Raw genomic sequence first — 56,428 nt, 5'->3', positions numbered from 1 at the left:
ATAATTTCATAGCCTAATTATTTTAAATAACTAGAGGAACTTTTGGAAAATTAAGACATGTCCTTGGCATCTGATTACCGTTTCTTTATTCCCAAATGTTACACACACGCACACACACACACGCTCGAACGCACGCACGCACGCACACACACACATAGAAAGAGAGGGAGAGAAAGAGGGAGAGAGAGAGGGAGCGAAAGAGAGAGAGAAAATGGCTTTGTCAATCCCAATCACAACTTTACATTTGGCTGTTTTCTGTATTCTGACAGTTTCACAGGGTTGCATATAAAGTTTTTGGTGGAAATACTGATCCCTTTGCTCAGAAATATTTAAGATTTATATTTAAATTTTCATAGAATCTTTGAGAACATTGAGGAGCAATTTCACATTTGCACTGACATCTAATTCCTCAAGTCGAGTCTGAAATCACAAATTGCTACGGATTCCCTCAGTGCCCAATTATCCGGCATCAATTTTCCTGACCCCTCGGAGTACTACTAAATTAATCATAAGATTTTTTTTTTCTAAGTCATGAAATACATATGCACACGTTTGATAAACTAATCATACTTGCTCGGTTATGCTCACAATGATTCCTTTTTCCTGAAGCTGTAAGTGCCGGCAGCAGTAACTCGAGGAAGCGGGAAACACCAAGCAAGGAGCTACACAGAATAATTGGACAACGGCAGGCTATATGCTCACCGCTCATATGTATTCTTCCTCTCAAATATAGAAGCCTTAATTTAATGTTTTAAAATATGAGGATGAGGCGACAGGGGGAGAGAGAAGTGCGGGGGGAGAGGGGGTAGTGGAGTTGTTTGGCATGTTAAATTAGTCTTTTACCAGAGATTGAGCTGCGTGAGTACAGAAGCAGTATTTTTTTTTCCATCTTCCGTCAATTAAGTTGGGCCCATGCATAGCCTAGGGAGAGTCTGTCTCGAACAGTAAACGAGTTAATAAATTAGACTTTTAACCCTGTCGAGCATCACTGCCGCGAGCATACTCGAACTGATGATCTTCTGCTTTGGCTCCTGCTGACCTGTATCGGTGTCTGGTTTACTCCTATAGTCACATCAGGACCAGTCCTTACCTGTTGATCGTGGAAAAACTGAAGGGTACTTGGAACAACAGCGCTCTCTGGTGGTTGACACGATATAATATGGATTGTTGACGTATCAGTCCGGTTTCCTGCACCAGAGGATCACTTTACGCCTACTTATTAAGCTCAGGGGCAAATTTGTTTACATGACTGATGCAACCAAGTGTTAATAGATTGGAAACTTATAACAGGTACTGCATTGAGTCTATAAATGCAAGTTGAGACAGTTCCAAGTCAACCATAATTAAGGTAAAATAAGGCAAGTTGTGTATGTTAATATTCCAAGCTGGCCTTCTATGTTCAGTCTTCAGAGTCCATTTCCTTACCTACATTGATGTAAGACCCAGCAGAGGAGGCATAAGAGAGTTATAGTTTGTTTTTAGTTGTGTTTGTTTTCTAGTACCCTGGACCACATGCACATCAGAGGAAGACTGGTATCATTGGTTAAGTGTGATCATAGACAGAGACAGAAGCCACACCGCCATGCTGGTTTCTCCAGAAGTGGATGAACTTCACAGCCTTGCAGTTCCTGGCAAAGCATGAAAGAGCCCTTTGCCTCACAGACTTCTACATATCCTGAATTCTAAAGGTAGCACAAAATCTAACCTGCATATTGCACTACAGTAAGGGGGCATTGCTATCCAGTTACAATAGCCTAAAATTCCCTTAAACATAATGGAAATGTGTAGACTTACAGAAATGGTGCAATCTTGATGTTTCTCCACCTTCTGCCTCTGAAGGATGCTTGAAGGTAAAAGGTCCCTTTATACCTCTGATGTTCTGTTGACTGAGAAAATAAGGTTTCTGGAAATAAGCCTATGTGCACCTGAAAAATGCTATTTCAACTAGTGTCACCTGAGAAACCTTAAATAGTTTACCCTGAACCCTGCTCTACAATATTCTTTGAGGAAGCCTTTTGGTTTCACACATTATATCCTCAGGGGCAAAAACGATTTTCCATGCAAGAGTGCTCTATACCAGATATTAACATTTGTTCTGTAAGGATGAGGTTTGTTTTTAAGATGTTAAGGTGTTATACTTCATCAAGTTATTCTTTGTGCCAAAAAGTCCTAATTTTCTTGAATGTCGTATAGAGACTGTAGTCCCTTTCTAGAGCGAGATCATCTCGCAGGTCACAGGTCAAACCAGGTCGATGGATTTAAGAGAATAAGGAGTCAGAGCACTGGACTGTAGTGAAAAACATTGAAGACGATTTTTTTTATTTCTTTTTTTTCTCTTTTCTTTTTTTTAATCGTTCACAGTTAACACAAGCAACTGCGTTTTTTTTCTTAAGAACTTTGTCCCCCTCCAATCTTTTTATTCTCTTTATTCGTAACGTTCATCTCCAGTAAAGGAGCTCCCATCCATTTTTCTCCAGTCGATTTTCACTGATTGTACCTTGTTATCTTGGTATGTCATATTTCCTATGGTTGGCGTTTAAAGTGGATTGTTGTACATGCTTTAGATAGCAAGGCAGAAGGGCTGAAAGAGGCTTCAAGTGGACAACAGGATTCAGGGCATTAAAACAACAGAGCAGACAGACAAAATACTTTCACATTCTGTTCACAGCAAAGGGAAAATAGCAGAAAAGCAACTTAAAGAAATTAACACTGGACACCCTTTTAGTGTGTGATGATTAAAACAATATTTTAGATATGTGTGTGTGTTTGTGTGTGTGTGTTCTTGTAAGAATGACACCCAAGTTCCACCTCGGCACATCTGACCAGAGGTTCGTCCCACACGCTCAGCAGCTTAGCAACAGGAAAACGAAAGCGTGCATGTGACAGAGGCTAACAGTAAGCGCCCTGCGCATCAATGTATGTATTCCACCGTGAGTCTGTGCGAGTAGGAGAGAGAGTGAGTGAGCAATGTGTGTATTCCACCGTGAGTCTGTGCGAGTAGGAGAGAGAGTGAGTGAGTGAGTCTGTGCGAGTAGGAGAGAGAGAGAGAGAGAGAGAGAGTGAGTGAGTTAGTTCATGGCCTTCTGTGCAATCAGAGAGCGACGCAACTCAAAAGTGATATGTGCAAAAAAACTAAAAAATGATTCTACATGATTCTTCTCTAACAAGGAAAAGAAAACTAAAATGATAGCTCATACTTTTAAAGGTATCTTTTCCTTCTCCTTAAGTACCTCTCCAGCAGCATGTCATGGTTTGGCACTTCTCATGCAGGATTGTGAAACACTAAAAACACACATGATGCCATTGTTTATAAAAAAAAAATGTTTTAAAAAAAATAATTAAAAAAAAACTTTGTGGGCCAGTATGCTTTCTAAAGGCAGAACATCAAGGGAAAGCATTGGAATAGCTTAGCTTTGTGCTGTCAATTTCATCAGCTGTTCATGAAGGGCCATGGCCAAAGCAGCGTTTACCAAGGGGTGAATGGGGTGGAGGCTGGACAACACAAGATACTGGGAGGTTATCGGGCGTACTGTGGGGAAGTGGCGGGGTCAAACGGTCACCCATAAGGGGTAGGTTCACAAACCGCTGGAGAACAGCCCCCCTCATGATGTGTTCTGGTATGATATCAGCTGCTTGCTGTCAACAGTGCTTGACCTGTCTGTGAGAGGAAGATGTCTTAATGAAGAGCTGTACTCTTGAGATTTGTCAGACTCTGTGCTGTCTCTCCCACAGAGGAAGACATGCTAACGTCGCCCATGTCCTCCATCACATTTCCCTCACGCTTGGAACCTTATTAGTGAAACAAAGTTCGTTTAGTGCCCTTGACAACCTCTCTCTCCCTCTCTCTCTTCGAGCAGAACACAGCATGCACAATGGGGACAGGAAGGCAGCAAGAAATTAAGAGACAAGAGAATAAATAATTTAAAACTTCTAGCTTAATAAAAAAACGCCTCTGCACTTCTACAGTCCTGAAAGTTGATTCTGCTTTCTAAACTGTTACACAATGGAAGGAAAGACACACACACACACACACACACACACACACACACACACACACACACAGACACACCTTCATATGTTCACTGATGTTGGCAAAGTCACACTGTGATGAGAGATATGCATGATTTCACTGTCTTTGATTCGGTTCTACTTGATGTTCCACTTGGATTTGAACTGGGATGTCTGAAATAAAAGTGTGGAGTGCAATGACTTGGATATAAACACTGGATATTCCCCTAAATTCAATAGCAAATCATCAGTGCCCAACAAGGACCTCTATTCCTTCAAAGTAAGATATTGCTCAAAAAACATAGCACTTTTTAATGACGGCTGTTAGCGGCTGATGTCGGGGAGTGTGTTGAGACTGTAGTCTTGCTGTGGGCAGGTTGTGGTAAAAAGCTTATTCATACAGATGACTAACGGATGCTAACACTGAGTGCTAAGTGTTGCTAAGTGCAGAGGCTTTTGAGAATGGACTTGATGAGAGGCCAAATGAGAGAAACACTGAGAGCCCTCTGCTGGTGAACAATTGTAACTGCACCAGGTGAATCCTCCACCATTTTTTCTTCCAGTTTTGTTAAGGGAGTAAATAACAAAAAAAGAAGCCAAAAGAAAGATGGTCCAAAATCCTGTTGTCCACTCGAGGGAATGGAACAAATAACACTGAAAATCAAAAAAAGTCTTGCCTTAATCGTTCTTTTCCTGTTAGAAGCCAGCAGTTCTTTCCATCACTAACTTGAGCTCTGTTTCTATATCCAGTCAGTCAATATCTCGCCTCTTATCTCTCCTTCTCTCTCTCACTCTCTCTCTCTCTCTCTCTCCTTCACCTTTGCTCCATCTTTCTCTCTCTTTTAACTGCTCTCCTGGTGTGTCTCGTTGTAGTCCATAATCTTCAGCTGCTTTTGCCTGGGCCTTCTGGCGCTGGCCGGTGAGCCCACCCCTGGCCCACTCCCCGACATCAACCTTTCCCGACTGTTGGCCCTCTGCTGGGCGTCTGGTCGGGCCTTCTTGGCGGGTGAGGACCGGAGCCCAGGGCCCTGAGCACAGGCTGCGGGGGCAGAAGGAGGAGGGGGGGTGGCTGGGTTGGCACTGCCCTGAGCTGGGCACTGCTGCTGTGTCTGCTGCTGTTTCTGCTGCTGCTTGTGGGGGCTGGGTGGCAGAGATGCTGAACTGGGCGCAGGTGGCGGAGGCTCCACGCACATCTCAGTCTTCAGAGCTTGGGAGAGGCTGGTGAGGCGGCGCGGGGCAGTATGCGCCCGGCCTCCCTCTCCGCCCTGTCCTTCCTGTCCTTCCTCTCCTCCTCCTTCTCCTGATCCACTTCCTTCATCCTCCTCTTCCTCATCGCCGCACCGGCTCTCGCTCTTGTTGCGGAAGAGCTCGCGCGCCCGCATGCCCAGGAAGCTCTTGGCGCTGGGGTAGGAGCCCACAGTGAGGGGCTCGTCGTGGGGGGGGGCACCGCAGGGTGGAACCGCCAGCAGGGGGGGCTCCAGCAGCTGAGGGGGCTGGGGGCCGTCTCGGCTGCCGTTGATGGAGTTGGTGGCTAAGAAGGAGGTGGTGGCTGAGGAGGTGGCGGAGACAGAGGAGGAAGAGGAGGAGACCGAGGACGGGGATGAGGAGGAAGATGGGGAGGGCTTGGCCTTGAGTTGCCCGGGCGATAAAGTGCTGGCGTTACCGTTGCGCGGGGGAGGGGAGGAGGTCTGGGCGTCCGGCCCCTCTTTGGTGGTGGCCTTGACCGGGCCGTCAGGGATGGAGACGCTGTGGCAACACACACAGAAATACATATAAGGGCATACTTCCTGAAAACATGTTTAGTTTCTGAAAGATTAATGGTTGTACAAATACTTCAAGAAAGAACTACTAAAGTACTAAACAAACAGCAACCTAGACGTACCACACAGCGGCATGAAATATGACCGCCGTATATATGACCGAAATATGACTGACGGCTGTTCCCAGAAAAGTGTGTTATCTTGAATGATTAGGATTAATAGGTTTGTTGTATATCTTATTCTGGGTGAAAATTTAAGGAACTATAGTTTGTGGATGTGGCGGCTGTACACTGATAGCGTGTGAAGCAGTACCTGTGAGTTACTTTCTGTGGTTTTGCAACCTGTGTGAGTGTGACATTATAACAGAGACACTCTTCTGCTAAATTTGAGCAAATTTTACAAATGTCTACATAGGCAGTACTATACTTTATAATACTAAATACAATATACTAACAATACAGGAGAGGAGTATATCATAATTCGTTTAAATTTAGCCACAGGCAGCCATCATCAGGGTTCAAGCAGATTGGGCAAACTGCCCCAAGTAGTGAAAGGTTAAATGATTTGGCACCTTCAATACGTGAAAGAGGTCCATTTGAATTATGTAAATGTTATGTAAGCATTTATAGACTAAATACATTTTGAAGATAGACCAAACCATTTAAGAAGAACAGAGGAACAACATTTTATGGCTGATTATTTTGAAATTGGGTGAATAAATTCTACATGCTTTTATTATGAACGAGCCAACACAATTTCATGAAGATTGGTAATTCACACAGGCATGCAATGGCAACTGAATTTTGATTGGCTGTTGGTGGCCATTTTGTTGAGCAAGCCAAATGGAACTTCAGGAGATATGAGCCAATTATGAACATACCAAATTAATTTCTTAATTGAGATATTGAAATTAGTTGTAGCGCCCCCTATGGACGAAACTTCACAGATTCTGGTGAGCGTTCAAAGAATGTGTTAATGAAGGAGGGTGTAAAATGATGTGAAGTCTGAACCTCTACATCTCCAGATATTGGCTGCTGAAGTGCTAGGTTTTTGTGTGGAACTTTATCCACTAGGTGGCAGCACTATACAAATTAATAGTAAAGAGCTCGGGTAGTGTGCCTCCTAGAGGCCAACTTGCCATAAAATAATGTCATAATTTTTTGCCAAAAGGTTTTCAAGCTATTGCCCAAAATGTGCTTTGAGCCTAGCCCACTTTAGAGGCCCTAGCATGGAGGGAAATGCACACCTAGGGACACAACACTTATATTCCTTATCAGCCAAGTGGGGCTACAATCATTCCAAGTTTCATGTGAATTCATGTGTCTGAGTATATGATTTTGTTGATGAAACACTTGGTGAAAATATGTGGAAGAAGAAGAAAAAAGCACACACAATACCAGGCTATATGTTTTCATAGAGAAGATTTCAGATTTTACAAATATTTCAAGTTAGAATTATACAGAACCAACACTAACATACTGATATATGTATGCATTTATGTGTGTGTGTGTGTGTGTGTGTGTGAGTGGGGGAGGAGGCATCCACACAGACATAGGGGGGTGTGTGTGCACTTTCGTGTGTTACCTGGCCTCTGTGGGGCCGTAGATCTCGGTGTCTCTCCCTGCTGGAGAGTTGGGGGTGTTGGCGGGAGCCTCCATCTCCAGCCGGCTGTACAGCTGCAGCAGTTCGGCCTGGAGGGCCTGCGTCACGTGCCGCTGCGCCTGGTACCGGCTCTCTGACGATTGCAGCTCCCCTCTACACACACACACACACACACACACACAGAGACACAGACACACATGCACACACACACACACTTCATCAGGCATATGAAATAATCAATGTGCTCACACCAACTACAGTCAAAATTTCTACAATAACTAAAAAAACAATAAGAGTAACAGAGGGATACAAAAAGAACAATATGAAACATGATACGAAAATACACAAATGTCCACAGAGAGCTAAGGAAGCAATTTTGCTAGATATAAAGACCACATAATACCTGTTGTTACAATTACTTCACTCATCAGAACATGGATCTCACTTGGCTACACAACCACAGCTTTAAAGGCTCCCATGTGTGGGACAATGTGTGTGTGTGTCCAACTCTGTGAGCATAGATCTGTGTGTGTGAGAGTGTGTGTCTGTGCGTGTGCGTGTGCGTGAGTGTGAGTGTGTGTGTGTGTGTGTGTCCATTAGCTGCTGCGCCTGTGTGTTTGTGTGCGTGCGGGCGTGGGCGTACTTGGCCTGCAGCTTGACGTCCTCCAGGAACTTCTTCTGCTCGGCGATAAGGTGCTCTTTCTTGGAGAGCTGCGTCTCCAGCTCCGCGGCGCGCTGCTGGGCCGCCTCCAGCTTCTGGGCCTGGGAGAGCAGGTTCTGCCGCAGACGCTCCGCCTCTTTACTGCTGGCCACCTGCAGCATCTGCTTCTCCTGGAGACAAAGATGGCCGACGAGGGAGAGGAAATGTAAAAAAAAAAAAAGTTAGGTTGGGTTTTTCTGGTTTTAAGGTGGGTAATTCTGTTGGTTTTTGATCCTTTGAAGTGCACCAAACAAAGCAATGCTTTTAAAATAATACTGTCTTCAAAAGTACTTGAAAAAAAAATAGTGTGAAGTGAGAACTGAACTTTTAGCTTGTCAGCAGAGGACAACCATTGAAAGTTTTGTCTAAGAAGACTGAGTCTTTTAGCATTTTTAGCCATGCTGCTAACACAGGTGAGCGGTTCTTCCTAGAACCTCTAACTTTAAATGACTCTAGGAACCGTTCACACTGCATGGTTTTATAGTGCACCTTCATTTTGAGTTTTTATTTTTAATACATTTCAATTTTTGTGTACCATGTATTTTTAGGTAACCACACCATACGTACATCATTGCTACAATATGCTAACAGCTAGGTATGTAAGCAATGCAACATTGCCTGCGTTTCTTTCCTGGGAGAACACTCCTGAAAACTGATTCCAAATACATGACACCATTAACACCAATCATCAGACCCAGGCTGTCTCTCCCAGTACCCGGTTGGTGGGCTTACCTTACGGGTGTCAGGGCCCGAGTGCTGGAGCTCCTGCACACACAGCTTGTGGGCTTCTCCCAGCAGCAGGAGCTGCTTGCTGAGTAGGCTCATCTGCTGCTGTGTGCTCTCGCTCGTCAACAGCTGACAAAGGGGACAGAAGCAAAAGGGAAAACATTAGGCAGGGGTCAGACACGGCTGGAAGGGAAAGACGAGTGACCGGCGAGGGACCGCAGGAAGTGATGTAGTGGAAGGAGAACATAATCTAAATTGAATTCTCCTATGATTTTGGGCTTCACTGCACGGTTAAAACAGTGAGTGACTATCAGCTGGGAGAACCCATACAGAAGAACCGTCAGCAAATGGAATCTTTTCCCCTGTGAAATGACATCACATCACAGAGCAGGACACCGAGCCTGTAGTCCTCAGGCAGCCCCATCTACTCCACTCACCCTCAGAACCCTTCACCAAGGCCTCCAACAGCCCCATCTACTCCCCTCACCCTCAGAACCCTTCACCAAGGCCCCAATAGCCCCATCTACTCCACTCACCACAGCTCTGGTGGCATTGACACACTTGCACGCCGCTCTGCTGTACTGGGGATTACGCGTTAGGACCATCTGCTGACAGGCTCCAGGTCATGTGGCCTAAGAATGTTTTCTACAGTCAAATAACTTGTAGGTCAAGCTCTACGGGACATCTTGGCTAAGCTCAAAATATAAGAAAAGCAGCAATCTATGAGGGGTAGAGGAGGGGGCCGCTATCTATGAGGGGTAGAACAGGACGCAGCTATCTATGAGGGGTAGAAGAGGGGGCAGCTATCTATGAGGGGTAGAAGAAGAACAGCTATCTATGAGGGGTAGAAGAGGGGGCAGCTATTTATGAGGGGCAGAAGAGGGGGCAGCTATCTATGAGGGATAGAAGAAGAGCAGCTATCTCTGAGGGGTAGAATAGGGGGCAGCTATCTATGAGGGGTAGAAGAAGAGCAGCTATCTCTGAGGGGTAGCTATCTCTGAGGGGTAGAAGAGGGAAATGACCGAAGCATAGAAGGTGATCCACGATGCAATCAGACGATGCATTTGACACCTGCACTGCCGATGAGATTGGAACACCCAAACACTGTCACTGTTCAAAATTAATTTCAGTAAACAGCATTTCATCTTGACGCCTAGGAGGCTATTATGCATTTGGACAAACTGTAATTATAACTAATAATTATAATTATAAAATAATTATTGTAATTATAACTCTTGCTTCATAACCCCTCTTACATGGTATCTAATCTGTAGACCTGTTCATGCAGTAATGACAGAGATTGTACAGGTATTTTATATCCAAAACTATGAGCATTTTTAACTGCCTAACTTCACAAATCACTGACAAAACATCGGCCACTAGTCACACCTAACCCTCAAAGGTAAGTGTGCCCCCCTCACACCCACCCCTGCCACAGGCATGCTCTCCTCCTCACACCCATCCCTGCCAGAGGCGTGCTCTCCTCCTCACACCCACCCCTGCCAGAGGCGTGCTCTCCTCCTCACACCCACCCCTGCCAGAGGCGTGCTCTCCTCCTCACCTTGGCAGTCAGCTGGTTCAGCAGGTGCCCGGTGTGGCACACCTTGTTGTTGGCTCTCTGAAGCTCAGCCTCCATCTCCCCCATCTGCTTCTGGCACTCCTGCAGTTTGCTCTGGGGGAAGGAAGAAAACACACACACACACACACACACACACACACACACACACACACACACACGATCAATAATGCGTAAATGATTCACAAAATATGAATAATAACATTTCATACAGCTGGCAAACCTGCATATTTACATGTGTGTGTGTTTGCATGTGTACATGTGTGTGTGTATGTTTGCATATGTACATGTGTGTCTGTGTGCGTGTGTTTGCATATGTACATGTGTGTGTTTGTTTACCTGCAGCTCCTGGTTCTTGGTGTAGTGGTCGTCGCGGCTCTGCTGCAGCTGGCGGACCTGGCTGTGGAGTCTGGTGACGAGGGCCTCCCTGTCCTCCCACAGCTGCCTGTAGCGCTGCTGCTCCACCACCAGGCTGTCCCGCAGCGACAGCATCTCCACACTCTGCAGGTTCATCTGCTCCTTCTGCACCGACACCGACACCGACACACACACAGAGCATTAGACAGAGCATTGGTACGATGTGCACACACACACTTTATTCAGTAATGCTCAAGGGTATCAATGTATTCCTACAATGACTTCCACTGGCACTTTATCTGAGCACACAAGAACCAGATACAACCAAGGTTGTTTCTAAGTAGCTGAACATCACTGATGGACTCTCTCTCACACACACTCTCACACACACACACACACACACACACACACACACACACACACACACACACACACACACACACACACACACACACACACACACACACACACACACACACACACTTTTCTCAGGCCTGTCATTCATGCTCTCACTCTCTTTGTGAAGAGGCTTATTGATAGCAACTCATCAGCACATGACCTCATCAGTGTGTTCCAAGCCTTTCCTCACACACAGAGGAAAAAAAACAAAACAAACAAGAGCAAGAAACAAACAGGCCGGTTACCATGGCATTGTTCTGCTCCTCGAGCGCGGTGGCGTTGATGATGCGCCGCAGCAGCCGGCGGTTGCGGACGGCGTGCTGCTCGCGCTTGTACCGCTCGAACAGCAGCTGGTTGTGCAACAGGAGCAGCTGGCTGCGCAGCGTGTGCAGTTCGTCCAGAGGTGCGGAGCCTGAACATGCCCGTCCACCGAAAGTCCACAGAAGAAGGGAAGAGAAGAGGGGGGGAGAAAAAACATGAAAGAAAGAAAGAATATAGACAGTGTCAGATAGGGAGAGACAAAGAAAGAAAGAAAGAAAGAAAAAAAAAAAGGACAGAAAGAAAGAGACAGGACAGACAGACAACAAAATAAACACGATACAGAGGGCTTTCAGTGCAAGTGAAGAGGATTCCATGAGAAGCAGGCATCATGAGGCAGGCCTGGCCGGGTTACATAAGGCAGCGCCCAGACCAGACAGCCTCTTTATGAGAAGCTTGTTTCATAAGGCAGCGCCCAGACCAGACCAGAGCTTGCCTCTCACAATCAGAGATACATGACTTCTATAAGTTACGCAACACCACCCCAGAGGGTGATTACGTTGAACACAACACTGGTGGGTGGCAGGATATGAGTGGGGAGAAGATGATGGGGATGAGTGTGAGAGGGGCGATGGTGATGAAGATGATGATGATTCAGATGATGATAAGGGGCGTGTTGTGCATGGAGAATGGGAGTAATGTCACAGAGAAAGGGATGACTTTAATCTAAGTGAGTCTGTGTGTGTGATTAGCAGGGTTGGCTAACGACACAAAAGGCCTTTCACAGATAAACTTCTAAGCACACGGGTATGTGTATCTGTGTACTTGGCACCACCTACACATTCATTTTCATTCATCTAGACTCATCTTCATTTAACGGGGCTAAACTGCAAGGAACAGAGTGACTTGTGTCAGTGCTCAAAAGAATTACAGCTCTTTAGTGGCCAAAGCCTGTAGGAAATTGAAGGGATGTTCAAAAACATACAGGTTGGTAGTAAGCAAAAGCAGAAGCTTTTTCATAGGATGTACTCAAACTCTAATGAAACGTACATGGCTTTTATTGGTTGCAGTTCACAACCTGGTAAATCACAATAATCCCTTTTCTAGACAGTGCGGTAAACAGGACATGAGTCATCCTAAACTAGTTTGGTCTGGTTATCTGATCTGAGAGCAGTTCAGTATGCATTTTGAGAAATGGAAATATGGCAAACAAAGGACAACACTCACAATGATGCTGTTTACCTCCAAAGTGTGTCCAGTCAGCTGATTTGCTTGGCAAAGGTAATCTGGAAAAGATTGTGAAAATGGTTTAGAGAGAGCAGAGTGAGAGAGGAGGAGGTAGAGAAGGAAGGGGCCAGAGGGAAGAAAAAAAAAAAAAGTGCAAAAGAAAAAAGTGCGAAATAGAGGAAGAGATTCAACGGTGCACCAGGCATTAGATGTAAACAGGATGCCAGGATGGGTCAGCACTGGGGCGTCTTAAACAAAGCACAGTGGTCAAAACACACCCACACACACACACACACACACACACACACACACACAGGGCTTGGTATGCCTTCTGTCCAACTCAATTAGAGCCCATCCCTCGAGCAACGTGTTTTCCAAATCCAGCTCTGTGCCAGGAGATGGTAAAAAAAAGTGTGAGACAGAAAAGAAGAGTAGAGAAAGATAGAGAGAAAGAAAGAGAGAGAGAGAGGAGAGAGGAGAGAGAGAGAGAGAGAGAGAGAGAGAGAGAGAGAGAGAGAGAGAGAGAGAGAGAAGAGAAGGGTCTGATTGTTGTGTGTTGTTGCCATCAGTTGTGTGGGCATCTTGCGCTGTGAGGGTCAGCTGCAGTGCAGTGTGAAAGCAAGGAGAGACAATGGCCGCCGTTGTGTTACAGGGAGTTTATGCTCGCCGTTGCCATCCTTGCGCACGGTGAGTGCTCCAAAAGTGACGTCATTTCAGCTGGCGTTTGGTGCGCTTCGGTGTCGTTTTGGCTGGTCATGCACCTCCCAATTTATGCAACCTGGCGCGAGCGGCTGGCGCATTCACGACATGGACAGCCATAAGATGAACAAACGCGTGTTCTGTTACCTTGTGTGCTAAGGTGTTGATTCCCTGCTCTCTAGCACACAACTATTTGTTTTGATAGTGAATTAACATGTCATTTTGTTTCATGCATTTGCTGAACAATTCTGGTAAGCTTGTGTGGTTTGCTAACGTTACCGTCTTGCCTGCAGACCTGAGGGTGTCTAGTCTGTCCACCACACTCACATACTTGCCCTAGAAACCAACTTAATACATCCCCCCCACACCCAAACACACACACACACACACACACACACACACACACACACACACACACACACAGAGTTCACCTCTGAGACAGACACACATACACACAAACAACACAGACAATGCCCTTTGAAATATTTCAGAGATAAGTAGGGCATGCAGCTGGCAAACTTTGTTTTGGTGAGCTGGAGCTGAAGAGATTGAGTGAGTGTTGCGAATGCATCCAGATTGAAAGTGTGTGTGTGTGTGTGTGTGTGTGTGTGTGTGTGTGTGTGTGTGTGTGTGTGTGTGTGTGTGTGTTCTGGGCCGGTGTGAGCTTCATGTGACATTTAATCTCACTAGTGCTTGCGGAATGCTCCTTCACAGATCCGGTGTCACAGCCCTGTTTCAGGAAAAAGGCCCATCAATCTTCTGTGTGTTTATGTGTTTGTGAGCTTCTACACTACTCCCAGAGGCAGCCATCGCACACGGTAATATGAAAGATGTCTTGAGGGGGCACACTGTTATTCTCCCGAAACTCACTCTCTCTGAGCCACTCAGCCAACACAAGGAAGGGCATAAGGGGGATGTGCCAGCTGACAGCAACAGAAGGAGCACACAGGCCGATATTAAGAGGCACAGTCTCTCTCTCTCACACACACACACACACACACACACACACACACACACAGCTCACCTCTTTAGCACCTTGTCGTGGACGTCGTTCCCCTGCTGCACGAGGCGATCCAGAACCTCCAGGGGGGAGGCTGTGGCTGCACTCAGCTCCCCATCACCCTCCCCGTCGCCCAGCCCCAACTCTCCGTCCACCTCCCCATCTCTCCACATTAGCTTTCCCAGATCAGACTCTTCTTCCTCCCCCTCCCCAAACCCAAATCCTACTACTCCCCCTCCCCCTCCCCCTCCTCCTCCTCCTCCTCCTCCTCCTCCTCCTCTCTGCCCTTTCCACTCTACAGTGGCCCTTTGTGTGGCCTCCAGGGTCTTCCTCGCGACGAAGAGTGAGGCGGCGCGCGGGAGGGCCAGGTCGAACAGCGCCTCGTAGGGCAGTGCGGGCGTCGGCCGGCAGGGGCTGGGGGAGAGCATGCCCATCTTAAGGATGTCCTCCTCTGTGGTGGTCATAGAGGCGCAGGGGCTGCGCTGGAGCGTCTGATCGCCTCCCCCGCCGGTCGGCCCCGCCGCCTCGATGGGGGTGAAGACGGGCTGGAAGGCCCAGGGCAGGACACCGTCTTGGGAGAGGCCGCGGCTGCCCCTGCGCTGGCCGCCGCCGTCACTGCCAGTTTTGTCCTGGGTGGATGTGGGAGTGGAAGTGGTGTTGAGGAGGTGCAGAGGGTGGAGAGGGTGGAGGGGGCCGTCGCGTGAGAAGGAGGAGGTCAGGGCGGCGGGGCCAACGGCTGGTTTGTCGTCCACGGCGCTGGTCAGCGTCTCGGTGGTCCGGAGGAAGGGCGAGTCGAAGCCGCGGAGAACCGAGGGATCACGCTTGTCCTCCGTCAGCTGCAGAAGCTCCTCTGTGATGGCAGCTGAGGAGGAGAGAGGGAGGGGCAGAAGGGGAGAGATACGGAATGAAAAAGAAGGTGGGAAACAGCAAGGGATGGATAGAAGGAAAGAGGAATAGGAAACAAACAAAGGTAGGGATTGAAATGAAAGAAGAATAAATGGACAGTTAAATAGGTTAATAGGCAAAGGTGAAGAGGGCCAGAGTGAGAGACAGAGACAGCAAGAGAGATAGATAGTGAGATATTTCAAGTGAAAAAGACACACTAAATATTGGCATATTAAGATAAGCTATCCACAGGTCAGAGATAAGCTATCCACAGGTGAGAGATAAGCTCTCCACAGGTAAGAGATAAGCAGAGCGTGCTGGATTGGTTCTCACCTTCCTCTCGCTCCTTCTCCGTGCGTAACTGCTCCTGTTCTTTCATGTAGACCGACAGCTCGGTCAGGGTCATGGAGGAGCCCTTTCCTGCTCCGTCTACAATAGGGGGGAAGTGACAGAAACATTTGTATTTAACTTTATACATTTAGGCTCATTTTCCATACATACCTACAAAAATATTACAGTTAGAAAACAAAACAAAAAGATCCCCAGGGGCTCTACACGGGTCCTTTCCAGAAAAAAAAGATGGTCTTGTTTTTTCAGGGATACAAAAAAGTTTTTTTGGAGACAGTGGGCTCTGTCAAGGACATGGAGGAGCCCTGTCTTACCTGCTCCATCTACGACAGGCATAGTTCACCTGGAAGAATGAGTAATGAGTGCAATCCAAACCAATTAACTGGCTTCTGAGTACTAGGAGGTGGTCCATACAAGGTGTAACTGTGATACATCATGTATACTTAAGCACAGCTTAACTTCCTCATTAATGTAACTGTTTTTGTGTTATTCTCTGTGTCAAACTGTCACTTGATTTGTTCTTCAACCCTTGTGTGTGGTGGCCATATAGGCCATCCAGATCACTATTAACCATCAGTTAACCATCTTGCCTCTATATATGTCGTCCATAGGAAATTAAGAAATGTATTTTCTATCCTGGAATACTCATGTTTACTGCATTTCACTGCTGAACGTATTGGTTATATTGCTGAGCCAATATTTTCTGAATGAATCAATAATAGATAATAATCAATAATCAATACTAGTCCCTCTCACCTCTGTGGTTGTTCACTTCTGCATCTCCTTTGTCCAGCTCTCTGATTGGATCCTGTCTGACCAAGTGGTGCTTGTTTGACTCTCCAGCTTTGCCATCCTACACAGGACCAAACAAGTTAGGTTGAGACATCATCACCAAGGGCTGTTCGTCAAATTATGAGTCATTAAAACTACAGTACTACCACAAGAAAATAACAAATTTGACAAAACCTGAGGACAAGAGTTACAATTAGGGCCCGAATCTAAATATGAAGTTGGAAATGTAAACACTAGCAAAACAATATGTTTTAATGATGGACAGGGACAGTCCTGCACATTGCCACAAACACAGAGAGCACGCTCATATAGAACATGCAAAAAGTTGCAGTGCGTGAAGAATCAAATGCCTTTGAAGAGCAGCGGTGCACTATTATCATTATGAGAATTCTTAACTTGGTAAGCAACCTGGTTGCTACGGAAAGAAACGGTCTGAAAATATTCTCCTACACATTTTCATGGGGCTTAGATCAAAGGCCGCAAATTGCTTTCAGACACCCTTGTGCACCGCTAACACAGCAAATCATATTTTGCAATAGTTGGACCATTACCTCCATTTCATGGTGAACCATTAAATGGAACAACAAGCACGTAACATTTTAATTTGCCGGGGATTATTCTACTGCTCTGAAAGCTGAATACTGTTGAGAGTTATGAGAACGTGTTGCTACCTCAAGTAAAAGTATGCAGCAATGTCACTTCTTAAATATGTCTTTATGCGCAACTAGTTTTGGAATCATCTGCAAATTCACTTTGAAGACAAACGGTCAGGTCCCATTTTCCTCCCTGGCTATGCACTATGTAATTCTGTGGTCCAGGCCAACGGGCTGTTGTTTGTGTTTGCAAGGTTTTATTTGGTGGTTAGCTTGCTAGTCTTTGAACCAAACCTTAGACAAACAAGTTAATCAGAGCAAACATATAAGGCTAGCTGTAAATTACTCAGAAACCTGAGGACAACATTTGTTGAACAAAGAGCTTTTTAAACTTAGACTATTAAAAGGCAAGTTTATGTAGGTTTAGCGCTATCTTTCACTCCTGGGTCACTAGGTCAGCATGGTATGTGTGTATGTGTGTGTGTGTGTGTGTGTGTGTGTGTGTGTGTGTGTGTGTGTCTGTCTATGCCATACCTTGCATGTGGGGCTGGCTGTCTGGGCCAGAGAGATGGGTGGGAACTCGTCTGAGAGGGACGGGGGAGGGGAAGAAGCTGCTGGGGTGCTGGAGGACGGGGTCCCTTTCCCTCCAGCTAACAGGAAATAACAATAAAAAAAAACACAGGATGTGACATCATAAAAAAAAATCCCATGTTAAGTGTCATGTATGTATAATTTTCAAACCATGGGCATTATCAAGAAACAATTGTACATTCTGAAGGTTAAAAATCAAATTGTTTCAAAGGGGTAAATCATAGAATGATCTGTGACAGCAAGGCAAACAAAACAGATGCCCAGCTCTGGTCAAACTGTATTTCCTGTGTAAACAAACACTGTAATAATAGCAATCACTGGCCCTCTTACAACTGTTGACAGAAATATCCTTCTCCCACAACTCTGGCTAAAAATATAACCCCGCCCCCTCCCCAAACACCTCCACCCTACTGCCACACTTACCCGAGGTGTTCTGGACGCGGCTTGGCAGGTGAGAGGCACTGTGGGATAGCTCTGGGTTGGGCGACATGCCGCGCGAGGAAGGGGGTGTGGCCATACCACACAGGGAGGAGGGGCTCCAGAGGGGGTCCTTCATGCCATACGTGGAGTTATATTCACAGCTAGAGTTCTGCACACACACACACACACACACACACACACACACACACAAGGTTGTTAAGATTACAGTATACAACTGAAGAAATTCCACCAATGTGCAATAACACGTTAATGATTCAAAACTGTGTCACCTTATAGTAACTGCTTCATTTTTAAGTTGAAACACACTCCCACCTCCATGCTTCAATGTCGGCACTATGCATTCACTGTAGTAAGTCCTGACCAAGTTTAAGCCAAACACGCTGTACATCATCTGAGCCGAATACATTTATCTTGGTCTCATCTGACCAAAGAATTTGCTTCCAATATTCATCAGGATTCTTTACATGTTCTTTAGCAAAGTTTAATCTTGCAGTTTTGTGCTGAAGAGCAAGCCAGGTTGTTTTTTTCTTGGACGCCGTCCATAAGTTGTTGTTATGTAATGTTCTTCACACTGTCTGAGCTGTCACAGAAACTCTGATTTCCATTGATAACCTCTTTGCCAAGTCTGAAGCACTTGCCTTCTGTTTCGGGCAAGATTGTGCAAGTAACGCACTGTCCGTGGCGTCATTTTAGGCTCGTTCTATCCCGCCTGATTAATGCTGAAATTGGGTTTCAACTGATTTTAGTTAGTCATTGATCTTCCTGTACCCTTCTCCATTTTTGTGAAGTCTCACAGTCTGGATTAGAGTAAGGGAATAAAATGGTATTCGAACCCTAGTCACTTTAGGCACCCAAAGATCTTGCAACAACAGGCCTCTTCACATAATACAGGTTAATTCACATGTCCCCAAGTAGTCTGCGACTCAGCCATAACCACTGACTCGCTTTTTTAGCAACCTCAGACAACTCCTTTAAAAGTTCCTTTGAGCGACTGTCCTTGATAACCAAAAGTATTGTGGTTGACTTTCACTAAAAGCCTTTAACACCTTTCTCCACTTGTCTCGTGTATGCTTGCCAACCTCATTCCCTTGCTTCCGTGACCAGTTCCGCATACTTTAGCGTCTTCCTTTCAAAGGATTCATCAATCGCATCTTCAAGGGGAATTGTTAACTCGAGAAAGTAAATAATGCGACCACACTCAGAATACAACACCATGTCTGGCCACATAGTTTTTACAACAATACACTGTGAAAATTGACGTTGCCTTCCAACATCAGCTAGCAATCTCCAATTCCAGGCTTTGCCCCATTTGCCAGCACTGTTTGTACGTGCCTGGTGTCCACTTTTCTGCCCCTTTTGCACAAAAGAAACTCTATTGTCCCTGTCATTAACTGGCAAAGAATTAAACTCAACTCGTCTATTCTCAAACAACCTCACCAATATTTTAAAATCTGATTATGTCTACACATGTAGCGACCCTGGATCAAGCCAGTTTTACAACCAGACAGAATATGTTTTCATATATATCAATATAAAACCTTCCATCAGTTTTCTCTTACTGATAGATACACTCCTACATTTGCTAGGTTTCACTTTCGTCCTTGCCCATTTTAGATTGTCATTCCACTTGGCTAACAGCTGACGGGTACATGGGGCAGTTGTTGCAAGCATCATTATGTTGTACATATAAGCTTGGATGGGAGGTAACTGGGTGCCATCATGCAGCCTCTCATCAACAACAATCCATTTAGATGCCCATAATAATTACCTCCATTGCCACCGTGAAGGCCAACGGTGAAATGTTACATCCAGCCAAGATGCTAATCTCCAAATGCTGCCAAGATGTGGTGTGGTTTCTTGTGTTGAAGCTGAACTGAATATCCTCAAAATATCCTCAAAATAGGTGCACTCAATTTTGGTTCGATTCTCATCAAACTTGTGTGATTGCAGGTGTATTCACTTTTGTTGCACCGAGTTTCTACTTCCCTGTATTTTCAATATATTCTTTCTAAAGTATTTGTTTTTGATTGTCCGTAAGCAGAAATACTCTACTTGTCAACTTAATATGTGTTAATGTGGTTTTTTTTACGCAATAATTGGGAGGTGATACAATTTGGAATCATTTAACATATACATGGTCATATACATGTCATCGGTATGTATGCAAGTGCGAACTCTCATGACTATGGTACTGTAGACACCCTGCTCTACCAGTTGAGCTACAGGACACGTAAGCTAATAGAACTACTTGTGCTTTGGATCGGGGGCTTAATCCACATGTCAATACGGTTTGATCCTTTGTGACAAGACTGAATACAAGGACATTCAATATGAAAAGAAACAGACTGCAAGCACACTGAAAAAGCACATCTGATGAGAAGGGGCCTTGGAGACCTGAAATATCGGATCTCTGCAATCAGCCTGCCTGTCTGTCTGTCTTGAGTTCAGGGACGCTGCGTCAAAATGGAACACCATGCACACACTGCACGGCAAAAAAAAAAAAATGAGTTGCACAATAACCAACATTACCTGATCCGGTACAAGCAACACAGCCCATAAACACTAACCTTTCTACATGAATGTGTAATCAGGGCCTGTTGCCAAAGCAACAAGCGCTGCGTCAGCTCCGGGGATGGCATGTTTTTCTGTTTTTAAAAGAGCTGCACACCCACCCCAATGACTCAACGTTCTCTCGCTGACACACACAGACAGACAGACAGACACACACACACACACACACACACACTCACTCGCTAAAAACAAGGACACGATTCATGAGCTGGGGGTGTGGGGGAGGGAGCTATTATGGGGGGGGGGGGTGAAGGGGGGGTGGTCTGGGTTCATTGGATTGGTCAGGGACGGGTGATTTATAAACAGCAGCTGACACAGCTGATTGATCAGGAGTAAACACCCTCGCAAAACAAACAAACAAACAAACAAACAAACAAACAAACAAACAAACACACAAAACACCTCACACAAGAGGTACACAGAGTGAAGAAAGTAGATTTTTTTATTCTCCCTTTCTTCACCCGGTCTTTTTGGCTACCTCACAGACTCACAGCCACAAGAAATGTCAAAGAGAGAGAGAGAGAGAGAGAGAGAGAGAGAGAGAAAGAGAGAGCAGGAGTGGGAGGGAGGAAGAGAGAGAGAGAGACAGCGCGAGAGAGAGAGGGGGTGGAAGGGAAGGAAAGGGGGTTGAGTTATCTGCAGATACTGTAGGGTGATTCAACAGCTTCGCAGAATGAATGAGAGATCTGTTTTCTGCTTAGATTTGAAAAACTCAAACGGTCAAACGGTCTGCAGCTCAGAATTCCCAAGTTTTAATCCCCAAGTTTGCCACAGGGCTTTTGATGAGATTCAGCCCATTACTGTTGTGTCAATATAATATATGTGACTGTATTGACAATATAACGTATGTGACTAATGTCTGGGCTGAGGTGTTTAATTGACTTTCACTAACTCTTGTGACTGAATCATGTCAGTTACGCCATTGCTCAGTCAGAGTGCAAAGCTGGCCATTGCTGCCAAGTCCGGCCACTGGTCCAGATCAGTGGCTGGAGAAGAGGAGGATGAGGATGAGGTGTATGAGGATGAGGTGTATGAGGATAAGGTGTATGAGGTAAGGGTAACTGGACCTTACCTGGCGTCGCGTGCTCGGTGGGCTCCTGCACTGGGTCCCTGAGAGCGGGGGCAAGGAGAGGGGTGGGGGCCCCGATTGGCGAGGGGTGGAGAACTGGGTGGAGGAGGAACTGCCTGTTAAGGGGGTCACAACAACAATGGTAACATGACATGAGTTGCACGGCACAAATCAAACATAATCAAACATCAACTACATGCAATGCTAAAAAAGTAAGCAGACCAACAACAGAGAAACACTAATCAGGTTTTTCAAGGAATTCTGAAAAAGAGATGATCTGGCTGAGCTTCTAAAAGGCATTGAAATGCATGGCTATCTAATGAATGCAATAGAAATCTCCAGCACAGACACTGGATAGCCAGACTGCACAAAAATAGACCCTCATCTGTTTAAGAACAATGTAAATACTTTTAATTTGATTTATGTGTTATGTGTGGGAGGACATTACAGAGCATGATACAAGACTACAGAAAATGTCTGCATATAAATACGATCCACTGTCAGCACTGGCTTCTGACCATAGCTGCTGTGGAAGTCAGTGTAGGGGCTGGCAGTGCTGGCAGTGCAGTCTGTCGGCCGAAGCTGCAGATGGGCAGAGAAGTGCTCGGGCATGGTGGCATAGCCCTCTTCGCATGATGACTCCTTGGGGTCCAGGGACACTTTGGCACACTCAATAACGATGTCGTGAACCTCAAAGCGCTTCCACCTGTGGTCAGGGGACGGAGAATGATGGTATAGTTTGAGCATCCATTAGCACGGTTCCCTTTTAAGCAGTTATATCCATTTCACTTTTTTTAGTTTCTTTTCAGATTTTAGTTTAAACCATTTCGTCTCCCCATCCAGGTATCCAGTATGAGAAAATGAAGACTAGGTCTATTTCTGGCTCAAACAAATCTCTATGTAATACCTGGACAATAGGCTTCTTCACAGAGAGCAGAGCAGCACTAGTCCTACTTAGAGACAAACCCAGGCCAGATCCTGAGCCTTTTCCCCTCATATGGAAGAGTACTCAATGGCCTAGAGGTCTCACCTTGTTGGGTCCAGCTCATGGTCCTTGGTTCCAGTCACTAATTCTGGGTGGATGCGAACATGTTCCAGCATTGGCTGTGGGGCAAAGTACAGACAGGAAGTGATGGTCGAACCCACAAAGGCATTCTACTTTTACATAACTTGTTTTTAGCAGCGCCAAACACCGTGTCGAGCTCCAGACTGTGACTACATGGTCACAGTAGGCATTTTGCAACCAAATTAGGTGAGTAAGGTCACAGTAGCACAACCAAAGAATTGACTTTTATTCTTTATTCTCAGTATATATATATATATATATAAACATGTCTCTAAAACCTACTCTCCTCTACTCTGTCCTCAGTGTGGAATGAGGCTGCCAATCACACTAACTCCATACGTCTAACGATTACTTTTTACCCTGTTTTCTTTTTTGTTTTGTTTAAGCCTACGTTGTTCTGCATGTACATGCTGTTGAAGGAAGGGTACACTTGGCAATGGCAAAGGACACATATGCCATGCTAATAATAGCTTCTGCCAAACTATGACATAATCCTATAAAATGTCACAGAGATACAGTTAAAAAGATCTGAATGGGTCTGCAATCAGCTAAAGGTGGTGCAAGGCTTGAATTGATGCTCCAGTTTTCAGTAAGGAACAGAAACATTAGTGTTGCTAGGTGAAAAACCTAGCCGCTGTGGTGTGGTAAAGACCAAATGTTTCCACCGGTTTACTTTGGGCACGCAGATTAGCCATTCATCCAACAACAGGTACATTGAAAATTCTTCACAATATGTGAAACGGTGTGGTGAACAGCACCACTCTTCACACAAATAACACTGCATCCTTGCGTCTGAAAGCTGTCAAAGTGGAAATGCTGCAAAACATTGATTAGCTGTTTGCTGAGGGCGGGGTGAGAACGTTGGAGCAACCAGTCTCACTTCAGCAAGCCTGCGGTTGACAGAGTGCCTGTGAAATCGCATGCAATAGCAGCTGACTTAACATGTCTCCTGATGTTTCAGACAGCCATTGTAGCTAGGGGCTACTCGGTGAAAATGAGCAGTTGACACACTTCATTCGAATTAGTGTGGAGACAATTTAGTTCTAAAGATCTGTCATACTCTAGATATAATTGTGAAGAGATTAAGCCAAAAAAAAAAAACACTTACAAAAAGTGCTCTGGCTCCCTGAGGATGTCTGCTTTCAATGTAAATCGAATCTAGAAAAGTGTGTGTGTGTGTGTGTGTGGTGTGTGGTGTGTATGTGAGGAGTTGGCATGAGGGATTCTTTTTCTATCAAGTCAGAGCTGAGGTGCTCACCTTCACCACCTCCTCGAAGGTCTCCACGTTCTCCTTCATGCTGTAGTGGGAGCGCAGGTAGGAGACAAAGTTGCAAGGGTACATGCCATACAGCCGATGGAACAGAGAGTACACACTCGCATGCAGATGGATCAGGTACACCTCCGACACATGGCCTACAGCAGAGGGAAGCGGGTAAGGAGAAGAGGAGAAGAGAAGAGGGGAGGAGAGGAGGAGTAAGAAAACAGGGGGAGAGAAAAGAGAAGACAAGGGAGAGAAGAAAGAGAGGAGGTTCATAATAGCTATTCATTTTTACTGCCTCTTCAAACAGTCAGTCAACACAGATTCCAACCTTGATAAACATGATGTTTCTGACACGATGTTTTGGACATGATGTTTCTGCAGACACAAATACTTTCTACACGTCAATAGCATCAAGAGAACAGAATGCATGTTCAACAGTGTCTCCGAAAATAATCACCCCTGTTTACTTCACAAAGAAAATCCTCTTACGCAAGGCAAAGCACTTATAATCCAATTTGAAAATATCGAAGTACTGACATGCAGCCAACCTGGCGATTAAAAAGAAATCCTGATTCTTCCATCAATAACAAGAGGCAGCCTATGGCTCTGTTTGCTTTGTAACCTGAAGCGTGTGTGTGTGTGTGTGTGTGTGTGTGTGTGTGTGTGTGTGTGTGTACACGTGCATGTGTGCGTGTGTGCGTGTGTGCGTGTGTGCGTGTGTTTGTGTTTGTGTGTGTTCGTGAGAGCAGGTGGCCCCGGCGATGCAAGTGCAGTTGCATTTCAGGGCGTCACTTTGATGTGTTTGGCTCTGACTCAAACCAACTTTGAACGTGTGGACATGCTTTGAGTGAGAGGGCGAACATCTCGGCGGAGAGGGCGAACCCTCCAATCGTGGAGGAGCGCTGTCACCATTTCTCATCTGGTCAACCTAACCGTACCGGATTAGCGACAATTAGCTCAAGCCTGAAATTAAATGCCATCTTGGCACGTCCAGGCACTTTGCCGAGGAAGATATTTTCAGCCATCAAAATGTGGTGAAAACACATTACTTTCTCGCCACATAAATTAAAGCTACTCTGAGGTAGTGCTCACAGAATGAATCAAGCAAAATCACCTTTATTGTGTTAAGCTCTGAGAGACTAGCTTGGAGAGAACTGAAAGTGGCCCTCAGTCACAGTTGTGTCCATGCTATAATTTGGTAGCTCCACCTGAGGTGAGTTTAAATTAAACATTAAGATTACCTGGATTCTTGAGGTTCCAAGATGCGAGTCGTCCAAAAATGTCGAAAAACTCGTACAGGTGTTGTTTTCCTGCCTGAGGGATCATGGGTAGGAGGGTGATGAGCACCAGGACTCCAGTTATGAGCACCACCACATCGGTATCCGTCTGGAGTGGAACCCACACATACACAAAGAAATGGTCATGAACACAAATAAATCATTGTGCCTCTTCAAGTTTTTGATTTGAACTACACATGAAAAGGGTCTTACTTCACCAATCAGTTGTCTAAGTTAACGCTGAAATAAATGAGTGCGCATATACCTATATAACTATGCAAACATGAAAATGCATATCCTTGAGTTTGAGTAACATCCACATATTGGTGCCGTACTTTGTTTCAGCCGACCATAATGTTGTTTTGATATATGAGTCATGGCATACGCTAAAGTCTTTTGTTTGTCATTGTGTATCCCTGTGCAAGATTTAATACAGAACAGCACTTCAAAAGCCAAGATTGCATCAAGTCCCAAAGCACTGATATTTTATATGCCCTCAAAATGCTGCTATACTGGGGATTTGGCTACTTGTGAGGCACTCACTCTGTTGGCACAGCGTCTGCACACTCAAATTGCTTTAACAATAGTCTGACTGCCTTTATTTCTGTTTTCAAGACAAAATACACTTTCCCATAACTACACAACATTGTGCGGATGACTAAACTGCATTTACAGAACTGTGATGGCCTGTTCTGTGGTTGAGTCACATAGGCCACAGACTGATTTTGATTGACCCAACAAAAGCTTAGGGATATGTTCAATTGGGGGTGTTGGAGCAGTCAAACGACATTTTAACGCCCTGGCATTGGCCAGCGAGGCTGGCAGGTGGCGCTCGGTCCTGCGGTTCCCAGCATACCTTGAGGCATTTGAGGAGCGAGAGCAGCAGGGGGTAGCGGGCGATCTTGTGGATCCAGGACGGCTGCTTCCTGACGACGTGCCCCAGCAGGTTGAGTGTGGGCAGCCGGCACGAGTGCTTGGCCATGCACTCGTTCATCTTATCCAGAAGGTGCTGCAGGAGAGACACATGGCAGACGGTGAAGCCTTCGATTCTATTCAAATTCAGTTCCATTTGCATTTACTCTGTTCAATTCAACTTCAACTCCAGTTCAACCCAAATAAACTTGACATCCATTATCTTGAAAGAGTGCAAGGCAGGGCCTCCCTTTGCAGCTGTGGTGGCATATTCCTAGAAGAAATTGGCTTTGTCTATCACTATTCCAGGATTTGATTGAATACTTCTGGGATTTTTTTCTTCACAAACTGCTGCTAATGGGATGGGAATGGGATGTGCCAACATTATAGCCCTCAAGTCTAACCCTAGTTTATGAATTTTTTATTTTTTGGTTCAATTGTTAATAATCCAGTAGGTGAAAAGCAGCATATTAATCCCCAAAACACTGGTGTGATGATAAGGATTCAAAGAGCAATCTGGTCATCATGACATTTCCAAAGGGCCATCACACAATCATGCACAGACAAAAACAGAAAAGACAGTATGTGATTATCATATTATTGATATATGACATATCAGATGTCACATTTTTTTTAGTCTGACAATTTCCCTGCCAGCTTGATCTGGTTTTGAGGTACTGAATCAACGACATCACACTGTAGACTTACATTTTATGAACACAGTTTCGCCAAAATGTTGCCTACACAAAACTATGGATTGCGTTGCTGTTTTGGAAGTTTAAACCAATCAGGTGGCTCTATCAACTCCAATGATATCAGAGTGCGCGTTTGGCAGCAGCACTAGCGGTAGCTTTGCCTGTTATAGTTGAACATTCAGCCTGTCTACTGCCTATTCAACATGGATCCAGAGTCGGCCTGAACTGAGCCCTCTGATATGAGCCACCCTTGGCCCTATTTAAAAGATATGTTCGAGTTCAAAGGCCCCAAGAATGACTCCTGGAGGTTTCAATGCGTTTCCTGTCTCCCTCAAAAAAAGGAGTTGCTAGCCTTCAATAATTCGCTATCAAATTTAAAGTAGCATATCGAGGTAAGCAGAGTGATTGCTATGCTAAGTTAATGTCCCTGACTTTTGAATATTGATATATGTATTTAATTCGTTTACTGACATGATATTATAATGTTATCTAGCGAAATGCATGTTGACATACAGCAATAGCATCAAAAAAACATGATTGGACCTTCATTATATATTAACGTAGTGGTAAGATAAAGCTGGTAGGTTAGCTATGTCAAGCTAGCGTGCCTTGTTCTGTCCAGTTTTACAATCACATTTGTTTTTCATGTTCCATGTTTCCCTTTTTTACACGTTTACAATTAAATAAAAGATTTAAAGATATCACATGGTGTCTTTATTGGTTTGGCTTAATGGTATTAACTTTGCAAATAATCCCTGGTAGATAACTTGTCATCTGCAGAATTGTAAGATATAGTGTGAACAGTATTACAGATGGTAGGCACAATAAGTACACCAACCTTTCCAATAAACAAATGTTGTTGCTTATAATTATTACTAGTAGTGACATCTGTAGAGGCATTTATTACCAGTAGCTATTTCTTTATCAAAATGGCACAGCCTAGACATTGAGAGACAACCCATTGCGTGAGTACTTTTACTTTTAATACTTAAAGTAAATTTAAAAGTAAGTACTTTTTACTTAAGTAGGATTTTTGATGTAGTACTTTTACTTTTACTTTTATCTTCCTGGGTACTTGTACTTTTACTTAAGTACTAAACTTCAGTACTTCCTCCACCACTGAAAGAGGGTAAACAAGCTCCTTCACTGTAAATGTACACCTAATGTAGCAAACAACAGCAGATGTCAGTAGCAAACCATACTGGATAACAATGGAAATTTTAACTTAACTAATAAGCCTGTGACTCAACTGTGAAGATGGTGATCAAAAAAAGCTGCTTACAACTGTAAACAGCATCCTGATGACAACGTCAGGATTTCAGGGAGGCAATGATGACACATTACAGCCCTGTCAAGAACAACTGCCATTACTTGCTCCCTCCGTCAGACAGACAAACCTCAAAAGGCACCTTTTTGACAGTAGGAACACGCAGGCCGTTTTAGGGGGGCCAACCCCTTTGGCGCGTTTAGACTGCAGGAACCGCCCTGAAAATACTGGGTGGCGCTTGCAGCGATGATTGACGCTTATTTGTTAAACACAACAACAAGCAAGACATTTCTTTTTTTTTTTCACCAGACCTTACAAGGTTAACACAGCAAGGGAATTATAGCTCTAAGGAGTTAACATGTTGAGGTTACTGTCTCTGACTGAACACGTAAGTAAAACAATAGCTGAAATATAGGCTTTAATTAAATCAACAGTGGTGCTAGTATCTTCATTTATCAACAGCTGCCATGAAGCCATTATGCATAGCATAATTCAACTGTCGACTCGACCTTGGGGTAATCCAAACGTTATCTAGAAATCCTATGGTTTAGCGGTCTAATGTTGATGCTGCGGCTGCTCAACATTGACGTCACGATCATAGGTCCTACACCACAGTGGAATCAGAGAAGCTGAAAGGGCCGACTAGGGGGCCATTCCTGTAAACGTCACCACCACCATCACCTAGGAAGTGGCGCCGACTTGGAGCAGCAACTCCAGGCAGCCATGCCAGATTAGAGCTCCGCTGCAGGTGATGATGTTTACAGTTAACTGCCACTGCGGCATAATAAAAAGTGATGCTGTCAAATGTACCATGGGCGGAATGTGTGGGTGCTTTTTACTTTCTTCCACGGATCGTTCTCCCAGACTTAATCCACGTGGCGACTTTTCCAGTTCCTCTCAAGGCCTTATTTATGAGATCATATCTCATTTTTAAAGGGTCATTTGGTGACCGCTGATGAGTGGGCTGCAGAACAGAAGCGAGACTAATGTGTGAAGGTACATCGCTAGCCCACAGTTCCATCATCTCTCCAGTGGAGATGAGAATATTCATGCCGATTGGGTGGGCCCTGAGACGCACTCAGCCTGATTGGTACGGATGGGAACACACACACCCACTCGCTCGCTCACTCTCTCGCTCTCAGAGCAACAGGACACAGGCAAGCTGAATATCTTCTGACGTAGGCTTGCTGTGCAACAGAGCGGAGCATGAAGATCACATATCAGTGTGTCAGATGATGGGTAGTGAGGAAAAAAAAAGTGTGTGTTCAAGGATCCAAATCTGCATTTCAAACAAACAACAGGAGCTGAGATCAATGTTCATCTTTCAACTGGTATGAGGTTGATGTTTAGGAGCCTAAGATGAATAGCAGCCTATTGTGTTGGGCAAGGTGTCCACAGGATTGCTTAATCAGCCATACACAAGCCCACTGCACAGTTGGTTACCTGAGGGGGATTTGTATTAAGGATTAATAACAGTGCCAGGCCTTCCTGTGCCAATTAAACTCTGAGTATCAATACCATAACCTTTTCTCAACAACTCTCCACACAGGAAACCAACTCTAACCACAATCAAAACAGACACCATGAAGAATACTTGTTCTGAGTTCATGTTAGTGCAAGCTCATGGCTGTTTGGATCAATATACAGATCCATCACAACGGTATGTGTTAGTGTGTACCACTGTGGATGATGTTACATTCCACTGAGAGGAAAGTATTTACCACAGAACAGATTCTACACAGATGAGTGGTTAGACTACTGTGTTTCCAGATACAAATGCTCAGAAATGTTTCCTTGAAAGTTGAAAGCTCTAGTAGACTCATCTATTCAACACAAAGAACAAAGAGTTTGTTGAAACTCTGAGGGGCTCTTCACACCTCAAAACCATTGGCTGACAGCCATGAAATCCACTTCAAATGTTTCTGCAAAGACCCTTTCACCAGAGGATTCTAGGTAGAACCTACAGATCCTTGTATGGAAACCAAAGAGGGTCTTTTAAGGTTTACAACCCTCTTTCTAGACGCACATGTCAAAATTACACAACCCTAATCCTGATAGAGCTCAGGCATCGGTTCACTGCACCCTTAATTCACCGGCTCCACACACTGAAGTCTCTTTCAGATATGAACTCCAGACAATGTCCGCAGAATTAGATCCAGAGTCTGCTCTGAGGTACCCATCCTCACTTACACATTAGGTCGGGGAAATGTCCACAAGAGTCATGTTCATAACAGCAGGATATGACCCAGGCGAGTTAGCTCAAAATGAATGGGTGCGAAGCTTATACCACATTAAAATAAAACACATTCAGGACAATTTCTACATGGAAACTACATGTATTTGGTCCCTTTAAATCTAAAATGAAAGGGCTTAGCCAAGCCCCATTTCCTTGCAATGATAAACAACTCCAGTAGGGTTAACGTTAGCTTCAACGTAAGTGATTCAATGTTACCAGCAAGAATAACCACCGTTAGTCAAGTCAACTTTATTTGTATAGGACATTTAAAAACGGTTGATGGCTACATGGCCCAGGTAGCTAATTTCATATACAGTGAAGGAAAATCAATGAAACATGAAAGAGTAATGCAGATGTTTTAAATGTTTTCTTAGCGAATGCTAATGCGAATGAAAATTAATTTACGAAGGTAAGGAGTTTAAATTTGCTAAGGCTATAGATGGGGGTCCCAAATCTGCTGCTGTTTTAATGTCAAAGTCCCTCAGTTGGAAAACGTGATAAAAGTTTATAGTGAGCAGTAGGCTAAGTCCGATCAAATCCTTGGTGTTGAAAAATAAGACGAAGTTAGTTTCCATTGCATTTGTAATAGAAAAGCAAATCGCTAGTTCGTAGGGCAGAATTTGCTGCCCATGTTCATACAAGATCTCACCCAGATGTTGTCAGTGCATTGTACTATGGGGCTGGCAGGGTAATGTCTGAATTGACTTACGTAGGTGGCGCATGTTCATACCACCCACTCGCACAAATAAAGAGTATTGCCCAGAGTTCAATGTCAGGCTGAAAACACCACGAATTGAGCACCAAAGATCTTCATACACTACCATATAATGCAAAGGTTATTCTCCCAACTGACAAATACATCCTGTCAAATCCTTGTATCCAAAAAGCATATCAGCAGTTCTTGATGCCCACTGGCTAAAGTAAGACCTTTGTATATTCTCACCTGAGCACGATTGGCATAGTGAGCACAGTCATTAGAATTGAATAGTCTGCATACCTTATCATGTGGCTCTCTCACTGAGGACAGGATGTGCATGGCCTGGGCGGAGTTGGTCTCCAGGAAGTAGTCCACAAGAGTGTTAAGTAGCACCGACCCACGCTCTAGAAAGGAAATTAAATAAAGCAATGGTCAAAATCAAACAGTTTGAAAAGCACTCTGGATAGAACTTCTACTGTGACAGTGAGAAAGAGACATTAAATGCTCAAAATTAACGAATAAAATCCCTGTCCAAAATGGCCCCTCCAACACCAAAGGGCAAAAAGCCAGGAATTGGATGGTCCTAACAAGTCTGCTATATTGACCCAGATGGTGCATCATGAGTCTTCGGCCACATGCACTCAATCAAAACCATTGGAAGCGTTAGGGCCACGCAAACTTATTGGTGCCCGCTGAATTGTTTGTTTGTCGATTCGACAGACAGTGGTATCATTCAGAGAACAGCTTGATGTGCTTGTGTTACGTGCTTAAACCCGTAACTTAGGGCAAGCAGCAAGTTTACTACAAGCATGGACACCGCAGTGGCAGAAATCAAATTCAACTCAAGAACCCTTTTCTTAAAACTATTTCAAAGAAATGGGGCAATAATGAATGCATGGCAAAGCACATGAGACTACAACTTTAAGCTTTAAGTTGAAGTATTCAATGACTAATATGAAAGCAATATCGATTGTTCATATCATGGGTTAATATACCTCTCTCAAGTGAATCACAGAAATCTTTAGGAACACTACAAATTCTACCTAAAAGCAGTCACTATCAAATATAGTCACCATCACTATATATATATATATATATATATATAGTGATAGTGACTATATTACACACACACACACACACACACACACACACACACACACACACACACACACACACACACACACACACACACACACACACACACACACAGGTCTTACCAGCTACTATTTTGTCCACAGGCCAAATACCATCATAGTGTTTTGGGCAACCATCAGCTGAACCTGCAACTGAATACTCTTCTGACCCCAATTATCCCTCCAGGAAATGGAAAACAACCCTTCCTAGAGGCTGTCAAGGCCTCAGCCATTATAAGTGGGTGGCCATATTGGACATTGTTTCAAGGAGGCCTGACATTTCCCACCAACTACAAGTGCAGTTCCAGCTTGAAAGCTAACAACCCCATCTCCATTCTCTCAGTAGCAGAGTAGGTGTTCAAAGTCTCAGAGCTCCTGCACAGTATTTCCCTGGTGTGATATTCAACTCTAAACATCAATACGTCTCAGGGAGCAGCTCGACACCTAAACTCCATTACTGTTCAGAGACAACGTTTATAGGTATTGGAGTAGAGCATCCTTGAAGCCCCGAGCATGAGCAAAATGAGCCCTAGCCCCCCCCCCCCCCCCCCACGTTCCTTACCGGAGCTGAGGTGTTCGTTGATCAGACCCTTGATCTCCTCCAGCTGCCTTAGGTCAGAGGACTCCAAGAGAGGAAGCAGGTCCCCCACGAGGGGCTGCTCCCGGGCCATGGCGGAGGTGTCAGTAGAGGTGGGCGCGGGGCGTGCGTGTCAAGGCAACAGGCGCCGCTCCTAGACACTGCAGCCGAGGGGGCAGGGGTGTGAGGCACAGGACGGGGGAGGGGAGGGGAAGGGGGAGGGGGAGGGTCGGCTCAGTTGCGGTCACACACCCTCCGGTCCTGCGGCACCGGGGTCCCGAGGCCGCCTGCCGAAACAGTCTCCAGGCACCACTGAGAAAAAGGAGGAGAAAGATGGGTAAGGCAACTCCATGTCCCCATTTCAATTAATTCACTTGCAGGGGGGCAGGGTTAACTAACACCAATACTATACTAAGTCAGTGGCACTCGGGCTGTAGTTACTGTTATTTCAAGTATAAACATGCATGAAAATAAACTTAAAACCCATTTTTTTATTTTGAAAGAGCACAGCAGAAATATTACAAATAATTGCGAACATAAGCTTAGAACAGTGGAAATGGAAGTTGTTAAAGGGAAACTTTGGGATTTTTCAACCTGGGCCCTATTTCTAGATCTTTTTGGGATTAAGGACAATTACAGATCGAAATCAGTCCAGTATTGAGTTACAACGCTATAACTGCCAACCGCAAAACGGCAACCAACTGTGTCAAAGTAAACCGCTTGTTTTTGCCACTGACAGGCTCATAGTGTTATTATAAGTGTGTGGTAGCATGGAAAGGATCTCGACAGAGATAAACTGTCTGTTTAGCTCACTGTACAGAATAAGAAACTGTAGTTTAATTTTCAGTAAAAAAAAAAAAAAGTCAAGCAGTCAAAATAACTAGTTTCTACTTATAATAAGATTATGAGCCTGTCAGTGGCGGAAAAAGGCGGTTTACTTTGACACAGATGCATGCATACATTGTATAGCTGATTTGCAGCCGATTTCCATCGATTTGGACCCAAAATGATGGGAAAATAGGGCGCAGATAAAAGAAAATCCCGAAGTTTGCCTTTAAAACGGAGATGGCACAGTAATTTCTCCAAACCACTGCATGGCTTAAAAAGCAACATTCAGCTCTTGGGGCCTACAGGGCATTCCTATTTGTTATTACATGACTTTAACTTCGGACGAAACAGCAGGCCCAGGGTCAGCTCCGCTTTAAATAAACCTAAGCACCCTTTTAGACTTCAACTTCACAACTTGGGGAATCTTGGGGTGCCATCCTGAAGGGTATACCAGGAAGCCACCTCAAATGACCCTCAAAATAAGTAGATGCCTACGTATATCAAGCTTGGATCACAGCACTGCACCTACAAATGAGTCCTGATGTAACATATGAGTAAAACTGATGGAGAAAGGAGAAGTGGAATGCAACCCCAACATACATTTCTGCTAAGCCTGACTACGTCTCTTCAGTGAGCTGGCAGTCAAGTAATACGGACCATGTGTGCCATGGATGTGATGTTGAACGGCTGGATGGTGAAACAGAAACAACATCCAGTGTCAACACTAGTGTCTACCTGCAAATCAAGCTGGAAAGAAAATGCTGCTGTGAGATCTGTGGTTTTATTTCTTTATCGACAAGCTTTGCCAAGCTAAGTCCTCTCCTCTTGGTTAAACACTACCCTGCAGCTGAATACGTTTTCTTGGATTTGTGGCTTAATGGGGATAAATGCACTCACAGCATGGAAGGAAAAAATCACCGCGCTAATGGCTCTGGTGGGACACAAAGGGAGCCAATCCACTTGCTTGGTCCAAATTATTTTGTTTGGCCCTTCAACTGAAGAGCAAGCATGCACTGGGGTCAGTGCGTTCCTTCTCGACTGAAAATTAATTTTGTCCAACATGGAGTCTGTCTGTCTGTCTGTCTGTCAGACTCCTAACTGCATTATTGACTGCCTGACAGACAGACAGACAGACAGACAGACAGACAGACAGACAGACAGACCGCAGTACGGTTTTCAGATGACTCTGCAGTTGTGGGGTGTGCCAATGGTGGACAGGAGACTGAGTACAGGGAACAGGTGGACCGCTTTGTGGCATTGTTTGGGAACAACCACCTTCTCTGTAATGGAACCAAGAAGAAGGAAATGGTTGTGGATTTTAGGTGGACCAGGACGACTAGGCTGAACACTCTTTCCATCTGTGGAGAAGAGGTGGAGGTGATGGAACGCTACAAATAGGCATTCACCCGGACAGCAGACTGGAGTGGAAATGTAACACTGAGGCTGTCTGCAGGGAGGGACAGAGCAGACTCTACCGTTTGAGGAAGCTCAGGTCATTCCATGTGTGCAGCAAGATGTTGCATATCTTTTACCAGTCTGTCATGGTGCAATTTTCTTTGCAGCCATCTGTTGGGACAGCAGCATCAGAGCCGACGACTCTAGGAAACTGAACAAACTGACAAAGATTGCTGGCTCTGTGCTAGGGATTGCTCTGGAGCCCCTAAAGCTGGTTACGGAAAGAAGGATGTTGCACAAGCTGCTCAACATAACGGACAACACTATGCATCCCCTACACAACCTTATAGTCAGACAACAGAGTGTCTTCAGAAAGAGACTCCTTCAGTTCCGCTGCAATGAGGACCATTTACAGAAAGTCATTCCTGCCCACCGCAATAGCCATCTACAATGACTCCCCTCTGTGCTATGAGGAGACTCATCCTCTGACTGGAAATGCACATTTTAGATTACATTTGCACATTAATAACAACATCTGGCCTGCCTTGCCATTGTTGTTATTTAATCTACTAATTCATTACATATACACTCACATATATGTATACGTTAGTAATTCTGTGTTCTGACTTTTTACTTACCTCATTGTGTGTGTTTTTCTAAGCTCTCTCTCTCTCTCTCTCTCAGCCCGTTAGGGCCCACTCACACATTCAAATGTAGACTGACAGGGCCATAGCATTCACAATGACAAAATAATCTGTCCTCTCATTCCAGGCCGAGCTCCTGGTGGACATCTAGCGAGCGCCATTAGCAGGAGCAGGTATTCCAAAGGCATGACGTGACTCCCTGTCTGCTGATTCAGCTAGCCAGAGGGGGTGGGGGGTTGGAAGTCCTCGCATGAGTGACATCCAGCGCGCTTTACCGATCAACAGCCGTCGTGACTACCACTGTTCTTTGGCACAGTTAACTCTTTCCCTTACAGTCCAAGAATTGATTTGTGAGATTTACGAGCGTAAAGTGTAGGAATGTTGTTTTCAAATGTCAACAGCAACAAAGCAGCTGAAAAGGAACGTGCGACAAACAAAACATGCTATGATAGCTCAAAGGCAGTTACACAGGAGGTTGAGAGCACACATGAGAGAGGTGGGGGCATCCATGGAGTATTTGAGACTTTGTGCAAAGTCTCACAAATTAGCCAGAGCGTCATTAGAAACATGCAGATGGCTGGTTGGTGGAAAGGAGGGGGGGGGGGGGTGGTGGTGAGCTACGCTACTCTGGCCACGCAGGGGTCATGGGAGCATGCAGCGGGAAATAATCCCAATCTGTTCTCCTCTGTGGAGGCCCGATCCGACCCTCCGTTCCCCACACAGCTCCACTGTAAACAGGACAGTGAGACGAGGGGTGGGCACTGAAGCGTGAAAAAGCCCACACTCTTGGGCCCAGGGAAGGGATGAGGAGTGGGAGAGGAGGGGGGGCGGTGAGTGAGTGAAAGTGATCTTTACTTGTGGTGACATCCCAGCGATCGCTGCCTCAGAGTGCCTGCTCTCCTAAATCTATTCCCCCTGACAAGACAGCATAAATAACTCCTGACTGACAGGTCATTATCCCCACGGCCGGCATGTGTGCAGCAGCATTCACCAAAACTGCTAGGCTATCATGAACACCACCAGCCTGGTGCAAATTCTTCACTCCCATTAACCGTCACAATTACATGAATATTTATTGAGTGTAAACCTAGTGTCTTTTTCTTGCAATCAGTCACTTATTTTTAGTCTCCATTTACTGAAAAGCATTACTACCATTATACATTTTTACACCAAGTTTCTATTAGCTTAACTCACTCAACTGTCTTGATTAATTAACTAATATACTTTTAAAAGAAATGAGCAGCCTGCTGTTTGGAAGCTGTTGCACTTGATTTGTGTTTGCCGCTTTCCATTTCTCCCAAATTCATGCAGTACTGTCCAAAGAATGTGCTTGTCAGATCCCACCCACATGGCTACTTTAACTGGAACAGGGCAAAGCAAGGAAGACTATGCCAGCATGGAATCAAGAACCTGATAGCATTAAGCAAGCAAAACACAAATTCTTAGAAAACACACCCCCTTAATTAATTCAACCAGATCAGCAGCTGACATCTCAAGTTAATATTTCACTGCCGTGAGGCATGGGTCACTTTAACACCACTGGTCCTTCATCTCAGGGATTAGTTGAAGAATGAGTGTTCTGTGGTGCTGACAGATTCTGACAGGCAAGCACAGCTGGAAGACAACACTCAGTGAAGACAGGCCTTCTTCAGTCACAATCAATCAAAACTCCTCCCTGCCAACACAGAAAAGAGCCCCAATTCGAAGCTTAGGACAAGAAATACGTGCAGCTGGTTTGATACATTTATATGCTAAACCCTGAAAACTATGACACAAACAGAAACAAACGTTACCGTGACCTTCGGGCAAAGCAGCAACACACCACTAAGCAAAGGAAACACAAAGAGGCTTTATGCTGCCTGTGCACCTCCACGCAAACGCTGGAAATTGCATTTGGCTCTGTGCGAGCTGGTAAATGCCGCTTCAAAATGGAAAAGGGGTCATACAATGGCGTTGACAACTTACTTTTACACTTACACGATACACGAGACTTACACGATAGTTTAGTAAATTAGAAGATGGACGATATAAATGGCAGTAAACACCAACATTAGTCTACAAAACGCTGTACAGTATCCACTTTAAAAACAACTGCACATCTCTGGATGTAACGGTGACAACTCCATGTAATATACAATTGTATTGTGCTGTTTGAATCCATCCAAGTAAAATATTACGCATTCAAACTAAATATTATACTTGAGTTCTATTTCTAAGATGCAGATGTAATGGTTACTACGTCACTTTCCAAACGTACTGAATTACGCTAAATTACAATGTAATGTGTGGTCAGCGCAGCTAACGAAAACAAGGTGCCATTTCCCACATTTGTCCTGAAAACGCTCTTTATTCAATTAACGTGCAGTTACTTAGGTACTCTAAACTGTGCAGCGAGCTAATGCTGCTGTGCAGCTATGACGATGCGTTAAAAAGCTCGCTATAACGAAAAGTGATAACTGCAAAAACGAGGCGATTATCATATATTGCTGTAGATGAAAAATAAGTTTGAAACCTGGTAGCATGATTGCATATGCCTGTCGCTGTGTGTTACTAATCTTCTATTCACAAAGGGACTTGATTAACTACTGTGGCTAGATTGCTAGCATTCTCGCTAGCAATCTGGAATGACCACTGCTTGGCGTAAACAACTCTGGAGAACAATGGGGATCGTTGGCCAAACTAACTCCTTCGGCTTATTCCGCGTTTGCTTTACTACATATTTCTAATACAAGCATGCATCTGCAGAATACCACATGACTTACACAGTTCTACAACGCTAGAATTCAAAAACTAAAATAGCTGTAGCTAGCAAACTGTATTTCGCTGTCAGTCCCTACACCAGGCATTATAATCGTGCGCTTTGTACAAAAAAAACGATATCCTTTGTCAGTCACTGCCGAGGTCAGAAAATCCACTTCCCTATTCAGATTTACCATTACAGGTGACAAGACATTAGAATATTTGCAATGCATCTTTAAACACATGAATAAATAAACCTGTTTACCTGTTAGAGTAACTGCACTCCACAGGGCGCCGCCATCTTGAACACCTCACACCCCTCGCTCTGCAATTACCCTCCGCCGTCGTGATGGCAAAGTAATCCCTGCTTACACTGTGGTGTGTTTGTTCACTCCAAGAACGTAGTCCATTTAACTTATTTTACATCTTTCGTGTCTAAAAAATATATGGCACTAATTTAGGTTAATTACAGATATGTATCTGGAGAACTTCAGATGAAATTCTTAAAACATGATTGTTTTTCTGCAAAGTGGAGGGATGCGCCTATGTGTAATGCGGTTTTCGCGTGACTCAGGTGATAGGCGCATGCGCCATTTGAGATTCGACAAACACATGTAACTGCGTATCCTTTAGGTCTAGGATAAACCTGTTAGGACGAGTCCGTGAGGTTTCGTTTTTCTTGGTGGTACTTCAGATATGTCAAACAATATGCGCTTTAAATTACCTGTTATATTCATTATTTTGAGAGATTCCTGGCACCAGCTTAGCTGACACACAGTAGCCTGTGCAGCCTATATTTTGACATCACTAATTCACATAATTTGATTACATAATTTATTCCCATGGATGCAACGTGAACCTCTTATTTGGTAAACAAATTTCTCAACAGTGTAGTTGGATTTCAAGGCAGGGCTATGATCAGGTGTAACCAAAGACCTACATACTTTTAGAGCTCTGTGAATTCCAGTAAGATAGCTGTGGCAGCTGCCATTCTCCTACTCTCCTTCCTTTTGGCCTCTCTTTTATTGCAAAGTAAGGTCAGGAGGTCTCTCTCTCACTCTCTCTCTCTCTCTCTCTCTCTCTCTCTCTCTCTCTGCGTCTGTCATACAAGGGTGATCTTACATTGATTGCTTTGAGTTTATGAGCCATGACACCACCATGCACCTTTTTAAAGTAAAAGTGGGCTGCTGGTTTTGCACTGATGCAGTCTGTTGCACTCATTTACTGAAGACCAGAATGAACGGATGTTAATGAGAACAGGCTTGCATGTAATGTTGAGGCTGCATCAGAAGAAGTGAGAAGCCTGTAATCTAAGCACCACAAAGCTAGTCTCATTTCTTACATTTTCTTTTTGTTGACATTATGTATATAATGGGGTGGCATGTTATAAAATTAAAGTATCACTGATTTTTTCAGAGAAAATTAGTTGTATATGATCCTTTAAAAAATAAAATAGTATGCTGACCATCTTTAGATCATCTTCAGATCATAGACATCCAGTCCTTTGCCACTGACCTACATGTGCACCTATGAGATGAATTGTATAAATCTACAAACATCTTCATCTTTACTTACACCTGCATAGAAGCATCAAAAAGAAACCACACACTCTTAGACAGTATGTTTATTATACTTCCCAAACTATTTTCTATTCGCTTCAATGATATGTGGGCTCTAACACATAACGGGAAATTTCAACAGATTTAGTTTTGTAAGATAAGTTTTCACCACAAGTCTAGTGAAAGGTTGCTGATATTTGCCAATCAACAGCCAATCAAATTACAATGCTCCCTTTCATGCTTGTCAAGCACCACATTGATTGGCTGAATTAGTGGCTTCAGCTGAGCCACTTTGCTTCCCATTGACAGAGCCTGTGTACAAATATCTGAGTTTTTTTTTTGCGTAAACACAGAACAGACAGCTAGAGGATGGCGAGGAGCAATTTTAATTTGTCAAAAGGGTATTGTTTTAGAATCGCAGACTGCAACTTTAAAGGCTGATTTGAGTGCCGATCAGTGGATGTATGTTTTGTTTTCCAAGTTGACCCTTTTTAGGCTTTGGCTTCTGTGAGCCAGTATATCAGTTTTGTATACCCTTACCCTCTCTCAATAGATTTTGATAGATAGATAGCCTGCCTCCCTCCAGCTTCATTGAGGCTGGAATCTGTGCTCACTGATTGAGTTTTGAAGTTTACAGAGATTAAACAGTGCCACCTAGTGGTACAAATAATTCATTGTATTTCAGTGCTGAGCATTATTGGAGGTTTGATGTGTTCATAGAAGACCTTCATCTATATAAGATAATTACATAGGCATATGTAATTAGGATTAGGTTTAGGATTGCATATATGCATATGTAATTAGACATAGGCAAAATCTACTCATTGTCTGGGCTGAAAAGACCAGTTACTTACTCTGCTGATGGAAATGTTTTCTCTGGACTTTGGCGACGCAAATACAATTGCTCTCAAAAGAACGTGCAGTCTATGTAAATGTTTTTTTTGATGGGCTATAGCTATTCCGGAAACTATATATATTTGGTCTACTAGACAAATTAATGACATCAAACAGCGCCATTACAAGCGTTTACCAAAATAAAACATCCAGTGATTGCATCACTGCACAAAGTCTGCACCTGCTCCAAGTGCCTGGAGTGGCCAGTTGGTTTCCACAAGATGACGTCGAAGTTCTCTGACAAACACAACTGACATTTTATGCCTATTCATACCGTTTACCATCATATTTTCTATTCACTTGACAAAACCAGTAACAACACTGCAACACCCAGAATTTTCAAATCATCACCCGAATTGCAAACATTTTGTAAAAAAAAAAATTAAAAAAAATACGTATCTGTATGAATTGATATGTATATGCAAATAACACTTCTGAGCAAACGTCACCGTGCAAACACGATTTGGCTCCGAAAGAACTGGTTGGTGTGTATCCTCGTGAAACTTAACATGCATGTTTAATTTGCTTTGTCCTATTGTAAATATAAATGCTAGAACCTATCCTTAACTCTTCAACAGTTGCCTACATAATTAGTGATGCAGTGACAGACTTTCTGTTTCAACATATCAAAGAAAGAAAGAAACAAAGTCAAAGTCAAATTTGTTTATAAAGCACATTTAAAAACAACTCACGTTGACCAAAGTGCTGTATGAAAGGAAAGAAAGAAAGCCTAAATTAACTTAAAAGTTCAAAACGTATTTTTCTGCAATAACCGTAAGTGTGCTAATATTAAAACAAGCAAACAATAAAATCAAAATAATGGTAAACGAAGTTTTAAGGATATACTTCAGCGGATTCAGATGGCAGAAGTTATGAAGCTAATATTTTGCGCCCTGTGTTGGTACGCAAATTTTCACCAGCAATGCGGCTCTCTCATTGGCCCAAACCACAGTCAGATTCCACCACACATTTATCTGATTGAAAATCAGGGAGGGGAGCAACAGGGACTTGGCGCAGAAGTGTCAAGCAATGCGCCACATATTCCTTTCAAGGCCGTTAAACTTTCCGTCTCCAACATTAAGGAAAATATAGCTTATATCAAGAGGCCAACAGGAGTTCAACCCTCCAAAGGTATGTTTTCGTGTACACGACTCATCTTTTATACTGTGTTCTGAGCAATGATAATAATGTCACTAGGCTATAACAATATAATTATACGTTTTTCTACAAATACAAATACACATAAGTACTCTAAACAAAATGTGTAATAAGTTAAAAACTTCGGACATAAAAGAGGTAAACGTTTTTCATTATTTGATAAACTAATGTTTAAGTTTAGTTGAAGTTATTTCGAAATCTTAGATTTTTAAATACATTTGTTCGCCTGGTTTGACATCTGGTAACCTAAGATGCATGGCCTTTTTATTTGGTCAACAGATCTCAGATCACTCTGAACGAATCTATGCTGCAAGAATAACCTGAATTAACCTAACCAATTATTTCAATGAGATCACATAGGACTCAACCTTGACAGTCAGGCCTATATTATTTTAACAATGTAGTATTTTTTACATGGTTTCCAATTGGCTGTTTTACTATCATATAAGGATTACATTTTTTAACAGATTAGCCATGCCTCGCTCCTTTCTGGTGAAGAGCAAAAGATGCGCATCGTACAACGTCCACCGTGTCTGTGAGGGTGTCCCTGTGGAACCAAGACACCCGTCAAACCCGGTACCGGTCTCAAGTAAGTGGTAGATGGATTCTGAAATGTGCTTTTAGTTTTCACCTCTTAAATTGAAACGGTCTATATAACAAACACTATTTGCATTTCATCCTTTTATGAAATATTCCAATTTTAAGGAATTTGTTGCTTTTACGCTTATGCACTCAGATTCGCTGTGTCTCCATAGAGAGCATATTCAGAAACCACACCTTCCTCTCATTAGTCTGTTTGGAACAGTCGCATGTTGTTGTTCACCTTACATAACATATTTGTTCAAAAGCATTCTACGCATTGAATAGGCTTATATACGGGCTACCAATATCATCACAGTATCATTCTTATGTGTCCTAATTTAAAAATAAAATGCAATACATTGGCCCAATCATTTCAACGCCACTTTTCTCTCATAGCCGCTGTACAGCAACGATTATACAGCGACAGTTATAGAGATAGTCTCAGAGTGGTTTCATTATTACGTCCTTCCTAAGGGTCAATGACCAAAATGTGTTGTTTATGATAAAAAAAAAAGTTATGGCCCCGCTGAAAAGTAAAAAAAAAATATATATATATATATATATAGAAGGTCTGTCAGGGAACTGTTTGCAGACACCTGCAAATGTAGGGCGAAATAGTTTGTACACGCAGCCCCGGAGAGGTCTAGACGTTAGTGACAGTCATAGATCCTTGACGCTTGGATAAGACTTCTCGGTCCTGATCCTGCCACAGCCGGGCGGTTAGGGTGGATTATACGGATATGCAAATTTAAAGACACTATAAGAAGAGAGCCTTCATTGTTTTATCTTTGAGTGGATGTATCTTGCTTTTATGGCCTTTCACAAGAACAACGTGGGAAACAGTTTGGAAGTGCACCGTGTTAGCACTCGCAGTCTCGAGCCTGAAGTAGTAGACAAATATCTTTATTCATTTTCTGATATTGGCGGTTGGCGGTGGAAATGAATGGCGGTGGAATTAATTTTATTTTGCTGAAATAAAAACATCTGATTTGCTTCTAAAAGCTGCAGGGAAAATACATGTATCTACCCAAACTGTATTCATTTGAATCAACCCAGTCCCAAACCTTTGTAAATTTGACACCTTTAGTCTAATGTGTGATTCATTATCCACTTTTAGCGGCACTGGAACCTCTGGAGCTCTCCAACACTTTGTTTCAGGAGGAGTCACAGTCTGGTGGTCTCCCCTCCCAGTTACACTTGTGCTCTAACATCAAGTTTGAGCAGGAGCCAGAGTGCCCAGTACCATCACTGCCTGAACCCACCCTGCCACCTCTCACTCCAGGGAGACCATATTATATGTCAGGTGAGGAACTGTAGAGACAATTTCTGAGTTAAGTCTGCTTCCCTTCTTAGGTAACATGCTGGTGTGTAATTGAAAATCATGGCTTATATAATTAATAATTATTTTGAAGACATCTGAAGACTTTCTTCAACATTTTCATAAATATGTCCCTCCATCTGCAGAACCTCAGCTGGCTGAGTTCCCTCCATACTACAAGCACTCTTATGGCTGGGAGCATCTACCCACGCCCTATGACTTCCCCCGGATGGGTTTCCCCTCTTCCTTGCTCCAGCACACCGCCAGCCTATATGGTGCCCACCTCAAGCGGAGGCCCCTAGACACGCCACAGCCCCGTGACTGCAGCACACACTATTCACCCACCTCCGACACTTACCACTGCATTACCTGTGAGAAGGTCAGGCTCCAGCTGCCATTTTTATTTTGTCACCCTACACATACACACACACACACACACACGCACACGCTCACGCACACGCTCACGCTCACGCACACGCACATGCACACGTACACGCACATGCACACACACACTCACACACTTTAGTTCTCCCACCAACCTATATATCTTATCCACAGGGAGATGTGGATTTTAACAATTTTCTCTGATCATATATGGACTTGAGTGATTACAGTGATTCTGAGATGTTATGTTGCTTTCTATGCCTGCTTGGGTTGACTGTATCAAATATATCAGACTTTGAAATCATTCTGAGCTCTTAATTATAATTTTTTGTCTGATATATCTCTTGCTCCAGCCAGTTTTTGACCCCATTTTCATTCAGTCATTCAACGGATGCTTTTATTTGGGTACAGCACAGCGTCTGACCCATGACCTTGGTGTGGTTAGAATGTTGCCTTACCAGTTGAGCCAATTAATCAATACATTGGTAACTCATATAACGTGTCCTCCTCTCCTTCTCAGGTCTTCTCCACTCCTCACGGACTGGAGGTGCACGTGCGACGCTCCCACAGCGGTACCAGGCCGTTCGGCTGCAGCATTTGCAGGAAGACCTTCGGCCACGCCGTTAGCCTGGAGCAGCACATGAACGTTCACTCCCAGGTACCCCCACTGACAAGCAGAACCAGCGGATACATTTAAGAGGGGCAGATGGTAGCTGTCAGCCCCCCAGGACATCCAGTTTTCATATGAAAAACATCAGTGCGCATCAAGGAAATAGAAGAAGGGATGCAATGTATAAATGACTCTGTGTTTCACCTGTCTTTGGTTAAGTTTGTGAAAGGATTTGGTTCTATAATGTATTACACCAATGAGATAGAGTGATACTATTGTCAACATTTCCTCTTGGTGTAAATCCCACCTGAGGCTAGATAAAGAGATAAATAAAGCATCATTCCAGTTTTGCAACACATGCGCACGCACACACACGCATACACAGTCAGTGTATTAGTTGATGTGGAATTTCCACTGAACTGATGGCGCCATGTTGTTTTTCTATCCAAAGGAGAGGAGCTTTGAGTGTAAAATGTGTGGGAAGACATTCAAGCGCTCCTCCACCCTCTCCACCCACCTGCTCATCCACTCAGACACACGACCCTACCCTTGCCAGTACTGCGGCAAGAGGTTCCACCAGAAATCTGACATGAAGAAACACACCTACATCCACACAGGTCTGTCTATACTGTACGTGTGTGTGTGTGTGTGTGGGTTAGTGGTCGACTGATATGGGTTTTTCAATGGCCGATGCCGATATTAAGAGAACAGGGTGGCCGATGGCTGATATACAATGCCGATATCATGTTGTATTTTGGGGGGGGGGTTTGCATCTGATAAAATACAACAATTTAATAATAATAACAATTGACACCCGATCAAAAAATAAATAAAATCTCGTAATGAAGTTTATATTACACAGAAAAACAGCTTTCTAAATATTTTTTTAAATATGGAAACCGGCATTTTTGCCTGCCACATCACTTCCACCAAGCTGATCTTGCCGTTCCTCAATTTCTGTTCAGTAATAAAACGTTTGCAAACAGAATAAATCACCAAACAGAATAAAAACACATTTCACTATGCGTAATGTGCGCATGCTCCAATTGTCAAAGCGTGCACGGAGGTAGGAACATGTCTTTACATAGCTCAATAAGCTTCAGATAACTCTTCACACATTATTTACTCTCTGAAGGTCGCTTCCATCTTTCAGTAGATTTCAATCACGTTTGTAAATTGGCGATAGGCCATTTTGCAACCGTCAGTGGTTCAGCTCTTTGCGCACCACTCAATAACACAACTTGTGATTAGACGACAGAAAGTCAACATTGCTGCCAGCGATCTCATTCCTCAGAACAGTAAATTGTTGTTTGTACAGTTGATAAAATAAGTACATAAGACATAGAATGATCGCTTTTATCGCTACATACATCCGTTATAGAAATATTATTAAAAGTAATGAGTGCTTGTGCAATCGTAGACGACTGATAAGACCCTAGACGCTTTTAAACACTGCCAAGTTAGCTTGGTGTATTGAAGCACAAACAAATAAACACATACACACACATGTGCGCAGAGGGAGAGAGACTGGCATACGAGTGCAGAAACATTATGTTAGCTAGAAGCCCATAACATGAATTCCCCTTAACGTTGTTGGTAATCTGATAACGTTAACGCTACCTTTCGGACTGCTGTTATCGTAAGCCCACTTGTTGAATTGAAGCTATCTCTAGCCCATTAGCAAACGCAACTATCAAATCAATCGCTTAAGATAGCAGATTGTTGACGAGAGGAGAGGTTCATCAATCCTGTCTTCATTCTGTGCCTCAGCTGACAGCAGGTGCTGCTGGCTTTGCCCACTTGAGAATAGTTGTGCTAGCTGGCTATTAATGTTACTCCACTGCGGGCAAACTTTGCAATGGCATGCTCCGGATATGAGCACCATCCATGAAGAAAATATGTTTATTTTATGTAACGTGCTTAACAGGCAGAGCTAATGCTCACCAACAATAAAAGGCTGTGTCTGCAGACATTCTTTGATAATCGGCCTGGTGAGCGTCAAAATGCCGGATATCAGCCCGATTAATCGGCCGACCACTAGTGTGTGTGTGTGTATCTGTGTGCTGGTGAATTGGGAAGAGATGAAGGGAGAGATAGACGTAGATTTTATATGTATGGATGTATTTATTTATTCCTTTTAGGTGCCAACAGAAATACGAAAATATAACTTTCGTACTTGAACTTGTGTACCAAGGAGTTACAGATGGATAGATTATTAGAAAAAGTCTTGTATTATACCATGTGATGGGTATAAAACAAATACTTAATTCTGTCATCCAGCTTACATTTAACTATGATGGTGCCAACATATTTTGGGGGTCACCAAAGGTTTCGTTTTCGTTTCAGGTCCTTTAAAATGCTTCCAAGAGTAAAATGAGAAAATCAAACAAACGTATTAATTTGCATATCTGTTGTTTCACTGGTTTGATGAGGGCATGAGTCTGGTGAGACAGAGACCTCTATCAATATTTAACCAACTGTTGTACAAATCTGTTCTTTGCCCCAAAACGTTTTTTTTTTGGGTTGTCCAAATGCATGATGGCTAGATTTAAACTCAGAATTGAAACTCAACTGATCAACAGAATCATTTCCACTAACATGTGTGTGTGTGTGTGTTCTCCCTTAGGAGAAAAACCACACAAGTGCCAGGTGTGTGGCAAAGCCTTCAGTCAGAGCTCCAACCTGATCACGCACAGCCGCAAGCACACCGGCTTCAAACCCTTCGGCTGCGACATCTGTGCCAAGGGCTTCCAGAGGAAGGTGGACCTGCGCAGGCACCACGAGAGCCAGCACACACTAAAATGAGAAGGAAGGACTCAGAGAAGGATGTGACAGTGGGACACAGCTGTGTGTTTACCTGCTCCTGGATCAGTCTTGACCCCTGACCCCTCTCCTCAGGCTAGCGGGGGTGGCAGTGGTACAGGAGGTACAGGAGGTAGAGGAGTCGTTTAGTAATCAGAAGGTTGCCAGTTAGATTCCCCACTCCTCCTTACCAAAAAGTGTCCTTGAGCAAGACACTCAACCCCTAACTGCTCCTGATGTATAAATGCAGTTTCCTTGTACGTCGCTTTGGGTAAAAGCGTCTGCTAAGTGAATAAATGTAAATGTAAAATGCAAATGCTCTTACTCAGGGGTGCTGCATACAGTATGTTAGCAGTTTTAAAAAGCCAGTCTTTCAGGCAGGCCTTCATATTTTCAGGGACTGGACTCTACTGGGCTGGACATTTGAGGCAATTTGCAGCAAATTGTGAGCAACATTTGTGAATGTAAATGCATAGTTAAATTACTGCTTTGTAATTGTTGCCTCCCTTATTCTCTCACAGAGAAGACTAAAGTACAGATATATTTATACACACTCATACATTCATAGGGAAAACAAGAAGAAGCATTCAACAATGACATTAGGACCCCTTTCTAATCAAAAAGGTACTGTATACTATAGGTACATGTGTACTATCAGTGCTGCACCATAAGTTTACAGTGCACTTCTGTAGGGGATGAATTGTAAGAGAGATATTGATGGGCTTCTGCCTGCAGCCACCTGGTTTTCCAGACCTTATCTTCATCGGAATGAAAGGTTACATGGAAACATGACATCACACTTCAGCTTTCCAGGAAGAGGATTCCCTTCAACTCATCTAAAATGTCAGCCACAATTTTACCAAGCCAAACCAATCGGACAGGAATAGCCTTGGTGTCTGAAAAAGAAAAACTAAGCATATAGATGAGGCATAGTATATCCTCTGTTATGAATCAAGGTCGCATTGTAGAGCCCTCATAGAATCTACTGGGGCAAGTAACAGAAATGCATAATATGGCTTCAAGTAACAACTGTGAACATTTATATTTTTGTGAATGATATTTGTTAGAAAATTTGGTGTTTGGGCATATGCTTGCTTATTTTTTTGTGTTTGCTGAGGTGCCTTCACATTAGATATGTTTTGTATTTTATAAATTGTGTCATATTTGACCAACACTATTTAAAGTAAATATTGTATGAATTGATCGGCCAGGATGACAGTGATATTTATGTGAGAGAAGAACCTTTCTATTATTTGCGTGTACTCTGAATAAATGTCCCTTTAAAGTTTTTTTGACTTGTGACCTAAGAGTAACCATCTCGTTTCTCTTCTCTCTCTTTCTTTGTCCTTGTCTCTCCACACAAATAGATTAAAATGGCACAGTATAACTTTCCCCTGGCTTTCCCCTACTTGGAACACATTATGTTTAACAAATGATCTAAGCTGCATTCAAACAATACAGTCAATACAATCAGAGTTATGCAATGCTCAGTATAACAATACAAGTAAGGGCTCTATAGAAACCCAGAAATCCACATAAAATCTGTCTGCCAAAGCTATGAGACAGAAAAAAAAATGTCAAATGAATTGAATGCAGGAAGATGAATTGAACAGGAACTCAGTTTGTGCTGTGTTTGCCTTTCTGATGAAGTGTCTGTGTCCGTGTTTGTGTTTGTTTGTTTGTGTGTGTGTGTGTGTGTGTGTGTGTGTGTGTGTGTGTGTGTGTGTGTGTGTGTGTGTGTGAGACTGTCTAAAAGGATCCGGATGCTAACATTCGTGTCTGATTGAAGTGGCTGTGCTGTGAGGTGTGCCAAAGGTGCTGTGAAATCTCTGGTGGAACTGCAGATAGCACCTCATTCAAATATGTGCCTGGAGCTCCATGCAAATCTTGTGTCGACCAAGTTTATGTACTTCAAGGGTCTTTTGGAAGTGTGTACCATACAGGACAGTTACAGTTTGAAAAAAAAAAACTAAGGAAATAAGCTATTCAAATGCTCATCTCCCAATAAGGTTTTTGGTGGAAGACATTTTGTAGTGTACTATAAATTAGGTTTCTGTATCTTTTATGATGTACCACATTTGACTTCTGACTTCTCCACAGTGATATTCCTGGACAATGGGGTGTTGTGCAAGGATCTGTCCATGTAAATATGCTGCTCTATTGACCAGATTTGCCTACACCTATGATAGAAAAAGATAAACATGTCTGTGCACACACACAGGATCCAAGGAAACCAAAGGAGAACTAAAACATACATCCTAGTCATGCAATGAAGTGGAAGCAACGCCAATTGTTCTGAGTATAGTTATGAGCACTTACACAAAGCCATAACACGGGTAACTTAGGTCACTGTGAGGCTGCAGGACAATACAGTAGCTTAGCCTTTCTAAATGGAATTATATTTTCTCTTGAGTCCTTCCAGTATACATTATGTGAGCAGTTTTATGAAGCCAGTGGTTCAGGCCTTCACATTTTGAGGGACTGGACTCTTTGAGTCAATTTGGAGGAAATTGTGATCTAAATTTGTGAATGTAAATGCATAGTTAAATACCTGTTTTGTAATTGTTGCCTCCCTTCTTTTTCTCACAGAGAAGACGTAAGTACAGAATCTGTTTTGGGCACAAGTAAAGCGGAAGGGATGGGAATTCTGGCTTTGGTTGGCATGGCAACATGGCTTCCTTCCAGTCTTACAAACAATATCTGATAACTTTCCCCGCAGAGGACAAATATGTCAATGCACATAGACCTGGCTGTGCAGTTAACACACTAATACTTGAAGGGGCCGTATTCAAAATGCTACCTCTGCAAGCCTGCTATCAGATACCTTCTTGGGTGACTTGCCAACATCAATTACATTTAACTGCAATTACAACTGTCTCTTGGCATGGCGAGTAACTGTAACTTTGTGCACGCACCACGGAGTGCTTAATACCATCCTTTGAATAAGCACACAAGGAAATAAGAGAAGCGCACCGTGACAAAGCCGTTTGCTGGGAGTTCCAGAGAAACTCCTTAATACAAACACAGAGAAGGAACTCCGGTAGAGATTCCAGGAGAACAGACAAGAGGGCGGTTTACACAAAGCTGAGGGATGGGGTTCAAGTGATTCTTAGCAAACAAATGGATAATTTTGCTCTCTAATGTCAACGATCAGTGTCACGCCTGCAAAACTGCAAACCAGAAAAAAAAGAAAAGAAAAGGAAAACATTAGTGCCACGTTGCACTTTATGACTGGTGACAGCTGGCGATCAAGAAATCTCTCCCAGTGCTTTCAAAGAGGAATAAACTAAATGTGCAGGATTTCTCAGGAGTGCCCCACTTGATTGCTGTAGATAACTGGTACACTTAACACATAAACTGATAGATCTAATCAACTGGTAAACAGCATGGGAAGCTACCGCCACCACTTTTAGCCATTTTGCTCTCAGTTACATGCATGCCGAGTACTGCTGTAATGTGTCCTGTTGCTGTACTGACATCACAGTACTATTTACACTTATATGTACCACGTGCGTGATCCTTTTGCCCCATGGATAATTGTCTTCATACTTAAATACCTAAAGATGTTTAGCATAACTAAAGTAAAAAAAGTGAAACTCGTTTAAACTGAGGTTAATGTGTGGTGGGAATTTCAGGGGAAATCAGTGTCCACACAGGAGGCATGGCTTCCAGGCTGTCCGTGGACAGGTACAGTTGGTAAACAAATCTGTGGCGGCCATGCAAATGGCTGTGTATATTACTACAGCAACGGGGTCTGCCACGGAACAGTTAGGGCTGCATCCTGGTGTGAGAAAACAGAGCAAATCAGAATCCTGCACAGCTCGGCCAATCAGAGCAAGCGGAGCAGGAAGGGCGGCGGCCGACACAAAACAGGTTTCTGCTCCCAGGCTGGCAGCGGGTTAAGGGACACAGGGATGAGCGTTCACACACACACACACACACACACACACACACACACACACACACACTAACACACACACACACACACACACACAGACACACGGACACACACACGGACACACGGACACACACACACACCTTCTTCCCCGTACTTCCCCTTTTCTGTACCCCCCCAACCCCCTCTCTCTCACTCCCTCTCTTTCTGACGCCAAGGTGTCTAAACAAATGTGGGAAGGACAGTGTTTCAGTGCCATTGATTAGATGGCAAGTACTGCTGGCTCTAACACACACTCCACATGTCAGCCTGGGCTTGCTACGTTAACTGAAAAGCTCTATGGAGGTTTCCATACAGTAAGCAAACCGCTAAACTTGAATCACTTTCCACAATTTTGCTTAAGTACAGGGGGTTGGGGACTGGGGAAACCACATTTTATAACAAAATACCTTGCTTAGTAAATGACACGCTTGAACACACACTTCCTTAATACTGAAATAAAATGAGAAATGGAACAAAAGTATCAGTGTGCATGTTTTTATTCTCATCTCTTGGATGAATAAATACTATTCTGATTCTGATTCTGATCTGATCTGATCTGATTCTGATTTTGATGCACGTCTCATTGCCACTGCATACAACAGCAAACAGCTTCTACTTCCAGAAAAAAGGAAAAAAATACCAAAGAAGCATAGTTAATGTCAAGACCATCAGTGCCAATGCGTTACATGAAGTGTATACTTTTACAATGCAACTAAAACATTTGGAATCACAGGCTAATAAAAAAAACAAGTCAAACATGTATAATTCTGGTTTTATACAGGACAGTGGCTGACTTAGTTCCTGGGAGCATGAAGAAGGTTAGGAAGTTGAGAGGTCCTACAACAAAACTGTACAAACTGAAAGATGGTGTGATATCAGATTGACTTTGGAGGAGTCCTTTGACCCCACATGGCAACTAAGAAGCCTTTGTGTACATGCTGTACAGTTATTGTGCACTCTGCACACACACCAACAGTGTAATACATGTTTAGCCCCTGTACATCTACACTCTGACCTTCTCAGGTAAACACGCATACTTGTATTTATATCCAGTACAACTAGATTTATTGTACAACACACACGCACAGACACACGCACACACACACACACACACACACACACACACACACACACACACACACACACACACACACACTCACACACAGGTGTGAGTCAGGAAGGCAGTGGGAGATGCATTTGGCTTGCAAATGAGGTATGCAAAGCAACCTGGCTCAGGTCTACATGGATGTCTGTACCCTGCACCAGAGGCTAAATCCTCAGGTGTGTGTGTGTGTGTGTGTGTGTGTGTGTGTGTGTGTGTGTGTGTGTGTGTGTGTGTGTGTGTGTGTGTGTGTGTGTGTGTGTGTGTGCTGTGAGGGACTCTCCCAGTTGCCTAATTTCTGTCTAGTTTTCTTTCATTTGTTTCATCCTGAAAGAAGGTATTTTCACACTGTGGTGGTTTAGATGTTGCTCAATTTTTTCCGCTTTTCCCTCTTTTAACTGGGAAAAGGACTTGAATGTGACGTATCCAGAAATCATATGCTAGCTGAGCAGATGCGTGAACCCTTAACCCAGCCATATCCTCTTTTTGTCAATGTAAACATAAGAAACATCAGGAGAACGGGGATTCAGGAATGTATAGTTAATTATTGCAACAAATCCATGCTACTGCATGTCCATATATAATCTCCTCCTCAAATGTAAACATGACGGCAAAGCAAACAGCAAGCATAGCCAAGAGTTTGCCTGGGCAAATGTTATTGTAGAAAGGACCCTTACCGATCCCAATTACTGAGAAATCTGACACGGGATTATGTTTGTACTGTTTGTCATGTTACACTAACTTAACACTTTATTTGTGGTTTCTTTGCATTTTCTAAAAAAGATGCAAATAATCCTTCTTGGAGCACCTATCTGTAGTTCAATAGTAGTTAAATAGTTACACCATAGCTATAATAATTTGATTAATATATATTATATACTAAATACTAAATATATATGCTGTTTCACAACTATTAATAATTGTATTTTGCAAATTTTATTTGTTTCTATGGATTTTATTATTCTATTTTACAGATGCTTTTATAGTAGGCCAGGCACTATGGCCTGTGTCCACATGTCGGGAGGAACAGATTAGCATATAATTAACAAAGGCTCAGTTCGTTTTCAGGTTTTATTGAGTTTGAGACTGAACTGCCTGAGATAGCAACAGACACAACGAGGGGAACAAGAAAAGATACAGCAATGAAGTGACTCAGCACTAACCCAGAGCACACAGATTACTGGAGGACAGACAGATAAGAGCCAATCATTATTTAAATCCAAAGGAGGTGAGTATTTCCTTGTGCAAAGTTCCCCTAATTAGCAATAGAGAGCCAATTGGACGTGAGTTTGGCCAAACTTGATGAGAGGGCAAAGAGGCAGGTGAAGTATATCACCTCTGATTTTCCTATCGAGACATGACATCTGTTGTTGAGCCATTCCTGCTTTCCAAGGTGCAGCACAGTGACACATTTCCTTCTCAATCAAAGCAGTGTGCCGTGGAATTAAAGTATGATCACAGTTGCCCATTCTACTGTAGTCATTTAATGTAGTTCTCAAGTAATGCTTGATAATATAAAGGCCCTGTTTACCATTCAGGCCAAGAGAGAGAGCACAGGAAATGTTTTAGTCATAACAGGCTAAAAGCTAGTGCTAAACACTGGGGCAAAAAACAGTTGGAGGCCTTAGGGAGAAGTAACGACTGGAGAGGTCAGAGCAGGATGATTTGTCTTTTCGTCTGGATACAGGAAACATGTCCCTGGTCACATGACCCGAGTGGCTAGCAGGAGATACGGAGTGATTGACAGTTACTGGACAGCAGAGTGGGAAGAGCTTTCCCGGGGCCCAAGGCACGAAGGCAGTCATTCTCAGAGAGGCTTTGTGGACAACAACCAAATATGGCATTTTGTGTCACCAGGAAGAGAAACTGGGGAAAAGTGTGTGAGACGTGTGGTAAAGAGAGGGAAGCGGGGGATGAAGAGAGAAAAGATTAGACCAATAGGAAAGGAAAAAAAGGAAGAAGCGTGTCGAAAAAAAATATGTTCTCGGATGAAAAGGAAACCAATGTTGAAAACCTCACTCAGAATGAGAGAGATAGAGAGATGAGGAGAGACAGAGAACAGGAGTGAAATCTGGGGTGAGCAGAGGCTCGACCGGCAGGCCAGTCCATGATGCGTGCGTGATAGGCGTTATCACGCATGGTGCAGGCCGTAACGGTCAGAACACGCAAGTGATGCAGAAGGGAGGAGCCAACAGCCGCAATGCACAGATAGAGACGTAGGCACAAGTAATCAGAGACACACAGAAACTACAACAGTACCACAGCCAGCCAGCACGACCCCATTCCACAAGACAAACACATACTCAGACTGAACAACAAACTCATTTGGGCAGAGACACACACGACATATACCAGTGTGAATGGGCAGACCTGCACCATGTTCACAGACCATGTTGCCCTACACAGATTGCAATAAATAAGTGTATAGGATGTTGTTTTAAGTATCTCCTGTTATTAACTAAAAGGAAAATTGAGGATTTAGTCTCAACGGCATCAGAATAGAAAATGACTCATTCCTTTAGGTTATACACTTTCATTATAAACCAGTCAACTGAAACACACACACACACACACACACACACACACACACACACACACACACACACACACACACACACACACACACACACTCACATACAGCCAGTCACAAATACACATCCTGACAGATTGTCACTCCCCGTCCGCCTTCATACAACCCTCCTCTTCTACAAAGCTCAGAGTTTCATAAATGGGTATAGGAAGCCCCTAACAGCTTATCAGAGAGCCGTGACTCGAGTGGGTGACTCGGCAGACAGGCTGCAACAGCTGACACACACCAAAAATAAATCCACCACATGAGTTTTACTTTGTCTATATCTTGCCAGACAGAGATAGTTACAAAGTTAATATTTTAGTGTGTCATCATCACTAGTAAACTTGAAGAAGAAATGAGCTCAGTGTTATTGTTGTTCTGGTCAGGACCATTTCATGGATTAGAGGTCCACTTTAATAGACTTGTTAGAATCCAAAGTAAATGGGTAGGAGTGTGCAAAATAGAGATATAAAGTAAACCTTGACATCACATGCATTGCTTACATGACAAACTCTGCTCAAAGCCAGTGATCATATGATACATCCACATATTTGTTTCAGTGAGCTAGTTGTCATATGATACACCATATAGTCAGTGAGCCTTGTTCAAACATGGCCACTGATGGTTTAGTTCCTATCTAAACATCTGTTATGTAAAACGACCTCATCGTACCACTTTAGGCTCATGGTTTCAAGTGTACTGAGAAAGACCAATCAGTTATTCTAACACTGCAAGGTTAAACATCCATTTGTGACAATTATAATCATTGCAAGGGTTGTTCACTATGAGTGCTTCCAGTATATTGAGTTATATAGAATTGGTATCCAAACTTACTAATCATAAACTTCTCCGGGACACTTTTATGTGGCAAATTAGCTCATGGAGACTGATTCTATAATTGCCAGACCTTGTCAGAACAGTAAAATCAACACCATCTACAGGGTGATCATCATTAAGGCAATCAACCCTCAAATGGGCTACTGGCTATGACAATTATACAACTATGCAGAACATCTTTTTGTAATTATCAAGCCTGAGAGTTAGCCTATCAACAGTCTTTTTGACTTTCATTTTTCACTATAGAGACAAAACACAACTACACTACCATTCAGGCAATAGAAAACTTATACTTGCTAAAGCGAAATGATTACAACTGAGTGTAGCCTATGAAGTATTTTTCA

At 43.5% G+C, this 56,428-nt stretch overlaps 2 protein-coding genes across 5 annotated transcripts; one reads left to right on the top strand and one right to left on the bottom strand.

Annotated features, from left to right (window-relative positions):
- Positions 1-3,344: 3,344 nt before the first annotated feature.
- Positions 3,345-38,685, bottom strand: tsc1b (TSC complex subunit 1b). 3 transcript variants are annotated; one of them, XM_012830150.3, is made up of 23 exons: positions 38,595-38,678; positions 37,046-37,265; positions 32,709-33,035; positions 31,314-31,417; positions 26,063-26,215; positions 25,171-25,315; positions 23,927-24,081; positions 22,633-22,706; positions 22,121-22,308; positions 21,606-21,718; positions 17,945-18,110; positions 17,465-17,580; positions 16,302-16,398; positions 15,531-15,626; positions 14,337-15,174; positions 12,614-12,672; positions 11,374-11,540; positions 10,712-10,894; positions 10,358-10,468; positions 8,803-8,925; positions 8,014-8,201; positions 7,353-7,523; positions 3,345-5,754 (listed from the first exon to the last, which is right to left on the bottom strand). In XM_012830150.3, exons 3-23 carry the CDS (start codon positions 32,815-32,817, stop codon positions 4,851-4,853), a joined length of 4,260 nt encoding a protein of 1,419 aa, XP_012685604.2. In that variant the 5' UTR covers positions 32,818-33,035; positions 37,046-37,265; positions 38,595-38,678; the 3' UTR covers positions 3,345-4,850. The 3 variants fall into 3 exon arrangements, with proteins under 3 accessions (XP_012685604.2, XP_012685608.2, XP_012685607.2); XM_012830154.3 differs by having other exon boundaries at positions 12,629-12,672; XM_012830153.3 differs by lacking the exon at positions 37,046-37,265 and having other exon boundaries at positions 38,595-38,685.
- Positions 38,686-41,767: 3,082 nt separating this feature from the next.
- Positions 41,768-47,746, top strand: gfi1b (growth factor independent 1B transcription repressor). 2 transcript variants are annotated; one of them, XM_031578247.2, is made up of 7 exons: positions 41,774-41,913; positions 42,408-42,529; positions 43,640-43,825; positions 43,987-44,219; positions 44,745-44,882; positions 45,286-45,451; positions 47,461-47,746. In XM_031578247.2, exons 2-7 carry the CDS (start codon positions 42,415-42,417, stop codon positions 47,637-47,639), a joined length of 1,017 nt encoding a protein of 338 aa, XP_031434107.1. In that variant the 5' UTR covers positions 41,774-41,913; positions 42,408-42,414; the 3' UTR covers positions 47,640-47,746. The 2 variants fall into 2 exon arrangements, with proteins under 2 accessions (XP_031434106.1, XP_031434107.1); XM_031578246.2 differs by having other exon boundaries at positions 41,768-42,529.
- Positions 47,747-56,428: the final 8,682 nt, after the last annotated feature.

Source organism: Clupea harengus, chromosome 12 (genome assembly GCF_900700415.2).
Source record: "Clupea harengus chromosome 12, Ch_v2.0.2, whole genome shotgun sequence".
NCBI lineage: Eukaryota > Metazoa > Chordata > Actinopteri > Clupeiformes > Clupeidae > Clupea > Clupea harengus.
This window is presented reverse-complemented; position numbering and strand designations above follow the sequence as displayed.

Excerpts from the sequence above, each read along its gene's own strand:
- gfi1b (XM_031578246.2), top strand. The coding sequence starts at position 42,355 with ATGGTTTCCAATTGGCTGTTTTACTATCATATAAGGATTACATTTTTT. Across the intron at positions 44,220-44,744 it reads ACTGCATTACCTGTGAGAAG|GTCTTCTCCACTCCTCACGG; the intron begins GTCAGGCTCCAG and ends TCTCCTTCTCAG. Across the intron at positions 44,883-45,285 it reads ACATGAACGTTCACTCCCAG|GAGAGGAGCTTTGAGTGTAA; the intron begins GTACCCCCACTG and ends TTCTATCCAAAG.
- tsc1b (XM_012830153.3), bottom strand. The coding sequence starts at position 32,817 with ATGGCCCGGGAGCAGCCCCTCGTGGGGGACCTGCTTCCTCTCTTGGAG. Across the intron at positions 25,316-26,062 it reads CGCTCCTCAAATGCCTCAAG|ACGGATACCGATGTGGTGGT; the intron begins GTATGCTGGGAA and ends GTTCCACTCCAG. Across the intron at positions 17,581-17,944 it reads CCGCGTCCAGAACACCTCGG|CTGGAGGGAAAGGGACCCCG; the intron begins GTAAGTGTGGCA and ends ATTTCCTGTTAG.